General features: G+C 39.2%; 2 protein-coding genes across 2 annotated transcripts; one reads left to right on the forward strand and one right to left on the reverse strand.

Annotated features, from left to right (window-relative positions):
* Positions 1-3,243: 3,243 nt before the first annotated feature.
* On the reverse strand, positions 3,244-28,078 carry LOC139713540 (uncharacterized). Its single transcript, XM_071625263.1, has 15 exons — positions 27,842-28,078; positions 22,733-22,843; positions 21,764-21,843; positions 21,373-21,425; positions 19,131-19,405; positions 18,471-18,554; positions 17,058-17,243; positions 15,610-15,670; positions 12,124-12,291; positions 11,272-11,381; positions 9,795-9,920; positions 8,797-9,105; positions 7,041-7,171; positions 5,856-5,926; positions 3,244-4,517 (listed from the first exon to the last, which is right to left on the reverse strand). The coding sequence occupies exons 1-15, from the start codon at positions 28,076-28,078 to the stop codon at positions 4,195-4,197; spliced, it is 2,325 nt and encodes a 774-aa protein (XP_071481364.1). The 3' UTR covers positions 3,244-4,194.
* Positions 28,079-39,466: 11,388 nt separating this feature from the next.
* LOC139713537 (uncharacterized) lies at positions 39,467-46,730 on the forward strand. Its single transcript, XM_071625261.1, has 6 exons — positions 39,467-39,660; positions 40,793-40,895; positions 42,181-42,379; positions 43,083-43,149; positions 44,596-44,717; positions 45,765-46,730. The coding sequence occupies exons 1-6, from the start codon at positions 39,513-39,515 to the stop codon at positions 46,728-46,730; spliced, it is 1,605 nt and encodes a 534-aa protein (XP_071481362.1). The 5' UTR covers positions 39,467-39,512.
* The last annotated feature ends 25,359 nt before the right edge of the window (positions 46,731-72,089 follow it).

Genomic DNA, 72,089 nt, shown 5'->3' on the forward strand with positions numbered 1-72,089 from the left:
GGTTACTGTTTTATCATAATTATCTTGAACAGAATTTCATGGCTTTAACAAAATCTTAAGTTCTCATTAAAAATCTTTTCAATGAAATTTAGCCAGTGAAATGCTGTCATACATGTATTTCATAGATTGCCATATATCAACTTTGGCAACACATTTGTATTTGACTGTTTCAAAATTATACAATTCATAAAATCAGAGCTTACAAATCAAGCAAGCTTGATTGCTGATTAATATCTGCTTCTTGAGTTATTGCCTGAAGTGATAAGATTCTGGCCTGAAGCCTGAACTTCTGACTCGACATCTGATAACTACTTTTCCAGTATGTTGAGGATATAAACACTAAGTTTCATTAGCATACCCCGTCCTTCTCAGGTGTCAGCTCTTACTGGAAATAACAGTGCTGACTAAAGACGGACAGACATATGACTGTACGACAGACTGGCAACCTATCAAGAACACTATACTGTATATATATTTCAAAAAAAGAAAAGAAAAAAAGATCGAGCAAGAATCAATGTCATGTTTTATCATATTTCCAAGCCTCCAAGATGCAAACAACTTCTAAAATAACACTCGAGAAAGGATTTAATGGGGATGAATTGACAAGTGTTTACTACTATTTCAATAATTCCACTTGATTTCTTTAATGATCCTGTCTCATGCTATGCTTATATTGCTTCCATAAATAGAAGCTTTTCCAAAAAACAAAAACAAAAACAAAAACAAAAATCTGAAAACAAAATTCTCACATTGCAAATCCTCAAAAGCCATCTACTAGATGTAACCAATAACAACCATGTTCTGCTTTTCCCCCGCACCACATGACCACAAATCTCCGTGCCATACAATGACAGACTCATAGTTAATAACATGATGTTCACTCCATTAACCAATCTACCCCTCAGGAAAAAAAAAATCTTAAAGATAAAATCTACAATATTCAAATTGGCTATAAAGTAAAGCCAAACAGAATAGATTCTGACTACAGCAGATTCAAAATGCAAGTGCAATGTCATTGCATTGATTTTCAAGTTTGATGGAAAGGTATGTGCACACTGCAAATATTTTCCTCAGCAAACAGTGGGCATTTGTCATCTGTAGATTTGACTAAGTTTTCCCTCTTCTGACAAGAAGGAAAGAAAGAAAGAAAGAAAGAAAGAAAGAAAGAAAGAAAGAAAAAGAAGGAAAGAAAGAAAGAAAGAAAGAAAGAAAGAAAGAATGAATGAATGAAAGAAAAAAAGAAAGAAAGAAAGAATGAGTGAATGAATGAAAGAATGAAAGAAAGAAAGAAAGAAAGAATGAGTGAATGAATGAAAGAATGAAAGAAAGAAAGAAAGAATGAAAGAAAGAAAGAAAGAAAGAAAGAAAGAAAGAAAGAAAGAAAGAAAGAAAGAAAGAAAGAAAGAAAGAAAGAAAGAAAGAAAAAGAGATAAAAGCAGAATACAGGTAAGAGAAAACAGACATTGCGTCTAATGACATGCTGCCTCCCACATAATGCCGTTTCCAAATTTAAGGTCCTGCAGTAGATTCTATATCGACTATACATCACATTTGCCGAAAGCCGTAGCAGGAAAGGCAGTTCTTAATCGAGATAATCCTTGGATAGGAACCCCTTCTGCCTTGGACTTCCTCAGTACCATTTGTCTACAACACAGGAATTTAGTAAAATAAATTACTCCAGACATGAAAGCGGTCCTCCAAATCTGAAATGTAGCTCACACAATTTGTGCTACCACTCAGTGACAAAACTCAATCTGCATTTGTAACTACATTATTTCAGAGCACAAAATAAATCGCCTCACCAAATGAGGCAATGAAATTGCAAAGGGGTCTACCTATCGTTGCAGCTTATAATGATGATACAAAATATATACATAAACAAATCATGCAGAAATGTTTTTTTTTTTTTTGGAGGGGGGGGGGGGGCTTAAAAACAGCTGGCTGCTAAAATGAAACCATTCCTGCTACTCACTTCCACTCCATTTATTATATGGCGTTCTTCAAATCACAGACACAGATTTGACAGTATTTGTTACAATTGCCAAAACTCTTCACAGGCTTGAAATGCTTTGTGACATGTCCCTTTAAACTACCATTTATGTAGTTACCTGCACACACAGCTGTGGTTGATTGTATGAGCAAAGTCACCAGAAATGAGTCGATGCATTAATGAATACATTGATACAAGAAAAATCAAACAAACCAGTAAAGTTTTATCAAAACTGCAAAAGATAATTAGAGTAAAGGAATATCAGAATATTATGTGATCACTAAGCTAGAAAAGCAGTCAAAATCAATGCATATTAGTTGGGGAGGTCATTTGGGAGGTCAGTTGGGAAATGATGTCACTGTCATGCAAATTCCCCCACTGGACTGCACACAAATCATCATAAAATCTCCTAATCTTGAATGAACCCCCCTCCCCAACAAAACAGGAAAGCCACCCTTTTTCGCCAAATTATTCTTGAGTCGTGACACCGTAGCCATGGTGATTGTCTTCCTACAGGGTGCTAGGTACAGCTGCTCAGCATTTTATGGGAAAAAATATTTTTAGAATAATTTTGGTGGGCATTTGACAGACGATGGCACTACTGCCTCAAGCCTAGTCTTACATACACGTGTGATTGTGATTCACGTCACTGTTTTCAGAAAAATTAACAAATTTGACATTCCAAAACTTCTTTAATCTCTAGAAAGACTTGACAATTTTGGTTGTTTGAGTCTGCCTTGTTAATCAGTCCTTTGAGTGCCGGCTGGCACAGAAAACTCCATAGCATCGTACACATTGTCCAAAGTCTCTGGCCTAAAAAGGATTCAAGTAAACTTGAATACAGAGTGGATTTGTCTGTAACTTGCAAAAGTCAATCCCTAGTCTTCATTAAAAAGACACTAACAGGGTCAAGATTTTAATCCTGATGCGAATCTTGACTCTGCAGATAATGCACTTTGAAGTCAATAATAACTTCTTCGAGCAAAAAAAAAAAAATTGTTAGGACCAAATATTTCACTGCCTCTAACACTATGAGAAATCTGATCAGTACTCTTACAATGGCTTTTGCATTCATGAGTTTCACAGATCACGATTGGCCACAAATTTTACCCCTCTAACATTGCTAATATCCACTCTACCAAAGGCTACTCTTTATTCACGACATAGAAACACTATTAAAGACACATGACACTAACTTGTACACAAGAGTTTTGTACAAAGGCCTGGCGTTTGAAAGAAGGGGGATGGGGAGAAATTGCTTCCATTTATCATGCCAAGGAAAGTAATGTAATTAATGTGCCATGGTAACAGAAATCTTTTCCACAACAAAAAATGTAATTGTAATATCCTGTAGTCCTCTACCCCACCCATTAAAAACTAACAAGAACAAGCTAACCCATAATTGATATGTTGCTTTAATCATCCAGCGCTCTTGCCACAGCCATAAAATACACGCATTGGTGCAATTGACACAAAGAAACTAATATGATAACAGCCATGTTGCAGAACACCTATGCATGCATGCATGTGCTTCCCCTATTCTTTGATGGATAACCATTGTTACAATTTCATTCATGAAGTTGTTACAAAAGAAACACACACACAGACATACACAAAAACAAAAGCCCTAGACTGCATAAATACAGAGACATTACTCTCTGTACAATAGATCACTCATTTGTAGTGGAAGCAACAAGAGGACCAGATGCCTCTATATACCTGTACCTACAACGTCCTATGTTTCAGTGTACGCACAGCTGAAGACACTTTTCAAAAACTGTTCAAAGACTTCAAGGATCACTCTAATACAGTTCACTTGTTGAGGAATGACCAGCAATTAGGATAAAATGTCAAACAAAACAATCTTACTCATCAAATACTTGATTCTCTCGCAAAGCAAGTATTCTCTGCAGTTTCCAAAGCACAGCTGATAAATATGTCTTTAACATCTGCACAAAATAAACACAGCAGTATACCGCTAGCTTTGGTACCAAAATATATTCAACATGCTGATGATTTGCAAAACGCTTTACGCTATTTAGGTCCAATGATACTCTATGCAATAAATAATAGCAGCATGGAACCACTTTCTCATGTCCACCACCAATCCAGAACGAGGCGAAACAACAAACTATCATTGATCATGAAAAAAATCTTACACACTATGCTACTGATCTGTACACAGGCTGCTGTCACGACTGGTTTCAGTTCCGCGCCATCCAGAATGGAGATGACCCCATCCCGGGGTCCCTCCTCTCTGGCTTGTAGTAAGACGATGTGGGTGGGGACGTTGAATGGGAGTAGGCGGAGGAGACTTGCTGGGGGATGTTGGGAGGGGGCAGGCCCCTGGGCATCACTGACCCAGAGGCTGATTGGTATCGCTGGACTGCGTCGAACCGACTGCGCGACCTGCCCGCAATGTCGTCATCCTCGTCCGAGTCGCCTCCCATCTCGTACGACACGAGTCGCCCGCGCTTCGTTCGCGGCTCGTCCGGCGATGCCGATCTCACTCCGAGCAGATCTAATCCTGCTTTTTTTTTTTTTTGTGGGCAATTTGATAACAATTTTGATGTATACACAGCAGCAATCAACAGAAGCATTCCATTTGAACCACACCAACCGGGGTGCACCCATGACATCACACAGAAGTCAACCCAAGGCAAACATGATGAGCAAAGAAGATTCGTTTCACCAGGAAAAACCAATGGTTTCATATGAAATAGTATTGGGTATTTGAATATCACATATTGATTAATTTGTTGTTGTTGTTTTTTTTTAGATTAGTGAAACAAAGTGCAATTTAAAGGTTTTGATAACAAGGTTGCATCAAATTATTGACAGACAACAAAAGACAAGAAGAAAAAAAACAATGCATTAATTTTTTTATGGGAGAGAAATGTAGACGATTAGTTTTTTTTTTTTTGTTCAAACAAATATATTCAAACCGTGTTTCCATGACGACGGATGAGGAGGGAGGCATTTTCATTCCAGCCAACATCAGGTCAGCACATGAAAGAGAACAGAGATTGGGAAGAACAGAAAATACAGGACAAAATGTGTTAATTCTCTGTCAGAAAGAGTAGAGAAAATAAAAACGTTCTGTCATTGGACATTACAGATATTGAGAACATTAATTCTTGCATCTTGCACAAATATCAAAAAGTATACGAAAGCAACGCATCAACACCAGCAAACGCAAAATATTCATTAGTCAGGACAATTGAAGATATTCACACTTCAGTTACTAAATGCTGGAACAACTGGCATAAATGTGAAATAAAATGAAGAAATACTTCATATGAACAACAGAATGTCACACTAAATCTGTGTCGGCTATCACGTTCTGTTGGCAGAGTGAACACATGACACATTAAACATATGCATCAATCTACGACTTGTAGTCGTGCCAACTGACTTACTTACCAATTTCTGGCCCTGCAAAAAAACTGGGTAAAATGAAAGTTAGTTGTCACAGGGAAGAGAGAGAGAGACAGAGAAATAAAAAGGAAGAACATATCTCTCCACTTCAGCGTCAAGATGTGTATTCTCACATACAGTCAAACCCCACGGTTCTGTGATCATGACCACATGTTACAAAAGAACTTTGGGGACTGTTATCTCCTGTTCCTGCTAATACACTCCTCCACACGGCCAACGGAAACATCCACCACAACAACTTGTATCTCACGGATGTCTACTGCTAATCAAAGCACGAACAGAAAGGGTAATATTCGCCTTAGGATGAACTACCACACGGCACAAAGCAATCAGTCGGCACCCTCCCCGCCCCCTTTCCCCCTCCCCTCCCCCCTCCCCCTCCCCCTCCCCTCCCCTCCCCCCACACCATTATCCATGACTCACTTACCTGAGGGAGAATGTAACAGCTTTCTCCTGCCATCTTGCATAGACTGCGGATTTGGGGGTGGGGGCATCAACCTTTTTTTATGAGAGCAATAACAAGAGAGGCACATGATGGAATACGGTCAACACAGTAACATATATAAATGTGTGATGACAAAAACTTATCATGTGCATATTCCTGAAAATATTTTTCCCTCCAAACAGCGGGGCTACTTTAGTGACCTGGCATAATGCCAAGATCTACACCGAGGGTCGATGCCCTTCAAAATCCAAAATATGGTTTGCACAGATACTAAGACGAAAATAGAAAATATCTCTATCCCTATCGTTGCTTCCGTATTTTCATTTCTTATAATTCCACAACTTTCAAACCCAAAATGAGGTTTGTACATACACTGGGACTAAAATAATCATATCCCTTTTGTATCTGCATCTTCATTTGACATGATTCTGTATGTCACTTTGCATATTGTATTCCATCTAGGGTAAGAGGTCACTCAGAACAAGTTTTTTGACTTCTAGAGAATGTGTCCCCAGCCAAGTTCAAAATTATTGCAATGTTATTTGTACTTGGACATATTTTTTAATGGAAATAAATGTCCTTAAACATGAACCCGATAATGGACATGATTACGCTCAACTTTTGGATTCATTCACAACTTTTCACTACCCTTTTCTGACAAATCCTACGATTCTATTGCTGTTCCTGGAAAGAGTTGATCTGTGGACTCTAAAGCAATTGGCACTACGATTCGGTTCATAAAGCAACAATGCTTTTGTTTCTGCACCACAGTAAATATATACACAATGCATACATTCAGTAAGGTCTGATCTCATTTATTGCAGTAGATGAGTACGTTCATGTTTAGGAAAAAAAAAAACCATACAAAACAACACACATTAAAATGATAGTATATTTCTTGTTTGAGAAGGGGATTCAGATTTTAACTTTTTGTGAGAGGATTAGAATCCACTTATATGAAATATTAAAGAGCATACAATTCTAAGGGGAACCAAAAGTTTATTTGATGAAAATCAGTCTTGAAATGGCTGAGATATCCAAAAACGAAGCAAAATAAAATGGTCCTAATAAAAAGTGGGACCTACCTTTTATTAGGACTACTTTGTTTTCAACTAAGGTCAGACTGTAATACCCTGCAAGGAAAGACTAATCACCACAGCAACTCACCGTCTGTCTTCGGGTTCCGGTCGGGGTAGCCCCAGCAGTGACCCATGCCCTCCCGATGCGCTGCCAGCCACACTCACGTGTAAGTGTCCCGGGGGTGGCACACCTAGATTAGTCATGGGGAGTGGATGGTGCTAGACAAACACAGGGAAAAGAAAACTATGTTAACATGGGGGTCCGCCTAGCGTTCGCAAAGGTCCTGGGCCTACCTGCAAAAACATTGATACATTATTGCAAAATAACGACAGACAATACGAGGAAATATGGGTGGGCAATTGCTTGGAAACTGAGGACAAGAAAAACGTCAGTTAGCTCCGCTTCTTCTACAACATCTCCTTTCACATAAGTGCTGATTTGGGGGAGGAATGCTGAAGTTACCTATTTCATATGTGTCCCAACAGGATGCCCTTCTCAGATCGACTAATCTAAATTTCTCTCATGGATATTGTATAATGGAAGCAACATCAAGAGATGGTACGCTAGATAAGCATTTTTAAAATCTTTATTTTCTCTTGTAATGTATAGACTGGCCATAAACCAATTTGATAATAACTTTTATTTTTTTATGATGCCTGTACTGCTGTAACTGGTATAACTCTGACGGGTGATACTAAATGTTGCTACAAGCATCATTGATCCCTGAAACAAACAAGCAAACAAACAGAATCCTGCCTATGAATAATATGTCCAGCGACAAGCATATTTGCAACAAAATTGCTACTGTTGTTCTGATACTCACAAGGGAAGTCGGGGCAACGGCAACAACACCACAAAAACAGACAAATTTTCTAAAGTGAAAACAACCAAGATGAAGCCAGTTGTCTGCCAAATCAAGCGATTGTCGATAACAATTTCCTGGACAATAAAGCAACTCCAACAACTCCTAGAGGAACTCCAAGTCTGCAAACTGTACCGAAACTCTGGTCTTTTGAGTCTGGTCCTGCAATATCAATCGCATGTACTATGGATGTGATGTATGGGCAAAAATCCAAAATTGCTACATACAAGACCGCCTTTCGTCGGGCTGCAAGGTGGTAATGCTGAAACTTCATGGCAAATGCAACCATCCAACTAGCTACAGACAACTCTATTGCATTGTATCCAACCTGGTATGTGAAATCAAGACCCCAAGGCTGATGTGAGACCAAGTAGGTGTAATTACAAAACGTAATCAGAAGGAGAGAGAAGGAGGAACGAAGAGTAAGAAATAGAGATTGTCCTCTATCCAGAAGCCTGCTGCATAGATAGATGCACAGAGAGAAGTATCAAGACCACATCCTGAAGTCTGCACTGTTCGTATGAAAGGAAGCTGGGAGAATGACATATGAGTGACGCTTCTGCATCTCTTGGTACGTTGGTCAATCTCTCCAATCATCTCACAACAGACACAAGGGCATCGTCAAGCTCACACGAAGGCACCTCTAGAGGAAGCGTATGAAGGAAGAGGATGGGGAGAACGAGGGGTAGGAAGCGTGGGGATCATAATCCCAGTCCACCATGGCAGGGCTGTTGCACGTAGCACTGCGGTGTAATGAGTAAAACAATAATTGCTGTATGACGTGGAACACGATTCTGACGAAGGAACGAGAGCAGTGATTAGAGCCAAAGGTCCCGGAATGCTTGTAGCGTTTCCTAGGTACAGGAACAGACAACTAACGACAGAAAACACTGGAAGGAAAAGAAGCAAACTGAATGCCAAATGTGAACGCTCCTCCACTGCTAGGTTAGCTAAGGGAGGATTCACAAGAGGCACCCTCACCTCGGGTCTCTCGTCGGACAGGTCCTCGCGGAACCTCCTCTTGACGGGTTGCGGGGCAGCTGGCGGTGGTGCCTGCACTGGGGCCTGCACTGGAGCAGGCTGCTGGTGCAGGATGACCTGTTGCTGACCCACGGGGATTCCAGCCTGGTGCGACGGATGTACCTGGACTTGGGCCTGGCTGCGGGCCTGGACCAGGTGGGCCTGGGCTTGGGCTTGGGCCTGGGCTTGGGCCTGGGCAACTTGGGCTTGGGCAACTTGGACCTGGGCCTGGGCTCTGACCAGAGTTTGCTGGGCCTGTACGTGAGTTGCCTGAATATTGATACAGACAGATGCATGTGTGAGGCGTGGAACAGAGATAGAGAGAAAAGGATTGCTTTCTAAGCCAACCCTTGTACTTTCAGCAAATTGGTGGGACTCATCCTCAGAAGACATCACAATCATATTCATAAGATGACTACAGCCCCTCTAAACACTACACTAGAAAGAGTGACATTGATACAAATTTTGACACTTGAAATGCTGATTTGCACCTGAGACACATTTTCTTAGAGATATAATGAGGCTGAAAGAGACAAAGTGAAAGAGAGTGTACTGTTGTACTACTGTCTACTATTTTCTTTTTCCTATTTGAGGAACCATGAAGACGTATGGCTATTTTCCAATCCACAGATTGCTGAGAAATTCAGCTTAAGAAGATAAACGTGCAAACATGTTCAATGATATTTTAATAGTAATAAATAATTCTGCATTTCCGCTTGAAATCTGAAGTTTCAAAAGTCTTCTTCACATGAGAGAAATTTTCAGCCAAAAACATTTCTCCACTTACAAGTTCCGTAATAACAATAATTACGGCAGTTTTGTAGGAGAAAGAAGCCCTGCTGTTGCCTGCCTTTGTTTTGTTTTGTTTCCTACTATTTGTCTCTGCTCTAAACAGAAAAAAAAAAAAAATCTACTAGGATTAAGACCAGTTGTTACCGCATGCCTGGTATATGACGTACCTGGGCTGGATACAACTGTGTCTGAGAGGCGACAGGCATCGGTACCTGGGGAGGGGGCACCGGCGCTGGAACGGGGCGGGGCGCCCGGGCCTGGACCACCATTCCCGGCTGGCTGACCACAGAAAGCTGTCAAGGGTTTCAACATGAAGAATTTCAAGTACTACACTGCCCTCATGTGCCCTGTCGATATCAGACGGTATTTGGCGGTCTGTAAGAGGTCTCTCAAACAGCTAAACAACCATTAATCAAACTAAATGTAATATAAAGTTTATTCACATATCTCAAGCTCACAAGATTGCTGTCGCAACAGAAGCACATACCTGTAATGTTCACACAGGACAGATATATACGAGTACTTCTTCATATACTGGGAATGAGAATGATTTGGTGCACATACAAAATGACCAAAGTTTGTGTGCACAAAACACAGGTGATACAGATTTTTATCTTGATAATTATGTGGCAAATATCATGAGATATCTCAATAATACTATTTGGTAAGAAGAAAATGACGACACCAAGCGTTATACCTCTTACCATCACCAATAGTGAGAACAAGGCAAGTGCCATAATGTGTCTCACCCATTCGTGTACAAGACTATTGTACGTGAATGGGATATAACAGATAAAAAAAAGAGATATAACAGATAAAAAGAGATATAAAAGGGTAAAAATTTATGGCAAAAAAAAAAAAACGTGCCATAAAAACTTTACATTGGGCCCTTAAAATTTGTTGACCCCTGCATGTGACCTTTGACCTTTTGGTGACCATCCACTCCCCAAGGGACATCTACCATCCAAGTTTGGTCACAAACGGACCTATGGATCAAAAGTTATGACCCATAATAGAAACGCGCCATAAAAACTTAACATTGGGCTCTAAAAGTTCGATGTCCCATGCTTGTGACCTATGACCTTGTGGTGATCATCCACTCCCCAAGGGACATCTACCATCCAAGTTTAGTCACAAATGGAGTTATGGATCAAAAGTTATGACCCATAATAGAAACGTGCCATAAAAACTTAACATTGGGCTCTAAAAGTTTGTTGACCCCTGCCTGTGAGCTTTGACCTTAAGGTGACCCTTTGTATGACCAATTTTCCCTTGAAGTTTGATTGCAATTGAAGCCCAGAGTAAAGAGTTATTGAAGTTTTTGTAGCGTTAGGGACGGACGACGGACGGACGACGGACGGACGACGGACGGACGACGGACGGACGGACGATGGACGGACAGACGCCTCAGGCGATCCCTTAGTCTCCCCACACCTCTGGTGGGCTCGACAAAAACCAATACAATGCATTTGAGAGGTAACAACACTGTACGGAAGCTTTTTCAATTACGCTTTTAAATATCTCATAATTGTCAATATATAAGAACAGAAAAAAGTAAGGAAGTAGGTAGGGTGATAAAGTTGAGGAAAAGATTAGAGCAAATCCATGGATGGTGGTGGTATCAGGGTCCAGAGAAGAACTAACCTGTGGTTGAGCCTGGACCTGAAGATGGGGGTAGGCCACTCCCTGTGCCAGGGAAGTGACCACTGTAGTGACCACTGGCCTCCGGGCGGGTACGGCCCCAGCTAGGATTGCTTCTCACAGAAAAAAAAACAACCATCAAATATATGTATTAGATGACTAAAATCACAGTAAACGCTACTGGTGTCAACAATGTCTACGGTATGTTACACACTATACTGGATAAAGCACAGATGAAATACCATCTCTTACAACAAATAAATTTTAATATGCAGTGAAGAGTATAGAACCACAGTCAAGTTAACCAATTCCCATCCCCCACAAACCTTCTTTAATGTGTGTGTGTGTGTGTGTGTGTGTGTGTGTGTGTGTATGTGTGTGTGTGTGTTTATTCTTTTCAAAGAATACGTCATTCTGTATATTACCACAATGAAAATTTCATCAAGTTTTATTGATTGATCATTTTATCTGAAGTCAGGTAGAAGAAACATAAACAAATTGGAACCTACAATGGTGGGCATAACAATGAGGGTTGGAAGAGAGGAATGTACAAATTCTGGTTTTTTTGTGTGTTAAAAACAAAGAATAGAGTGTCAACTGAATATTCCCTTCCGTGTGGCCTTATCAAAATGCAAAATCATTTCAGAACATTCTAGTCACTTGTCTTCGCTGCTCTTTTTGGCAACAGAACTTAATCTTTAAAGGCCTTCATGGGAAGTCGCCCCATAGGGTACCACAGACCTTGGCAAACTGTCCATAGTAGTGCATTATACGACCAAAGAAACACATACACAAACACAAACACACTGACACACACACAGACACACAAACACACATACACACATACAAAACTACCTTGTGCCTGTTGCTGGGCTGCCAGCGTTTGACTCAGACTGCTGCTGACAGCTATGGAGGTGATGGTGGGCGGAGTCTGGGGCAGCATGGCTACGGGGGCCTGCTGCTGGATCTGCTGGACGGGTTGGGCTGGGCGTGGAGGCAGGGGGGCTATCATTTGTGCAGCCACTATGTGTGAGATGGAAGAGGAGTAATTAGCATAGAGATCAATAATCCAGCTTGTTCATATCACTTACAGCAGATCGCCGTTAAGCAATATTTTGTGCGTTGTTACTGTTGTGAATATTTGTCAACTTGCAAACTCTGCTAACCGTAAACCACTATGAGATACATGTACAGTAAAAGTGGATATTTTCGTGCGACAAATTTTTTGTGCTCGGCTGGTTAAGAGGAGTTTCGCGTGTTTTTAATTCTGCGGAATAGAGACATCAACTACTGGAACATATAGCAAGCAAAAATATTCATGTGCTTTTATTTTCACACTAGCTTCTGGTTGCGCGAAATGCGCGAAAACTTCAACACCGCGAAAATTTCCACTTTTACAGAATATGCTGTATACGATGGTATGTTCGTGCTATAGAATATCATTAATCAAAGAATGTCAGTGATGATGTAGACCTCGGGACAGGTCTCTGTCCTGGGGAGCGTTCGCCATCAATACCACATGCTGTGGTCAATCTTGGAGGGCAGTATCGGCTGGTCAGCTTTGGCTCACGCATAACCAACCTTCTTCACCCTCCATTCTTCACAAACTTATGCATCTGCTATATGTATGTTTCATAGACAACATCATACAAGGGACCTTTACAGACTACTGTATAAGCTGTTATTTTTTGCAGAGACTTAATTTTCGGAAGTTTTGCAAATTGCTGTTGACCTCGAAGCTAAGAACATGCAAACATATCTCAAACTGACAGGCAGTAGTGCACTTATGATAGAGTCTGTGTAAATACTGCAAAAAAAAAAAATTGTGAAAATGTCTGTGACCTCCTCATTTGCAAAAATATCTGTGTGAGAAATTACAGCTTATTAGTCAAGGCGCTATTTCCTGTAAGGGGCTTAATTAAGGAGTTCGTTCAACCCACCCCGCAGAAAAGGTATGACCACACAGGGTGGTAGATGGGACCTCCATGAACACCCCCAGATAATATGTGATTCCAAATTGTGGTATCAATAAAATTTTGCAGGCCACTTTTCATCATTATTTGTTGGAACAAATGTAAAAAAGTCTGCCTACGCCAAGACTACTACACACACCACGGGCACTTGCAGGAAGCTCTATGGGACGCACAGTGCCAGTGGCGCGTGTAGAAGTCTTTACGCAGGCTTTCTTCGACCAAAAAAAGGTTTGTGCCTGCAAACTAACGGAATTGTCACATCTTTCGGGGTAGAAAGATACGCGGGCTTTAACGAGTTGGGATTTTCCAGCAAGCAGGAGAATTTTCTGCGGGCGGACAAGGGTGCTGGCGAGTTCCGTACTTGCGTCTTACCTGCTAGACGCGTGCTACTTACCTGTTACTTGAGTGTATTCCGTGTGACCTGCGTGAAAGCTTCGAAAAAGACCCGTTTTCACTTACTAGCGACATACGGGGACTGCGAAGTACCTGCGTGGGAGTCGCCTGCAAGGTCTGCCACTAAGAGCCTCTTACTTGTGTTCTGCGAGTACCTCTGTGGGCAAACCCCCGCGACTCACCCGGAACAAGTTTTGAGCATGCTCAAGGCCTTGTCAAACCGTGCCTGAGGAAGCCTTGCGGGTTGACTTGCGGGAAAAAAAAAAATAGCTACAGGGAGCTCCCCACATTTGGAGCTATTAAACATTAGAATATCATTGGTTTAATTGCTCTCTGTATTCACATAATATTTTCAAGGGAAATTTGTATACATACATTGCTAAAAATTACATTTGCGAGTACTTTGAAGTCAAATTTGTGTTGAAAGAAGAACGGATGCAACTTTTTCATGCCTTTTACTATTCGAGAATGATATCTTCCTTTTAATGGCCGTTTACTCAAAATGTGTTTTTATATGCCTTTGTTTACAAATTTTGCGGCAACTTGAGAATGCTTCAATATTTTCTTCCCATATGCGGTACACTTATGCAGATGGACATGTTAATCAAGCTTTCTGAAATTATGGGCTTTAGTTTTTAAGTTATTGAGTGCTGAATCCTGATTCGATAATACTGGTTGCCATGGCAACAAGAGATTTTTCTTAACAATAATCAATGAAAATGTTTGCTTTTTTTTCATTGCATCTTTCAAAAAATATGAACAAAAATAGCAAAGTTTGCAGCAGTAGGCATTTTGGGGTTACCAATCACCTGTAGGCATCTGGTTACCATGGTAACCATGCACAATATTGCCTTACCATGTATCCCTTTGTATTGCTGACATCTCCAGCAACAAGTACATATATGGTTTAATGGAGTTTTGATGAATTCTTCATGAAGTAAATGCAAAAACTGTGATTTTGTTGTCATCAATAGCGAAAAGCATCACCGGCCCTAGTCTAGTTTCCAACCGTTTTTATTTCGTCTTTATTTCTCTCTTGCAGCTTGTGTATGTGCAGAAGCCCGCTGGCCCATACCCAGTGATTGCGACGCCCGAAAAACAAACAAACAAACAAACAAACAAAAACAAAACGGTTCGGGCGTCTCAATCACTGGGTATGCGCCCTTACTCAGCTTGCTGGTACTCGGAAAAATTAAGACGAAATAAAAACGTCTAGAAACTATACTACACTGACCCCAGCTTGGCATGAAGAGTTAGGTTGCAGGCAAAAAACCCTTGTTTGTCGAAGAAAAAGTCTGCGTACGCTAATACTACCACACGCACCACTGGCACTGGCACCTGCTTAGTGCTTAGAGCTAGTGGTGCGCGTAGTAGTCGTGCGCAGACTCTTTTTCAAACAATAAGGTCTTGTCGCAATGAAAGTGGCCAGTAAAATTTTGTTGATACCATAATTTGGAATCACATACTACCTAGGCGTGTTCAAGATGGTCCAACCGACCACCCCATGCAGTCAAACCTTTTCTGCGGGGTGGGTTGAACAAAGTCATTTTTTTCTGGGTCCCTGCGCCTCGACTATATAAAGAACATCTGACAGTTCAAAAAGAGCTTCATTACAGATCCAGTCCCAGATATGGAGAAATGGTATTTGCAGCAGAAAGTACTCTTCAATAGGAACTCCTCCTCACTCCCTTTCCCCCTTCACCTTCAAAACTGTCACCACTAATGCTTGCAACTTATTGATTTATTGATGCATCACAAAAGGCAGCAAAATATTCCCTAGTTATATTCAAAGACGATATTAAACTCAAAACTTAGTTTCCCCAAAAAACTGATAGAGAAGAAAGATAGTAATCATACATTGCTATGACCCCTTGACACCCCTTCCTCTTTAGGGAGAAGAATGACAAGAACATGCCTTAACCGTAGCATAGTCACATCAGAATATCCATTAGTAAAATGGCATGTGCTTGCTTACCCATGGCTGGCGCAGACCTCTGAAACAGCTGACTTTGGTGTGTGATGTACTCTGCCTGGATCTTGAGAGTGATAGGGCAAGAAAAAAAAAGGAAAATAATCAGATTTCATACCACATACTGTATAGATAAGAGCTAAACAAACTAAGCACCTTCCCCCAATACTTAATTTTTCATACGTCTAACAGGCTTATCTGTAATGACATACTTCCAGCTGATCAAGCCATTTACCAAAGTCAAAATAATATACCAAACAATACTGACAGTTGACATTGTTTTGTAACATTACTGGTGCTGCAAACATGACCACTGAAATTCTCTCAGTAGGTCCACTTGTAAACCTTGACGATCTGATTTAATTCTTTAGAGATCATCTCTGCTACATATTGTTAAAAGATATATCACAAATTAGTAAGGCAATGTAAATGAGGCAGACTTACTGGGAATCGACACTCACAATGTCACTGAATGCAGTAATCACTAAGCTTATCAAGATTTTTAACTTAGAAACAAATATGGCACGTGGGTTTGCTAAATACTGTATGTCCCCCCCCCAAAAAAAAAAATTACAACAGGACCCTCTGCAACGACAACTATATAGTGAATCAATCCAAATACAGTTTCAGGGTATGAAACTATAACTTATTACCCACATCTTACAGAAACCCCCATTCGATTTGCTTCAGTGGTCAAAGAGAAATGAGGATCTTTGCAGAGCATGTCAGGAATCCCTTCCCTCCAAGTTCTGTCCATTGTGTTCACAGTTCCAAGAGCATCCAAGTGCTGAACTTGGGAAGAAATGGACCCGTGACATGCTTTACAATGATCAACATTTCTCTGTGACCACTTCACCAAATTGAATGGGGCTTTCTGCAAAATGTAGGTACAGTTGAACCTCTCTTATCCGGCCTCCCTTTATCCGGATCTCTCTAATATACGGACGCAATCTCGCCGTGATTTTTTTTTAAATAGTTACAGGAGGAAAGGGGGATTCCCAACTCCTTGAGAACTCCTACACAAACACACATGAATTACATATACTTGATACATTTCTTAATAATTATTTAGGTAAATCATCCCAAGAATTTATAAAACAAAATGATTTCATTCTTGCAAACACGAACCTCTATTTTGGGGTCTGTTACTGAGTGTAACAATGAAAAGGTTGCAGTATACACATTACTACATGTGGTACTACTATGGGCTACATCAGTACATGTGTATGTATATGTACATGTATAAAGCATTGAGTCTCTCGTATCCGGCCAAATCCCTTACCCGGATAAGCCCCGGTCCGGATACGAGAGGTTCAACTGTACAATGTAAGAAGTTATAGTTTCATTCCCTGAAATAGCATTTAGATTGTTTGATCATTTTGAAAGTTATCAATGCAAAATCTGATTGTAATTTTTTTTTTTTGATACACTGTAAAGTGAAGTTTGTTACTTACTGTGGCCACTAGATTTTCACAGAGCTTCTTGGCAGCCTGCAGTCCTTCTGGTTTGGGGTGGGTGACGTAAATGTAGAGGTTCTCAAAGGCCTCCCGCCCCGACGTTGGCTCCATGCACCCCGAGCCCCGCCCCCGCAGATATATGTTGGCACCGGTCTCCGACCGAATGTGCTGCAAGAACGAGCTCTGCAGGAAAAAGGAGGGGAGAGAGAATGAGATATACTTGTACTGACAAACCTTCACAAAGACTTGAGAATACAATACTGTAAAACACAACATTTTCGTGGGATGAAAATTTCGTGAGTTGGGGCTGACGGCCTTTTTCGCAGCATGAAATTTTCGTGAGTTGCTTCTAGCATTCAATGCGTATAGTGTAGACAAGAACTTTCATGTGCATTTTAGTTTCGCGAATCTTAGCTCTCGTGAAATTCAAGAAATTTACATGCACACGAACATTCATCGTTTTACAGTATATTTCAAACCTGACAATAACAGTGCATGAAAAGTGCTACAATGTCCCGATTCCATATTTGGTACAGATGGTTTGGTAAGTGTGGGGAATAAACATAAACCAATACTTACAGGCATAAGGCTGTGACATGTATAAACCCTATAGATCGGAAATTACATCATCTTGGAGGCGACAGAATCACTACTAAATTTCTATAATGTCAATCTGATTTCCTGGCCACAGACACAGAATGAAGAAAGAGAGGACGAATTTAACAAAGGAAGCTTTGATGAGAACAAGTGTTCATACCTTGAGAGATGGAGAGAGGGTGTGATTACCCTTCTCTATACAATTTGTATGTCTGTTTCGCCTGCCTCATGCACGCATCACACACAAAATTTTGCCTACTTTTATCTCCCCTGATTAAAAGATGCGGACATCTGTCATCTCCCAAACTATCTCGAGAATGGAAGATATGGTGTTGCCTTTAGGCAACCATTTACACAGAAAAGCCATAAACATGATTATTGGTTGAGGAAACAAAGCATGCCAACCTCTGTATTTGAATTAAGCAAACATAGTACAAGACATGTAAAAAAAAAAAAAAATCTTCCGGCAAACATTTGAGTAAATGACACAAACACACACTTGGGAGCTATGACAACTAGCAGGGGCGGATCCAGGAATTCCGTAAAGAGAGGGCGCCTTTACAAAATCAAAGGAGGGCGCACGTCCCCCATTTTTTTTCTTTTTATTTCTCTTGTTTTAAAAAAAAAATAAAGGGAGGTGCATGCCCTGTGTGCCCCCGCCTGGATACCCCACTGACTAGGACTAGGAGGAATTATCGGAAGACATCTTAACCTAATTTACCTAACTCGCTGTAATCAAATTAACCTCATTCATTACTGGTAGGTAGGAAATCAAATTGCAAGATATAGGTTAGGTGGTAAACAAAATCTTACCCCTGGTCCTTGAACTTTTTCCCGCACGTTGAATGAGGGGTCTGCATGCTCCAGTCCCACAAATACCTTATCTTGTAAGTAGTGCTGTGTAAAGGATGCCCAAACATGGTTATGCAGAAAAATGAAATTAACACTTGAATCACAAGCAATATGCTACAATGTCATCCCTCATCGAGTATTTGCATGTTTTTTGTTAATTCAAAACAGGTCACAGCTTTCCCCCACAAGATCTGCACAAGGTCATCAAACTGTGTCTGCATACGATAGCACGAACGATGATATGAATGAAAACAATATCAAATTTGTCTACTGTGTATATTTCTATGGATAATCACTTTCAGTAAAGTGAAAAAAAAAAAATTGCAGAGGCAGACACTGCCTTAAACAAAGATTTCTAGATTACTAAGAGTGAAGTACACAATATAATGTAAAGCATTTTTTTTTTTCATTTATCTTTGCAGGAATCTTGCTTTTTAGCATCCTGCCTCAAAATCTTACACATTTTGCTACGTCAACATTTCCTTCTCCTAGAAAAGTTCATCTTTAAAAGTTCATCAAGAATAAAATTATAAAGACATCTGACATTTAGCAAAATAATAAGACAGAAAAGAACTACAAGTGTAGATGCTGCTCCAAGAGCTTTCTTTAACGAGAACTTACCCCGGAGGTCTGAGCAGCCTGGATGGCCATTTGTACAGCTGGTGGGGGGACTATGGGGTTGCCCCCCACTGCCGGTCCCCGCACGCTCCCTCCCACCGTGGGGTTCCTCAGGGCCCCGTCCATGCCCGGGGCCGTGGGGACGCCGACCCCCAAGCCCGCGGGTCTGGTGCTGAGGGCGCCCGTACCGCCCGCCGCACTGAAGCGGGACCTGGCCCTGTCTCGACCCTTCATCTGCATGCTCTCTCCAATTAGAGTTTTGATGTGCTCTACAGCTCCTGGTGGGTGAAAAAGTGATATCAACTATTAGGATCTCTACTTAATACGTTGAAGACTAGTGCCGAGTATATTTGGACAGGTGCCTATGGGAAGTGCATGTTACAGCAAATTCAGCCCGTCCTCAATGGCTTAAATATACTACTGACCTGCAACATGGGACAACTGCTACAACTTACGAAAGATATGGGGAGTAATAGAGAATATGCCTGACTTTGTATAAACGTCCTAACTCAAGTCATTACATCATTCTGCATGTGTTTGGTATCAAACCCAATTTCACTTCATTACATTACACTAAAGGCAGACAACATTGCTCCAGCTTCATAATTTGCATTCAGATTGCTTTTTCCATGAATATACTGAAAAGCAAAAGATTTGACAGGACATTTTTGTGAATCAGGGTTGGTAGCCTTTTTCACGGCATGAAATTTTCGCAAATTGCCACTAGCATTCAATGCATATAGTGTACACAAAAACTTTCGAGTGCGTTTTAATTTTGTAAATCTTGTTTCTTGTGAAATTTGTGAAATTAAAATGCACACAAAAATGTACGGCTCCACTTTACACATTTTACAACTAATTCATAAAAGAAAATACAAGACTTGAACAAACTGCAATTTTTTATACAATGCTTCATCACTCTGCTGTGTGTTGATGTTAAAAGAAACCAAAAAAAAAAAAAAAAAAAAAAAAAAAAAACGAAACTAGAAATGTCGCTATGGCGACTGGTATGCCTCCGCCATAATGCATGATTCTCCTAATAGGTCTAAATAGTACGTGTGGACAATGTTTGATTACATTTTCACAAAATTGGCAAAATGTTAAAATGACAAGTTTGTCACAAATGTGTTGAATGCTCACCTTCCTTGACCTAGATTTAATTCGATGAATAGGAGAGCATGTATTTGGGATTTACAGACTTTAACTTGACTTTGACCCATTCATACGTTTATGCATTGAGTAATTTTCAAGGTATGGAGAAAAAGTGCAATTTCTGTATTGAATAGTAAATTGTTACCATTTTCATCTGGCCTTTGACCCTAAAATTCATAAGACAATCACTGTCAGGCAGAAGATGCATAAATATGCAGTACGTTTCAAGATAACTTGAGCCACTTCCGAGATATGGAGGAAAAACTTAGTTCAGCACTTTCACTTGATCTTTGAACTTTTAACTTTTGAGGCAAAAACAAAAGAAAAAAAAACTTTCCAGAGAATCTCTATTAGGTTAAACATGCATACACTAAGTGTAGAAAAAAATTGATAATCCTGCTGGCATTACATAAACATGAGGGAAATGTTTAGTAAATTTTGAAGTGTTGACCTTGACCTTTGACCCCTGACCTTTGAACCCATGAACCCTAAATTCTCTAGATAATCACTGCCAGTCAGTACATGTATATATATATACTATGTTCCATGAAGAGACCCTGAACAATTTCCAAGGTACAGAGAAAAAAGGTGAAGTTTTGATATTTTTACTTGACCTTTTGACCTTTGACCTTTGACCTCACGACCCAAACTTTCACCAGAGAATCTTAATTGGGTAATACATGTATACACTAAGTTTCAAAAAAGATATCTTCAGGCATTGCATAGATATGATGGAAATAGTGAAATTTTATGTATTTGACCTTGACCTTTTGACCTTTGACCTTGAGCATGTGCACCCAAAAGTTGATAGGCACAACTTCCCCCCCATAATACACATACATGCCAAGTTTCATTGGGATACCTCAAAAGGTTTTGATAGTTACCTTGTCCACAAAATTCATTACGGACGGACGGACGGACGGACGGACGGACGGACAACCCGAAAACATAATGCCTTCGGCACCACTTCGTGGCGGAGGCATAAAAACACAAAAATGCTGCCAGATACAGTACAACAAATATGGAAGAGAATGGATTAAAAAAAAAAATGTAAGACATCTATGGCCTCAGTAACAGGAACACAAAAACTTACTTTCTACACTCTCTGGCGTTGGACCTTGTACACAGAGATACAGCGGCCTTTCTCTGAAAGAAACAAAGAGAAAAAAAAAACACTGAATAATTCAAACACTTTCAGTGCTATGGAACATAGCAATAGTGTGACTATCATCATTATGAAGACTACTGTGTTGGTTTCCTTTACACATTCAGCCACAAATTCCCTGTAAACATACTTAATGAAAATCATATTCTTGATATATTTCATCATATATTGCATACATACATATATATATACATACATATATTTTCATTATATTTCATCTTAAAACCATGTTTTCTTATTTTGATGAAGCAAAAAAAAAAGAGAAGAATTAAATATGGTAAAATATGGTAAACTCATACGAGTTTGCAGCTCTGCTTACCCCATATTATTGGTGGCTCTATCTGCATATGACATGTACCGTCCCCTGGTTGATACAGCTGCCCCTGTGAGTCTGCTTATCTGTTAATAAAGACATTGGAATTTACACACATAAAAGCAAAGAGATACTTCAGCTGTTTTTGTTTTTTAAAAAACAGGAATGATATTGCATGTAATGCATTTCATGTAATTGGCAAATCAGTTCTTGCGCTACATAATGATTACAACTGAAGAAACTAGGATACTTAGAAGCACACCCCAATTACAGCTTGTAGGAAACTGTTGTCTAATTTTTATTATTTGGAAATCCTGCAAATTGAAAATATATAAGACACGTGACTATTATTCAAATGCATCAATGGCTAATCAATCTCAAAGTCTCTACCTTGTAAATTATTTAATTCAAGTGCACTTCATTGTTAAAACAGATTGGTAAGTAATAAACAGCTTTGTCAAGAGATAAGACATTTGGTACCCAATACCACACAAGACAATAGGTGTCGAGGTCGTCTTACTACACTTGATGTACAGTGGACTCCCGTTATAACGAAGTCCTTGGAAGCAGCAATTTTCTTTTGTTTTATCAAAATTCCGATATAACCAAATGAATTAAACAATAAAGAACAAAGAGCAGATAATTTTGCAGCCTTAATTTCTACTTCTTTGTAACCGGAATTTTATTATATCCATGTTTATTACAAAGGGAGTGCACTGTATTCATATGACACAACAAGGAATATAAAGCTTCTGATTCTAACTGCTACAGGCAGTAGACAGCCTGTTTATAGTATGAAATAGGAACGAAAAAAAAAACCATAAACATGAAACATAAGCAAATATTTAATTGAAGAAGTATACGGTAACTGCATTTGCAGCTCTCCCAATACAACATGATACTTTGCAAACCCATCAAGACCAAGCTCCTTAACCCTTCCCCTTAACCCTCTTATCCACTGAATATCTCTCCTACCTCTTCCTGTGTTGCCCCCTTGGTGAGCATGTTGCGGCACTGGATAGGCACCTCGTTGATCTCCACCTCTGCGACCAGCGGCTCAGATTTGGCTTTGTCATCCTTGGACAGCTGGTTGAATAGAGGAAACAGATATCGATATAATTATGTATCAATACTTACAGAGAAACATCTTCTTGGAAATGATTAGCCAACTTTTTTTTTAAGAATCTCAAATGACTGACATCTACCTCAGGTGGTCATGGTTTCAATACAGAATGAAATTCAACAGTTCCTATCTTAAGCACAAAAGACATGTGTTATACACAAACACACATACTGGTGCAAAGAAACACAAGAAATATAAGTCGCTCTCAGTTGATAAAAATAAGAAAACCAATTAAAATGGATATTACAAGATACATATACCCTTGTGAGAAATTGCCATTCAATCTTAAAGGATTCCTTGCCTAGAAATTGCCATTTTGTCATATCAACTGTGCGACTGAAACAGGCAAAATGAAAATGAATTTTAGAATGGCTGTATGCTGTTTCAAATTAATATCTTTGAGTGTCCAGAGCACTTACATGTGTACGCTCATTAGAGTTCTCTAAAGTCTTAGCAGCAGTTTCTTGAAAAACTCTAATGGCAATCTTATTACAAAGTTATGTGATAGAAACATATAAGTATGTATGTTAGAGCTTGTGCCCACAATATATAAATTCTCTAATATCTATGACTGAGATATATCGAAGTCCGCTATCATTCACTTTGTGTCCTGGCGTCTTTTTTTACTGAGCCATGACTAGTATTTCACAGTGAAAAGATGTAATGTATGAAGTAAAAGATGGGGGTCAACACATTTGAATTTCTATCGTTTATCACTAATTATTATTGTTATTTTTTTTTAACTTGAACATTTGATTGTGATGAACTGCATTACTGGTAGAATGAAGAGCAAGAGTCATAATTTGAATCAGGTAATATGTGACTACAGGTGAATCACAAAACCACCAAAAACTCGTAAGCACTAAGTTTGTGTGAGGACTTATAATAGGTGAAGCGGGTCAACCTAGCCGATCTTGATTTTTAAAAATTTTTCTGAAGGGGCAATTCTTCTTCAATGTTATTCTAAAGTTTGGGATCACAAATTGAACAGGAAATTGCGCTTTAAGCAGTTTTTCTACTACACTTTTTTGTAGAATAATGTGATTAGGTGTATGTCTTAGAGTCCCATTCTCATCTCTTTAAAAAAAAGGATGATGCTACTGCTTTGAAAGTTGGTTTCAGTCATGAATAGAATGAGTTAACAGAGCATGATCAACTCTAGCTTAATCTGATAATCCCTTCATTGTTGTTGCTATGAAGTTTTACATCCTGTTTTTTTGTCCCATTCGCTGTACAGAGCACGGCTTGGTAAGATTAAGCACTTAAAAGGACCCTATACTTCAGAGCCTCTTTTCTAAGTATACACTTTTCAAAAGTGTGTGATTTCTTTCCAATATTAAGGTAGGTCAGGAAAGCCATTTGAATGGATTTATACATCATTTTATAGTCTTTTATAAGTCTACTCTTTCAGAATCTGCTCTTAACTAAAAATCCATGTCGGGTAACTGTTTGTTGGTTTTGTGATGCAGGGTCACATATGGAAGTCAACTGTTATTCACTTTGTGCCCTGGCGTTTTTTGTTTTTGTTTTTGTTAGGTGATACGCTATCAGCGTATCACCTATTGTGATTGCCAAAATTTCTCTTTTTTTTTATTCTTCTTTCTTTCTGCCACATTTTGTGTCGTCAATATCTCAACAATGACATTACGGAATAACATGACATTTTCAGTCAACATGTCTCATAACAATATCTAGCCACAATAAGGTTTTCATGACAGTAACATATCTATGACGTCATCTAGGCGCCATTTTGTGATTTTCGGACCTTGTCACATGATCGATCATAACTTCATAACTAGATATCATTTCTGTATCATTTTCGGTGGACATAAAGTTCAGGTCACGCTCTATTTCACTTTTTAACGCTAGTTACCCAGGTCATCATTATGCGCGCGTTTGCGCGCGTCAAAATTTTAAAAGGCTCAAAACGACTTCCCAATGGGAAATCTCGAAGTTTCAGACAATTTTAAGCGTTTCAAACATTTTCTCGCGTGCGCGTCCGTCCGCGCAATTTCGCGCGCAGAGGGCGCAACCAACATGAATATGCAATTTTATTGACTGATTTGGATTTCTGATACTTTGAGTAACAATATCCATTGATTTCCGATCGATTTTGACCTATAACAAAGGAATGCACTGGCGTCAAAGTTAAAATTCCGCGCGCGCGTCTTTCTGCAAATATAGTGAAAAAACATGTTTTTGTTTATGTCGCCATAGCTCTTTAAATCGTCCATTGACCCTATATTTCTATTGCATATTACAAAAGCATATGAATTGGAAATAACGTTTCAAGTACCAATATTGCCAGGAAAACTCATGACGTCATCATATCATCATCTGAAATCAAAAAAGTGGAATTAATTTTTTTGAGGTACTGTTTCTGACATTCATTTACTCGTATCTCTATTGTTTGAGCTTAATATCACCCCAAATTCAGATATGTTTTACTTTGAACATTTGCCTTTCAAGTCCATGTCATGGTTTTGAAATTTGATGACGTCATCATACTTTAAATTGTGATTAAAGGTAAAGACGCAAAATCGGACAAGTTTACGTGTTATGTCTATGGGAGGTGATTTTTTTAAAAACCATACATTGACTTGACAACGTTTAAGCACCTTTATCTCAGATGATTTTGCTTCATTTCCTCTGAAAATTAAGTATGTTGTAGCTGTGACAATAAGCTGCAGTAATCATGCATTTTATTCTTTGAAATCTCCTCATCAGGTTGACAATTTTGCAATTTAAAACTGAAAATGAGAATGGAATGCGGACGAAACGATTCCTGATTCATCTTTCACGTACATAAGTTTACGTTCCTCTAATTTTCTCGTCGAGACGTATGGCCGAGTGGTTAGAGGTGTCGTCACAGAAACGTGAGGTTGCACACGTACGGGTTCGAACCTCACAAGAGCACGAAAGAAAATAATAATTTTTTTTTTACTGTTTTTCTTCGATGGAGTACTACACCTTTGTCCATGTAGAAGTCACGTTCGCATGTAAACACACCTATATGCACACACTCACACAGTATCCCTTTGTTTATCGTTGGAGACTGCATTGCTTCGACTGCTGCAAAATATTGCAGGCTGGGCTTTTCAAGCTGATCATGGTATATTATAACTAAATGAAATTTGTTCATATCAATTCAGTAACACAATGTAGTCGTGGTTACTTTGTGCTGATTTTATACATGTAAGAAGCTATACATTGTAAAAAAAGGTATTTGAATTGTTCCTTTAAGTCAGTCTTCTGTATTGATGATTATTTGTCAATTAGTGGTTTTTGTGGAGTTTCAGATAATGATAAAAAGTATGTATGATAAGTGCAGCGATACTTTCTACAGTTAGTTCAAAGTTGTGTTACAGAGGTTTGATACATACATTTAGCATTGTGTTTGTGTGTCCACGTGTGAATACAGGTTGGCCATATGGCACATTCTAGACAATAAATCTTAATTAATTAGCAAACGCGATCAGCTATGGAACTGAATATGGTACTAATGTATGATGTTCATGATTCTCATTAAACTGTGACGAGTTTAAAGAGATAGCTTAACTGTGTGTAAAAATAAAGCAATAATAAGGAAATTTTAAGGGAATTTGATAACCATGCCTATAATAATTTCATACAGGTACTAGTAGCTGCCTCATGTTCATGTGATTGATCGTCATGTCAATAACAAACTGACAACGTACGATTAATATATTATACATTAAACAACTGTCTTTCAAATCCATATCGATGTTTTCTAGTTTGATGACGTCATCATACTTTAAATTGTGATAAAAGTAAAGACACAAAATCGGACAAGTTTACGTGTTATGTCTATGGGAGGTGATTTTTTTTAAAACCATACATTGACTTGACAACGTTTAAGCACCTCTATCTCAGCTGATTTTGCTTCATTTCCTCTGAAACTTTAGTATGTTGTAGCTGAGACAATAAGCTGCAGTAATCATGCATTTTATTCTTTGAAATCTCCTCATCAGATTGACAATTTTGCAGTTTAAAACTGAAAATGAAAATGGAATGTGGACAAAACGATTCCTCATGTATCTTTCACATACATAAGTTTACGTTCCCCATATTTTCTCGTCGACACGTATGGCCGAGTGGCTAAAGGCGACGTCTCAGAGACGTAAGGTTGCGGGTTGGAACCCCACAAGATCACGAAACAAAATACTTAGCTATTTTACTTTTTTTTCTTCAATTTTGTATTACATATTCGTCCATGTAGAAATCACGTACGTATATAAACGCACCTATACACACACACAGACACACACACACACGCCATATCCCTCTTTTTTGTGTGTTGGAGACCACATTGCTTCGACTGCAGCACAATTTTGCAGGTTGACTTTGTCAAACCGATCATAGTATGTAATGACGACGACTGAGGTGTTGTACTTTGAACAATTGTCTTTCAAGACGATGTCATTGTTTTGTAATTTGATGACGTCATTACACTGAAAATTGTGATTAAAGGCAAGGTATCAAAACCAGCCGATTATAGGTTTTATGTCTGCGGGACGTATTTTTCCCAAGTTGCCAGAAATGGCATAGCGACCTCAGTCGTTACAAGGCCGCTTTTCCGTCTAGCAATGCAATAGATGTTCACACGGCCACGTTGGTTGAGTGGGCATTGACTTTCCCCCTGTTATATCTATACATTGTTTTTTTTTTGTCTTACCATTTCCGTGGATGACCCGTGGCCGAGTGGTTACAGAAACGGTTTCGCATGTACGCTCAATATAACTTCAAGGTGCCTATATCACATTCTTTTCTTTGTCGATCACAGATGACTGTCATCTGATGACCACAAGCGTATCACCTAACTCGTCCTCAATGTGACGAGTTTTCATGTCTCGTTTTGTTTTGTTTTGTTTTGATGAACTGGATTACTGGTGGAATGAAGAGCAAGGGTCATGATTTGAATGAGCTAATATCATACTTACTGGCTGTCCCTGTTTCTGCTTGTTCTGATCAGTGCTGGTAGAAGGCGTGGGCGGCAGCTTGAGTTTGCCCTTGGAGATCAGCATGGCATTGATTCTGGCCGCCGCGGCAGAGGCTGCCTCCAGGCTGCTCACCTGGCCGTCAGCTTGGGCGACTGTGTATGGGGTGGAGGACGGCATGGCAAGCGCAGGCGTGTCCCACTTTGACTTGCGCTGCCTGGGTATTTGACTATCATCCATACAAGTGTCATGATGGGGTAAACCACAAAGAGAATCCATTAACATCGACATGACTGGCTGAAATATGCCCTGACAAACTCTCTCTCACATGCTAGTTGGGTATAATTTTTGCTTGATTAACAAATGTGTATCAAACTGCTTCTTGGTTACATTGAAGAGATGACACACACTACACAACAATGGATGTACGAGGTGTGGGGACATTGTCATCTCTGTGAGTTCAGGTGCGTGGAGCATTAACAATGGACATGAAGCTCTATGTGCGAGCATTGTGTGGTTAGCAAGAGAAAGTAGCACACTAGCAAATTTGTGGCACCTGCATGATGGTAAAAAGCCATCAATCGAGAGCTGTTAATGGGTCAATGCTTCTTCAAAGAAAAACTTAAACCTTTACCCTGATAATGACTACTATGGTAATTAAGATGATGTAAAAGGCGATGGTTTAAAACTGACCATATTTATTACAACTCACTTATCCTAACAACTAGTATTCATTGGGCATGGTCTATACATTGAAAACACAAACTTGCCCTAGCCTTTAACATGAAATGTAGAGGATGGCCAATTTCATAACGTCTTAGAGAAAGAATTTTATGACTACTTAATTTGTAAGAATCATCAAATTGGTATGAAAGGCTATAATGGCTTGTAGTGGGCATTGTTCTCAGCAAAATATGTATCATTGTACAACAAATCATGGATAACAATTCATCAAGACAGTGGACTTCTTACTCGTAATGCATATTGGACATGTTTGATGACAGCTGCTCGGATGAGTACAGCACTGATAAACAGGCGTCTTCTTGTCCGCTACTTGTGAACCTGCCGATGTGCGAAACAATTGTCACCTCCACGAATGAAGACTCGGCAACCCCATTCTGTCAAATCTGTCATTCATGAAGAGAGAGGCAGCAGTGTTGAAAAAGTGAGCCCTCTGAGTTGTGTTAATGGTTCTCCATCAAATGATTAGATCTACTATGACTTTACAGAAACATGTTTACCACAGGATATTAGAATATACAAGCACATCTACATTCTATTTTGTACCCTGATTGTACTACCAGTACTAGTCTACACTAACCAACATCCTCACTTTCTTGAGTTTTCATCACCTGAACAGCTGCATAGAACACTACATATAAGCCTAGAGATGGATTAATGACATGTCTTAGGTTGGTAGACTCTAAATTTTCCATGACCCATAAAACACCTAAACCTACATTGTACTGACATGGTGTACTCCAGTCCTACCAACTCATCACAATGCCAAGGAGGAGTCAATTAGACAATACTGTGTAATGGGGGCAGATGGCTTTGTAGATTGATCAGACAGAACACACATACAATGCTGCACACTGGCACTGGTCCGATGATCCCTGACCAGTAAAAATCACTGTCGGACCAGTAACTTTATCAGGAATGGACCATAAAAAAGGTACAAACTGGGTACCTACTGGTCCGACAGACAGGTCAGGCCAGTAGAAAAAAATGAGTTAGTGTGCAGCCCTAACACATAACACATATTTACACAGTCTGTTAAATATTTTTAGAAAGGGGTTCTACCTAGAACTAGTCGTACATTCGTTAGTGATTTGGCAAGTAGTTCCTATAAATAGTGCATTGAACTTGACATGGCTGGTATTCAAATTCCATTATGAGACATTATTTGGCAATCCCCGGGTATAGGGGCCACGCACTGTGAGTGTTATGGCCTTACAATGACACTTATCAAAATTTCAGGTGTCACACATGATTGTATTTGAGCATGTTTCAGCTTTTCAATGATGCTATTGTGAACCAAATTCATCCATACAGAAGGAAATTATTGCCATGAAAATTGCCAGATCCCTACCGAAATATAGTTGCTCATTCGCTGCCTCGCTTGAAACTCCCCAATACGATTCCGAACGCGAATACATCTAGCATTCACACATCATTTGCTGAAATTAGCTAGCCTTTCTAATGGACAGCTGACCATTACTGGCATATCATGCATCTATCACACCTGGGCCCAGTTGTGAGAAACTCCAAAAATCACACGCACATCTGCCAAATTGTACAGGATAGAATACCTACTTCGCATTTAAATGCAAGTCCATTGCTACAGGGGCATTTTGATTTCGAAACACAAATGTCAAACACAACTTTGTATTCAAATGATTCTAATCAAACAGTTTCAGGGTAGACCTAGCTACTTGAATCTGATGTGAAGTTGTGTCGAGTTTCTAGCAATGGGTAGGCTCCTTTATAGATCTAACTTAAAGCAAGCTGCCCCAAAACCAGGAACCCCTGGAATACGGCTGGATTACCCAGTGTATCTTCGCTTGAGTGCAGCTGGCAAAATTTATTGCTGTGAATTCATTTTTGCACGCTGAATTTGAACTGTACGGTAGTGTAATGATGTCATTGAAAAGCTGAAATGGATATCAAATCCTTGATTTTAAGGGGGCGAAGAGACTTCAAACTTCAGCACAGCCCCTAACCTAACCCTAAACTCTAACTCTGTTAAACCCTAAAAGCCACCTTAATTCAATCATATTAATTTACTTTGATACGTATCACCTTTTTTTTCTCCAATTTTAGTGGGGGTAAATTATGTAGAATCTATAGACAGTTGCCGATGGCTGTGCTGAAGTTAGAAGCCTTAAATAATCTAGCCCCCTACAGCCCCTAAAACCCAGGATTGCTGATGAAACATGTAAACTAAGAACGCTATTGATGCCATTTGAATGATGAAGCCTTATCGACAATTGTGCACTTTACGGCCCTATATTATCGGTACCTCATTCGCCGTATGCCAAGGTGATATCCCATGAACCACCACGCACCGAGCAGCTGGCGAGCTTCTCTTGCTGTATGGAACGCCTTTTGACAAGTGATAAGGTCACTAAAAGCCCGCCTCACTCACTGCGCTTCTATGGAGCGGATACATCGAACACTGTGCGATCACGATTTAGCATGCCTTTGTACTCCGCTTCAGGATTATCAAGATTTTTTTGTACACACGTACAATGTTGCATCGCAGAAAATTGCCGTGATCATGGCGCAAAGTTGGCAGTAGTCTGCGATACAATTATATAGATTCCATTTTGAACATCCCAGCTTGCCCCAGCTCGTCACATCAGTTACATGAATATTTTTATGCCTCCTTCATGCATTCCGATCCGACCCCATTACAAATCGCGCAAACCAACCAGGCAGGCAAGGCTGTGTGTGTGTGTGTGTCCATGTAGTGGCTGCCCGTAAATCGGTAGCTACAGTATACACACTTTGCACGGCGTCTGGTCGGGCTCGTTAAACGGTAACTGTGTAGACGAAATAAACACTAATAGACTGACAAATCGGGATAAGATTTTTTTTTTTTTTTCCACAGAATAATTTCGCCATGGCCGTGAATGGACATATGTCCTCTGCAATAGGTTAATTAGTGATCCCCTGCCAGGCCCCTGGGAGCAACTTTTTCCACAGGGGTGCTGACCCCCTGACCCACCCCGGTTGCCGGACCATATTAGCAGCGTTTTAGTATATTGGGGGGGGGGGGGGGGGGCAGGGGAGGTGAAGGGAGGGGATGGGGACATCGAAACGAGGGTGAGAAAGCCATCTAGGTGTCTACCACACAAGGAAACTTTTGCACTCTTATTGAAATTGAACACACTTTATGTGGTAAATTTTGAAATTCTTCAATCAAAGAAAAAAAAAGTGAATACTCGTGGACTATGTTCATGGATGAATTGCTGAACGCCCCACCTCTTGATTCTTGTGTGTGTCTTCACTTTGTATAAGTCCATGGAAGGGGACCTACGGGGGAGGGTGTGGGAGGGGGTATCCCCCTCCCACACTGGAGAGATTTTGAATTTTCATTCCTGAAATTCAGCGATCTGGTGCACACTTTTGGTGAAATTTCTTAAAAAGTATTTAAAAAAATATTCACAGAAATGTGAATGACCATTAAATCGGGTTACAATCAACTCTTGTTCCGTGTGCGCGTCATCACTGTGAGGGGTATCCCCTCCCACCCTGGAGAGATTCTGAATTTTCATATCTGAAATTCAGGGATCTGACGCACACTTTTGGTGAATATTTTTAAAAAGTATGAAAATAAAATATTCACAGAAATGTGAATGACCAATAAATTGGGTTACAATCAACTCTTGTTCCATGTGTGCGTCATCACTGTGAAATAACTGTATGGAAGTTGATGAGGCGGGGATGGGAGGTGGCTACCATGCGACGGAGCTTTTGCATTTGTAGAATTTAATTACAACGATATGATGCACAATCATGGTATGGACTATCCCCATATATGTATCAGAGAATCGTTTGTTGGTCTTTGCTTTGTATAAGTCTATGGAAGGGGACATAAGAAGGGGGAGGGTGTGGGAGGGGGTATCCCCCTCCCACACAAGGGAGATTTTGGATATTTAGACCTGAAATTCAGTGATTTGGTGCACACTTTTGAAATTTAAAAAAAAAGTATGAAAGATAAATATTCACAGAAATGTGAATGACCATTAAATCGGGGTATAATCAGCTCTTGTTCTAGGTATGCATCATCACTGTGTGATAAATGTAAGGAAGTTGAGAAGGCGGGGTTGGGAGGGGGTAGCCCCCTCCCAAACGACAGAGCTTTTGCATTTTTAGAATTGGAATATACATTGTACAATGTTTAATGATCTGATGCAAAATCTTGGTGGAATATCCTGGAGTTTGTATTAGACAAGTGTATTAAGACATCTATGGAGGGAGACCAAGCGGGGGAAGGATGTGGGAGGATGTATCCCCTTCCTACAAGAGAGAGCTTTTGCATCTTTTTGACTGTGATTCAAAGATGTGGAATTTCTGGCGCATATTTTTGATTTAATATGTAATGTAATGTAGCTATAATCAATGCAAGGGGTGGAGGCTAATACAGCAAGGTGGAGGATTTTAGAAGGGGTCGTCCCCCATCCCCTAACCCCTCCCATTCGAGAGAGCCTTTGTATTTTAAGGATTGAAATGAAAATATTTTGTCTCTACACAACAGTCATTTATGATGGAGTATTTGAAAAACTGTCAAACAAAGAAGCATAAGCCCACTAAATGTAGCAGGGGAATAAGGGTAAACTGAAAGAGAATATCCCCTTCCCACATTTTGGAACTTTTGGATTTGTTTAAATTGAAGTGACAGATCTGGGGGGCACTTTTTGATGAAATATTCAAAAAGTGTCGATCTCAAAAGTCTACTAAGTGGATGGAAGTTGGCCTATAAGGGGGGGGGGGGGAGGGGGTATCCCTCCCAGGGTCATTTTCCATTTTCAGAATTGAAATTAAACGATCTTGTGCACTTTTGGTGAAATATCTGGACAGTTTCTATTTTTTTTAAAAATTAAAAATTCCACATCGTGGGAATTTTTTTTTTTTTTTGGGGGGGGGGGAGGGGGGGGGGATTGGGAGGGTGGGGGCAAAGCTTTGCATAGCTCCCACCCAATATTTTTATTCCAGGATTAATGCTATTTGGTATGAGGAAACTGTGTTATTTTTAGAATCCAATTGACATTGTCTCGCAAACACATTTTTTTTGTGGAAGTAGGGAAATAATCAATCCAAGAAGTGTACTACTACTACGTCTATGGAACGTATGGAGGGGAACTAAGCGGGGAAATGGTTAGGGCCTAAATGAAAGGAGGATATTATATTCCCACACGAGAAAATTTATCTTGCATTTTTTGAACAGAAATGAGAGATCTTTTGATGAAAGAAATCATTCGGAGATATGCCAATCTTATGGGAAAGGACCAAAGGGGGAGGATGTGGAAGGGGTATAAACCCATTTTTTAGAATTGAACTGCAACAATGCCGTGCACAGTTTCGGTAAAATATTTGGACAGTTTTCCATCACAAAAAACAAGAAAATCTCCGACATCCCGAAAATCATTATTGGAGGGGGGGTAATATCATGGCAACTATACCCCGCACCCTTGCATACGAGGGAGCTTTTGCATTACTCTAGAATAGAAAGGAAAATATCGTGAGAGGGGGTATTTCCCTCCAATACAAGGGAGATTTCGCATTTCAGAATTGACAGGTGCACACGTTCTATGAAGATTGGGACAGTGTCGAATGAAAAAAAAATCCACATCTTGGAAATTACTGGGGGGGGGGGGTCAACATGATATGCTGCCCCCTCCATCGATGCTCTCCTGAAGGGGGTACCCTCCCCCTAATGAGGGAACTTCTGCATTTTTAGATTTGAAATTCAGCAATCTAGTGAGCCCTTCAGGTATAGCATATTTAAAAAAAAAATCAATAGAAAAGTAGGAAAAGCAAAATATCCAGGGACAATGGAAATGCTTTAATAGTGCTGTCTGCACTTTAAGCTTGTTCTGCGTGGGAGGGGGATACCCCTCCCACGCTATGGGGATTTCGCATTTTCAGAAGTGAAATTCAGCAATCTGATGCACACTTTGGGTGGGATATTTGGACAATTTTCTATAACAAAAAAGAAGCAAATTTCCCTGTAAAAAGATATAAGTTGGGGGTGCAGAAGCACCCCCAACTTTTATTTTTCACAGGGGTGCTATGCCCCCCTGCTCAAAAAGTCAGGGGTGCTGCAGCACCCCCAGCACCCCCGGCTCCCAGGGGCCTGTCCCCTGCTTAAGATATAACGCAGAATTCATTCATTTAATATTATGATTGAAGCACAGAAGTTTACCACTCGTTGTGTTCCATTGTGTGCCAATGCACAGCACCCGGTTTGTCTAGGGTCCGCTCACACTTGATCACGCCGCGCCGCGCAGGGAAGGGCATACAACATGTAAGAGCAACCATGTGGTTAACTATACACAGCCCAGTCGCTGTACATGGTACGTCGATAGCGTAACAGCGTCTGGTCGGGCTACCATGTGGTGTACCGTAAATGCTTTCATCACGTTATATATGTTGACCCATTCACACACAATGTAGCGTCACTGCATCCCAATGGCAATGCGAAATCTCACACACATGCGGTATGCACACACACAGTGCGGTGCCAGAAGACACGCTGTCGAACCTGCAGTGCCTGAGGATAGTGATCGGTGGAAACTCTACTCGAATTCGCACACACTGCTCGATTAGGGTAAAATCTTGCACCGTGCCACCGATAATAAATTATAGGGCCGTAAAGTGCACAATTGCCAAATCATCGTTTCGGGGTCATAACTGCCTTCCACTACTACTACTAGCTCTTTTCTTAGGGCAGGCCTACCCCCCTTTTTTTCTAACCCCCAAAACACCATGAACACTGTCCCCAGCCTCCTTTGATTGAACTTGATTCTGCTTTTGCTAGAGTTTAAATTTACACTGTAACGTTAATATTAAATTTACTTCAAAGACAATTAATGACAATGAGTGACCTAACGGCTAGAATTAGAAATCCAATCCAACGCTTGAATCACGAAATTTCTATAAATTTAAACCTGTGTAAATTACACATTACAACCATGACATTGACAACATGAGCATTTCCATTTCATTTTCACAACGTTGGGAAACGTTGTTGTGCAATTGTGATGATAGATGATGTGATGTCTGATGAGATATCAAGGAAAACGTGTCGTTGTCGTTGCATGTTGTTGTTTCCTACCTAACCTGGTTTCTGACTGTCCGACTCAACACCCTCCTGCTCTGCTGCGCTGCGTAAACTGCCCTCAGCTCTGCCTCGTGTGGTCAGTATACCGGATTACTGTAGGTCCCGTCTACTAGTATTACTGTATACTGTTTTACAGTGTTTGTAGGTAAAAAGCAGGCCCAAAATAGAAATCTTATCTGCAGAATCAGTGTCATGTCACACGGCGTATCATCACGGCATCATGCACTGTGACGCGGTACCCCGGTCTATCGAGTCTGTGTACGTGTATAGTATGTATAGGGTTCTACATATGTACACTGCTGTAGTAGTGGCCATTCATGCCATGGCCTGCAGTTTGTTGTAGTGGAGTTAAATTGCCGCCCTCTTGTGTTTAATACTGCATCATTTGGCGCGCGCAAATTCGAGATCGCGGCGCAACCGGGAAGCAAAGAGCTAATTAGACAGGTAGGCTGATAGTTTACCTATATTTAGTATTAACCTAGTTATGATTGCATAGTGCTTTCGTGTTCATATAGATACATTTTATACATGTATTTGTGTTAAGTTGAAAGTTGACTAATTCTGTTTTGGAAAGCAACAGACGATAGATTTTGGCTCAAGTAATGGGCTAAGGGATAATTTGTGTAGTCCCACCTCATTATATTTTTGTTATGTTTTACTTTTACTACGTCTCTCTGGACTCAGTTTATAAAGTCCTGATTCCTGTTGAAATTATTTGACCACTTACAATTCTGTATAGATTTGCATTATCCTAGAATTCACAGAAATGTGGCAGGATTTCTTTAAGACGCATTTTTGATTTTTGGTGAAGTTTTGATGTGGGCTACAGGCTAGCGTAGCTCTCACTTTTGAGTTGAGTTTGAGTCTCAGTGAAAGTGTAAATTAAATTGCAGCTCCAGCTCCAGCATGGCATGCATAGATGGCGCTCCTGTCAATCCCACTTCTCTCTTGCCCAGTGGCAGATCCAGTGGTTGTGCAACCGGCGCACGCCCCCCCCCTTTATTTTTCCTTAAAAACAAAAGAAATAAAAAGAAATAAAATGAAATGAAACCCGGAAGTGGCACCAGAAATTTAGTTGCGGCCCCCTTTACAGAATTCCTGGATCCGCCCCTGCAGTTGCCCGACTATGCAGCAGATTGTAAAACTAAAATTTAGGACCTCATACGGCCATGGGGTATTGTCACCCCTGAATTCCAGTTCAAGTACTAAAAATTGCTTCAATTTGAATACATAGTGATGTAGGCCCTAGTCCAATTGTGGTAATGTTGACAACACACGTAGAAGTGTTGAGTAAAAAACCTCAGTTTTCGGACAGCCTCCAGAATCCGGACACCAATCACTTATCACAAGCCAGCAAATTCTATTATAGAATGGATAGCGAGAATCCTGCGATCTCATTGGTCAAGAGCTATGCGTTGATTTTGTACTGGTCGCACGCTGAGTCACAGTGGTAAACATGTTATCGCGCACTTGTAGCAAGAGTACGCGCATTTGTAACAAAGGTTCGCGCATTTCTAACAAAGGTTTGCGCACCAAGCAAGCGGTCGCGCACTCAGTACGAGACGCCTATTGGCTAAAAAAAATCATGCATCAGTTTTTACTGGATGCATGGTTCTGAAGAAAAACCATGTAGTGTGCATGCGGTAAGTATGGTTAGTTGCCTTATGCACACAATTCCGATTGACGCACTCAGAACTGTGCGTCATTTGTATACTGTCACAACACACGCATATCACATCATTTCACATTCACATACTGGTAATGTTGTTTACAACAGGAAAGTACCTTAGCAATGCTTAGTCACATCCAAAAACAGTATGCAACATCATCATGCAGTTCGTGCATCACACACAAACAGTTAGATGAAATCTACCACACAAGTTAATAAAAGAAAATAACATGGACTCTAGTTTTCTTACATTGTGGAAAACTTCATTTTCTTAGAGTGGTTTCCATTTGTGACCGTGCACCTCAAAACGAACATAAAGTCGCACACACTGATTTTGCGTGAGGACTGAAAATAAGTGAAATGGGTCAACCTAGCCGAACTTGACTTTTTCATATTTTCTGAAAGAGCGGGTCTTCTTTTATATTATGCTAAAATTTGGTTTCATAAAACGGGCAGGAAAGTGTGTTTTTTTCGCAGTTTATCTCGAACATTTTTGGTAGAATAGTGTGATTAGGTGTGTCTTTAGAATCCCTTTTTCATTTCTGAAAAACCTTGTCCACACTCTTCACTTTCAACTCTAATAACTTTTGAAAGGATAGTGCTACTGCTTTGAAAGTTGGCATTAATTATGGACAGAATGTGTTAATGAGGCATGCTTAATTTCAGTTAAATCTGATAATTCCTTCATTGTTGTTACTCCAGTGGTTTACATCCTGTTTTTTGTCCCATTCATCGCACAGCCAGCACGGTTTGGTAAAGATTAAGCGCTTGAATAGACACTGTACTTCAGAGCCTCTTTTCTCAGTTCACACTTTTCCTGAGTTTGTGCTTTCTTTCCAATATTTAGATAGGTTAGGAGAGTCCATTTGATTTGAGTTATACATCATTTTAAAGCTTAAAGTCTGCTCTTTCAGAATATGGTCTTAACTAAAAATTCATGTCTGGCGACTTTTTGTTTGTTTTGAGGTGCAGGGTCACATTTCATACTCATTGTTCTTTCTCCTTGCTTTTTCGGTTTTGTCACAGATACTTTTTTTTAATTTTTTTTTTCAACTGCATGTTTTCCCACATTTCCAGAAACATGATAAAGTAAGGCCCTTTTAATAGTTTGTACTTTGTTAAATTCTAATTTCACAATCGACGGGTAGTGCTGCCATGCGTGTGCTAGTAGGCTGTTCTTCCATGCGGTACAAGAGAGCACCAAAAATGTACAGAGAACATGCCATGCATGTCATATGCACTACCAATAGCTATCTGCGTGGTACAGTCTGATTATCATTATCACATGTATCCAATATTAACATTACAACTCTGCAATTGATTGGAGTCAATCGCAAGTCCCATGGTAAATCAATCATAACGCTGCTATTGATTTCAAATCTGGTTTATAAAAAAAGACTGTGAGAATGGAGTGGAAAACCAGTGTAAGAAAAAAAAGTTGTCAAGAAGGTATGAAAAATGAGGTTATTTTCTTTGCTTTGAGAGTTAGTGCGATGTACATGTGTATATTCATATGTTGATGTGGCTGTTTCCATCCTCTCCAGTGATGACTCAGAATAGTCTAGTCACATGTGTGGCTGTATCCAGCCACCTGGGGCTGGACTATGGACACAAACACGTGTACGCATGTACGATTTAGCCGGATGGTAAAGTCATCGTGTGCATGTGGCTTTATACTGTAAAATCAGAAATAATTGCGACATGAAATTTTCGTGAATTGTCACTGGCATTCAACTTATCTAAAGTGTAAACAAGAATTGCTGCATGTACAAGGTATTTTAATTTCACGAATCTTTGCTCTCTCGAAATTTACAAAATTAAAATGCACACAAAAAGTTCTGGTTCTACAGTTTATTTGTGTACTTCTTAATAGATGTAACTAGGGAAGACCTAGCTAGTGTCTGCCTATCACTCTCACTAAGGGGGTGTTGCAAGAAAGTCAAGTTGCAATTAATTGCAACTTTCTTGCAACACCCCCTAAGTCAGATTCATTTTCCTGGGAGGGGTCTTCTGGAATTAGTTTGCCATAAACAAAATGACAACAATGGTTGGTATGACCCTTTTCATCTTTCTCTATACACAGCGGAACAAAGAGCAAATTCAAGTAAAATACACTGCAACTCTTCTCTGAACGCCTTGTGTATTCTCGTGACATCATGGAGACGTCCATTGACCTTGACCTTGATGACCTAATGGAACCACTAGATGACCTTGAGGAGGACCTGCCAACAATCACAGCCTTGCCTGCACTTGACGATGATGATGAGAATGATCCCTTGAATTCCAGTGCACAACAGAACAATGGTTGGTAAAGTAGGCCTACAGTGATCTAATCTACTACACTTTTGCTCCAAACCAGGAGATTCATTCTTGTAGACTACTTATATCTCATGGAATTTGGTGCTGTGCTAATGGTTCATTGCTCTGATGCAGTATTGTGTTCGTTTACACTCAGTAAACCTTTTTTTTGTAAAGGGAGAACTCACATGTAAATCAGATGTGGAGAATTATTGGAAGGAATATGATAACCATCTGCTCCTTCAGATGAAAGCTTGCGCAATGATACAATTTAATCTGCCTGAATTACTTAACCTACCGTATACCTTTGAATTACTGTATTTTGCTATCGAGATATGAATCTACAGAGCTCTGTTCAAAGAAGCTCATGCATATATTATATATATATATATATATATATATATATATATATATATATATATACATTTCACACCAATGAGTCATGGGTGTGAATTTAACAATTTCACTAGTCAAAGTGACTGATTATGAGACAGAATTATTCTATAAGAATGGTGTATGGGTAAGGCTTCTCCCAGCTCGGGAGTAGTAATCACAGTCACACATTTCAAAAGGTCCTTGTCCCAAAAGCTGACACACTCGGCTTTGGCTGTCTTTGCTCAGAAACTGTCAGTGTGAACAACAGTGTGAGGGCGTCTGAAAGGGGCAAGGATGCAAAGATTCTGCTAGGATCGAAAGCTCAGACCCCTTTTGACTCTTTCACTCTGTATGTGCCACGTTCGCACACCCGACTCGGTCAACAGCATGCCAAATTCCCGTGTTTTGCCGAAACAATGCAAGCTCATAGCAGAGTGTCAGATTTATTGGCCAACTTTGCTCATTGCATGTCCGGCATACCGAAAATTTATAAATTGTTACATGGATTTGAAAAAGAGAATGTTTTCCCCGAAGCATGGTTGCCTGCATTGCAAATAGGGGGTTTACAATGTGGTGCATATAAAGAGTTTAATTATAACATTTCGTCACAAAGGGGAGTGATAGCAGGTTTTGCACACTTTATTTCCTCTCTGTCTAATATGCTATTTCCTTCTGTTAATTCAGGTATTTGACATTAAATGATTCTGCTTTTTTCTGTTCATTTGTTTGTTTTTTTGTGTGTATGCATGTGGCATACTTACAGGTCTTTTGGACACCCTGCTGGACCCTGGTGGACAGGCTGATGGGGAGGCTCCGGCCAGGAAGACTGTGAATCGGAAACCAATCCCCAAGCTGGACGCAGCTAGGTAAAGTCACATCTAGACCTGAAGGCCTTTGTAATCTTGTTTGATTGATTGATGAATATTTTCATAAGTTTAGTCATACTTTATACATTCTGGTACATACGTGTATGTGGGGGCACTCTGGCATAGTGGATAAGAGTCCCGACTCCCAATCGGAGGACCCGAGTTTGATTCCCGCCCAGTGCTTACATCCTTGGACAAGATGTTTTTACCCACCAAGTGGCAACACTGAAGAGGCTGCCCTGGATAAATATATTATTATTATTATCATATTATCTCTTCATGGAATCATCTAAGTAATGTCGCTTAACCCTATTCCCACCCAGGGGGGCATTTTGGCCCCCCCCCTTGACGTTTTGCGTGATTATTCCGCAACACATGATGCTCTCGCCGCGACATTTTATGACTTTTTTCTTTCAAGTATCGCGCAACTTTTGAGACCCAATTTGTTGCTCCTGGGTGTACCATTTTGAAGCCAGGCCCCTCTGAAAAAAATTCATCGACCCAAAAATTGCTCAAAAACATGATTATGTGTACAAATCCAATGTAAATTGTGTTTTTGCAATTAATTCATATAAAAATAAATATTTTTAATTTCATTGGCTGATAATGATTTATTTTAGCCTGACTATGCTTTAAAAAGTTTCTGCGACAAATTCTGACAAAAAAAAGAAGAAGTAAAAAACAAAAATACATAAGAAATTCAATAAACAATAAGATACATAAATAATTATGAAGCTGAATTTTTGCTTCAATATTATTGTTGAGGATATTGAAAAGAATATGTTCACCAAAAATTAGAAGACATGGAGCTTTATTTTTTTGTAATTTATAGGCAAAAATATATATATTTTTGCATAAATTAGTATAGATTAATTAATATAAAATACATAAATTAAAATTTGAAAAATCTAACTATACAGTCTCTACCATTGGCATTTACCTTAGTGCAAATTTTCATGAGGATAGATCTGAAGGGGGGGGGGGGCAAAAAGCCCCCCCCCCCCCCCCCCCAACGGTGGTTTCAAGTCCCTCAAAAAACCCGGTGGGATTAGGGTTAAAACACATAGACTGGACTGTCTTCTGCAACAGTGAAGCATAAATTAATGATGTATCTAGTTGTTCTCTACTGTAACTTTCTCTCATTTTGATGAATTAGAGGAAAGGGAGCATAGATTCAGATATGAAAATTCTATGCAGTATTTTCGTGCAGCAAACTTGTGTAACTAAGCATGTGCCATATTGTAGCACCTACATTTTGTGTGTGTGTTTGTTTAATGACATGTAGGTTGACCTCGGACAGGGGGCTACCTGTCCTGCTGAAGCACTTTGAGAAGGTCAAATTCAAGGGCAAAGGTCATGAGGTCGAGGACCTAGACAAGCTGATGCGTGTCATGGAGCACTGGGCGCATCGCTTGTTTCCCAAGATGCCGTTTGATGATGTCATTGAACGTGTGGAGAAACTTGGCAGTAAGAAACCGGTTCAGGTATGTTCATTTGTGTATTTCTCTCAAAATGCAAAATTTCTTACAACCAGATAGGATGATTCTTCATACAAGGTTCATTCTTGAATTTTATTAAGCACCTTTTATGTACATATGATTAGGTCCTTCCCTCCTTTATTAAAAATCAAAATGTGGCACTTTAAATTGATTTCCATTCGATACCATGTGAGAACTGTGAAACGCAATTTTCGTCATGATGGGTCAATGCTTTTTAATCCAGAATACTTTTTAATCCATAACTCGGGTTTATAGTCGTCAAAAGATTTTTTTTTTAAACAACATTCCCGCAAAAGTCTTGAATTGGTGTTTCTCTCTCAATCATTGGTGTAAAAATTGGCATGAAATTCCTGATACCCCATGTGTATGAATAAAAGATTGCACTGTACATTATTCAGCTAAGCAGCTGCTACAGTGTTGCCTTGTGTTCCTGATTTTGTGGGATTATTCCCTGAAAAATAAAATATCTTACAGTTTTTACAAGAAAGTGTAGAATCTGCCTTGATTTGGGAAAATTTTGACTGGGGGGGGGGGGGTTGCATGTATCGGTAATATGGATGTGTCGATCTCCCTGCATGGAACTCCCAAATTTTGAAGTGTGAATGATGTTGGCATCCCTGCCCTACTGGTCAAGGGTTTCAAGGCCGTTATGTGGAATACTGAAAAGTGTGCATCTCTTCACCCCCAGACATGCCTGAAGAAGATTCGACTGGACATGCCACTGATGGATGAAGATTTCATCACAAGAGGAGACGGTAAGTGTCCAATAAAAGTAATTCCATGTTAACCCGTTGAGGACGGGAGGATTTTGCTACAACAGGCATTTCCCATAGACACCTGCCCGAGTTTACTCGGGACTCGTCCTCAACGGGTTATTGGTTCTACTCCATTCTTGGTCATGCTTACTTGTACTTTTGCACTTGCAATGCTGGCAACTAGCGATTTTCCATGAAATATGCTTTTGAAGTAAAACATTTTTTTGTTTGTTTTCTGCTTTTGAAGTAAAACATTATTTTTGTCTTCTGCAATATAATTTAGCATAATCAGTATGTGCAATTTTCTAATTTTTTGCACAACGCTGTGTGGCTGTGTCCTTCCTTACTGGCGCAAAATATATTTGCCTTCAAATTTCATTTTATTCATATATTTTTTTTCCGTGTATCAGTCTGTTCTTGATATGTGGAGGTTTGGCATGCAGTCTTTTGAGTATTTGGACTGAGCCAGTTCTAACCTTGCATTAAGAATCACGAATTCAGGAAAACAGTATTAATGGAAAGAAAAAGCAGTTTTATGAATGCCATGTCTATTATCTTTGTAAGATATTCAGAACTGTATCTTGTACATGAGTCACATACAGGCTTAAAAACTAAAACTTTTCAAAGGGAATGACATGAAAACTATATTTGGGAGAGATATTGCACAAAAATTGTTTCCTCACCATGGAATAATCGTATCATACACTTGTTAATAAAAAAAAAAAATTACTAACATGTATTCATTTTGTATTTCATGTATGCACAAGATTAATTGTACATACATGTGATTTCAACTGTCATGAAGTCTTAAAGGGTGTGTACAGTTCTGGTCGAGGCGAAGATTTAGCTTATAATGTTTTGTGAGATATTCAGAAACCACTCTATGAGATGTCAAAGAGCATGCGGTTCTAAGGGGTATCAAAAGTTTATTCGATGAAAATCGGTTTTGAAATGGCTGAGATATCCAAAAACAAGGTGAAACAAAGAGATACTAATAAAGTTTGGGCATGTCGCCTTTTATTATTAGCACTTTTTGGGATATCTCAGCCATTTGAAAACCAATTTTCATCAAATAAACGTTGAATCCTTCTTAAGATTACATGCTCTTTCATATTTCATAAGAGGCTTTTCATTATCTCACTTAGGAATGTTGAAAACATTAATCCCTACCTCAACCAGTACTGTACAGTCCCTTTAAGATCATGGTCTTATTAACTGCATCAAGATACTTTCTAAATTACTTTTTTCTTTGATTTTTTTTTTTCAGTTAAGTGTGGCATCTCTCAAACTCTGATATGAGTGAGCATAAATATACTCTTTAGTTTCCATGATTCTCCTTTAATCATCTCTGTATCACATCAAGATCAGCACAATAGTCCTTTGTATTAATGTGAACACTCTTCTTGACCAACAACTGTGATGCATGTCTCTTATTTGATGGTAAAGAGGCAAATGATGGCACTGAGGGTGGACGAGAAGACATGGCAGCAGATGAAGCTGATGACATCTTCCCAGCCTCAAATTTGGGTGCCGCCCAACAACCTCCAGATGATGTCAGTATCCCGAGAGTAAGTCTAGACTTCTAATCTCTACTTCTACAGTACATTCTCGTTATAACAAGCACAGTTTTAATGAAATTCCAGTAACAATGAAGTGAAAATTTAGGCCGCAACATCATCCGCTTCATGTTTTTTATTGTTTATTAATTTTGTTAAGTTATAACAAAATTTTGATACAATGATAGAAAACTGCTGGTCTCCAGGACTTCATTATAACAGGAGTCCACTGTACACCCGAGCATCCAACATCTGTGTGTCAACTGATTTACGTTAGCAATATGCAGCACATGCTTGTCAGGCTTCCCCATTCTGCCCCCAGTGTAAACTTTTCACATTGACCCTTGTTCCAAAAACCTTCAGATTCTGCCCCTAGTTGAATTTTTGACTTGCTGCAACACTTCACCCTTGGACTGAGTCTAAGGAGATGATGAATTTCTTATTGGAATGGTAAAACATAAAAGATTTAGCTCCTTTCTTGAACCCTTCAACCGAATTGCAAGAGATATCATAGCAAAGGGAACCCTGTTTGGCTGTCTGTTTGCAAAAGAACTGACATAGATTAATTCCTGTGAGAAGAGTTTCTACCGAAATTCTATTATAGTATGTAGTGCACTCTCATTATTACAGACACTGTTATAACAAATTTTCAGTTACAACAAAAATGAAAATTTAGGCCCCAACATAATCAGCTCTATATTTTTCATTGATTATTTGTTCGGTTACAATGAAATTTCAATATAACGAAAGAACATTGGCAGTCCCAAGCAGTTCGTTTTGAGGGGAGCTGACAGTAGCTTTTTATCAGCATATCATTTCCCCAACAAACAACATGAAAATAAGCTTTGGTCAACTTCTTTAATATCCGACTTCGGGTTACATCTGACCTCACATTCAGACACTCTTGTAAAAAGATGCTAGGCAAGCCTCACAGGTGCTCAGAAATGGGGACTTATTGGCATAGCCTTTTGAGAATGAGATGAGAATTTGTAGCTCTACCTGATAATGATGAGTAGAAACTTGCAGATCAATTTTTCTGCTTCAAACCAACTCCTGTAGGTTGACTTGACTGAAGATCAGAAGGAGCGCATCAAGCGGAACAAGCAGCTGGCCCAAGAGCGCCGGCAGGCCAAGCAGCAGGGAGATGCACCCAGCAGCCAGGGCAAGTCCTCTCAGAGCAATGGGGTGAGCAGTGCAGAGCTTGAAGACGTCATCACTATGGACACGGGAGGATCAAAGAAAGCTTCTTGGGAGGAGGATGATATCGACCCCGACGAGGCCGAGATGGAGGCCGAAATCTGGACCCAGATGGTGTCAGAGAGTCAGGTGACTGGCTCCAATGATTTGCAGAGGAGTAAGAGTACTTGTACATCACAGACGAGTCAGAGGCAGACAGTAACTCACGACGTGGAACCGGACTCGGATGATGCGGAGATGGAGAATGAGATCTGGAGTCAGATGGGCGTGACGGGTCAGAACGCTGGACCGGAGAAAGTGGACAAGGGGGTAAATGGTACTTTGTTGTTGCAAGCGGAGAAAAAGCAGGAGGAGATCATCAACCTTGATCCCGATGTTGATGATGAGGAGAGTCAGGGGGGTAAGGGTGCCAAAGCATCAAATAAACCACATGAGGAAAAAGATGATGCTGATGTTGTGAGCGATGATGATGAGGATGATGTCGACGCAGATATCATTGATGCCGAGACTGAACCGTGGGATAAAATGATAGAGCCAGTCGATGAACAGCCATCAAAAGACTCACAAGGTGATGGATCTTGCACGACGGGCCAAGCTACAAAGAAAAAGAGACGAGGTGTCATCGAGGATGATGATGATGATGATGAGGAGGAGGCAGACACTGAAGTTGATGATGCCCAGATTGGAACCGAGATCTGGAATCAGATGACGGAACCGGTTCCCTCTCAATCGATACCCATCTCCCAGCATGAGGAATCACCAATCAAGATGTCTTCCGTTAGAAAGAGGAGCAAGAAAATCCTTGATGATGAGGATGAGGATGATTGAATTAGGAAAACAAAAGCTCCTCTTTGTTTTGGCCAGACATGTGGACTGCATACTGTATAGTGGAACTTTCTGTAAAGAGATTTTAAAAAGTTTTGCCCACCTTTCACACTACAATGCGTTGTCTTAACTTGAATCTTAAGTATAGTGAAGAATCAGTGTCGAAGGATGCTGAAATGTGCAGTTTTCATTTTACTAATAAACCACAAAAATTACAGTGAGGTAAGATAAGTATATTCTGTAATACCTCAGCAAAGGTACACCTCAATGGAAATTTATAGGTTTTCATTTGCATTGATCCATTACACATTGCTGCCTGTTGTCTTTAGTCTGTTCATGGTAATACAGCAGACTCTTGTTACAAATAACGGTCATATACCAGAATCTCCTTTTGACAAACTTTGCAGTTTACTGGAAAATTTGCCATTTCCTTGTATTTTGATTGTTTTTGCAACCCTGATAATAACAACTTTGCAATGTAGCAAATTTCCCTGTACAATGTACCAAAGAGTTTGTTATGACAAAAAAATCTCTTGTACCCCTCCTGTAGCATCCCCTCACGACTTGCAGAAAACCATGTGCCAAAAAACTCCCAGCATTTTAGATGATAGTAATTATTAACAGATTTCATATTGCAGTATCATGAGATTTCCCACCAAAAATTTCATTTGTAGAGGGAGACAAATTGAAGAAGATTCACACCTCAACCTTCACCCCTCTGATCAGTATTCTCTTGCTTTCAATAATTATTATGTTTCAAATTTGAGCTTAAACTCCTGAAGTGCTTCCTGTTGCCTAGTGAAAATTAGCACACCTGAAATTCCTTTGTTGTCTTGGAAAGTTCTTGCATTTACAGACCTCCCAACCATTCTGCGTCTGAAGAGTCTGAAAGAGTCTGAATTTTGACCATCGTTCCCAGCTCATGTGTCAATAGATTTGTTTAAATATAATTTTACTACAGCTCATGTACACTCCTACAAAGTATGTGAGCTGCTCTTTCTTTCCTACTTTTAAGCCAGATCATCCCTATTTTTCTGTTGACCTAGCTCCCCCCCCCCTCAAAAAAGAAAAGAAAAAGATATCCATGTACAATGACATTGTACTACCAAAGCAATAACCATTTACTGAATTGTTCTCTCTAACAATACTGTCTATGGGAAAAATTGAGTATGGTGAATCCAGTTACAGATACATGAAGTTATTCTTTTTGAAGCTTGTAACGTTTCTTTTCAACCGCATTCTTTTTTCTTATTTTTAGATGCAATATTATAGACCCTGGTAGCTTGCAGGTCAAAGGAAATTGGAAGCACGGTTAAACAGTAATTTTAAACCCACCTATGATTTGTTGGCCAATTGGGCATGTCCTCTGGCATGTATCTATGATTGGCAAACTTGCCGAATCACTACTGTATAAGCTGTTATTTTTGTGAGGGTTTAATTTTTGCAAAGTTCGTGAATCACAGTCGGATCACAAATTTAACAACACACGAAAATGTATCCATGCGCTAGGGCAATAATGCATTTATGTTTGCGTTGGTGTCTATTCGCAAAAACAACATCTCACGAAAATGTCTATGACGTCCTCGTTCGCGAAAATATCTGAATGCGAAAATAACAGCGTATACGGTATATGAGGTACGTCACTTACTGCATCACAATGGGCTTCATGAGGGACTGTAGCACTCTTTCACCTGAAAAATTTTGCAATGACTACTAATTCCGGGGATTTTTATGTTTTCTGTCGAGAGTAAATGAGCCCCCGTCTATGTACAGTGTACATTGTATTCACATAAACTTTACTATCAATATACTAGCACTCAGAAGACAGATTGTGTCAAGATACATGTGTACTGAGTATGTTTGTTTACTAAGCTAAAAATGGTACCCGGTAATGAAACCACATGCCAAATTATGGATAGTGGCATGGAGAAATGAGGGAGATCCGGAGAGATGCGGGATAGTTTTGACCTCGATGGAGTATCGACGTTGATATGACTGTTCACATGGTATCAACACGGCAGCTACACGGATAAGGCCAGAAGAGCGAGGCGTCTACACGGACAAACACTCAGCTACACGGCAGCCACATGGACCATCTCAGATTGCTCTGCCAACAAGGCTATCCAGGATGTCTATGGTGAATTATGTGGTTGGGGTGGTTGCTCCGGTGTTATATGCTTTGATGGGATGGGTATTGCTGGCATTCAAGTTGAAGTTGTACGTATGAGTGTGTGTGTGTGTGTGGGGGGGGGGGGGGGGGGGGGGGGGGGGGGGGCTGCATGGTATGTGCTGTGTATGATTTGGAGGTGCGTATTATGTAACTTGCGTATGCGTTTGCGCATAGCTGTGTGTGTGTGTGTGTGTGTGTGTGTGTGTGTGTTTGGAGTATAATACAGTAATACAATATGTGCCTGCTGCTGCCCAAAAAGTTCGTTCGCACAAACATCAACACACAAACACAAACAGACACAGGTACGCATACAGGCACACTTATACACACAGACAAACAAACCACTACCACTATACATCCACCACACATGCACAGTTTCCTCACACGACATGTAGTGTTAATTACTATACTCCAAACACACACACATACCCACACAGCTATGTGCAAACGCATACACAAGTCACATAATACGCACCTACAAATCATACGCAGCACATATCATGCAGCCCCCCCCCCCCCCCCCCCCCCCGCCACACACACGCACATAATACGCATAACTTACCAGTGATACCCATCCCACCAAAGCATAGGGTCCCGTTGCATACAACTTTTTTAGCAACCTTAAAAAATTCAGGTTGGGATTTGCCCAACCTGAATTTTTTAAGGTTGCTAACCTAAGAATGTAAAATCCGTTGTTTAATAAGTCCATATTTGCCAAATGGAGATATTTGCGATTAAAGGTCAAGAAAAATAAAGAGAATAATAGGAACATTTTTGCTTCTTTTGACCATAACTGCAAAAATGTACCTTTATATGTGACCAATATATCATTTAAAAGGTATTATTTTGTACTTTATGACAGAGACCGAACTTCAAAATCTTCAAAAATTGACTTATCGGTTTTTGCGAACAAACTCTTCATATATACATATATATATACATATATATATATATATATATATATATATACATACATACAGTCAACCTCGCGTAAGTCGACATAATCGGGACTGAGCAAAACACGTCGACTTACGCGAATGTCGACTTACGCGTAAGTCGACATTTTGTCGACTTATAAATGAAAATTAATTTCCCCTGTAGAGAGTAAGATTTGGATCACGATGCGGATCGCTACCCATATCTAACTCCTTTTGCCGCCAAAACATGCCTACTGATATGAGCAACAATAATGTTTTAGTTCATGCATAAATCTTGCGCGGGTTAGTAACGACAACGCACAATTCCCAAATCTCTAGAGGGATTTTGAGAGAGCGGGATCGGAAACCTAGGCCCGTTTCTAGACACTTCATCGTTTTAAACTTGATTTGAAATATCAAAGGCAAATTCCCCAAAATTGCATTAAACTTTGCGACTTGAATTCAAGTGCGTTGCTGGGAAGATATGCGTGTGATTTCGCATGATTCTGTCGAGATTATTTTTCAGTGCCGACTGAGTTGAAATATGTGTGATTTTCCTTCCCTAAGTTGCCATATTTGTTCTGCTTAAATTTGTATTGCCATACTCTGAAAATGAATTGTTCTCGCGCTCCGATTCGCAACATTACCGCTCTGTACGGCGCGGGCCTGTCTGAAATAAAAGGAAGAAGAAAAGTTTGTTCATCCGAAAACGACATCTTTCGGACCACATGTACTATAACCTTCGTAAAAACAAACCTCTTACCATTGTCGGACTAATTTAACTTTGGACTGAGATTTAAAACTTCGGCATAGCGAACTTTAACAATAATTCGTTATCATTTTTTTCATTGACATTTTGTGAAGCAGCATGCGTTTCGGTAGTTTGAAACGTGTAAATGTTGCGATGTCTTTCCCCTGCAAGTGCAGACTAAGTTCGGTCACGGCGAAAGTTCCGTTACGAAATAAAAAATAATGCGAGCCTTTTCTACAATAATGCACTTTCGTACATTTTTATGCGTTTAAACGCAGTTTCTAGTTTCGGACAAGAACCGCAAGTCTTTTCTGCAACGCTCTTGCGTTTTAGAAATAGCGTTGCTTGTGATTTGACGGACTTGCATTTGATTTTTAGAGTTGCGTTTAAACGCAATTGAGTTTAAATTTCATACAATTTTCTAGTTTTGTGTTATTATCAAACGCAAGTCTTTTCAGCGCTCCGTGTGATTTGATGGACTTGTATTTGATTTTCAAAATTGCGTTTAATTTGTAATTTTGCTTACGATAAGTCTTTTAAACAATAACACTCTTCCGTAGATGTTTAGAGATGCGTTTAAACGCAATTTCTTATAGTTTCGTACAAAAACCGCAAGTCTTCTCTGCAACGCTCTTACGTTTGAATACAGCGTTAAGTGATTTGATGGACTTGCATTTGATTTTTAGAGTTGCGTTTAAACGCAATTGAGTTTAAAAAAAAAGTTCCCTATACAATTTTCTAGTATCGTGTGATTATCAAACGCAAGTCTTTCAGCGTTCCGTGTGATTTGATGGATTTCCATTTGATTTTTAGAGTTGCATTTAATTTGTAATTTTGTTTACGAAATAAAAAAATAATGCAAGTCTTTTAAACAATAACACACTTCCGTAGATGTTTAGAGATGCGTTTAAACAGTTTCTTATAATAGTTTCGTACAAAAACCGCAAGTCTTCTCTGCAACGCACTTGCGTTTAAATACAGCGTTACGTGTGATATGATGGACTTGCATTCGATTTTTAGAGTTGCGTTTAAACGCAGTTGAGTTAATAAAAAAGTTCCCTACAATTCTAGTTTCGTATGATTATCAAACGCAAGTCTTTCAGCGTTCCGTGCGATTTGATGGACTTGCATTTGATTTTAGTGTTACGTTTAAACGCAATTGAGTTTAAGTTTCCTACAATTTTCTAGTTTCGTGTGATTATCAAACGCAAGTCTTTTCAGCGTGCCATGTGATTTGATGGACTTGCATTTGATTTTCAGAGTTGCGTTTAATTTTTAATTTTGCTAACGAAATGAAAAAAGTACATTGTAATGCAAGTCTTTTCAACAATAACGCACTTCCACAGATGTATAGATTTATTTAAACGCAATTTCTAGTTTCGTACAAAAACCGCAAGTCTTCTCTGCAACACTCTTGCGTTTAAATACATCGTTGCGTGTGATTTGATGGACTTGCATGCATTTGATTTTTAGAGTTGCGTTTAAACGCAATTGAGTTTCAGGTTCGTAACAATTATTTTCTAGTTTCATACCGCTTCGGAATAATCAACGTTATATGGAATATTCGGATTTACAAAAACACCCATTTCATGTTCGGATAATGAATACCTACTGGGACATATAAGTGTACAAAATTTGTGCCTTTTGAGAAAAACCAGAGGGAGAAAAGGGGTAAAGTGAACTGTCTTGGGTACTACATGTAATGTTCCAGTGTAAATGAGTGTACAGTCCTTTCTATATTCTGGCATACAAGACAATGGACGCATGGCGCGAACGCTACCGCGCCGTACACTAGCGAATTACCGAGTAGAAACGCAGCGAATCGGAGCGGGAAAACATTTCCTTTTCAGAGAATGGCGATAAGATTTTTGAGCGAAAAATTATGTCGACTTAGACGAGGGAATTAACATGTATTTCAGCTCAGTTGGCACTGAAAAATCAGGTCGACTTACGCGAGTTGTCGACTTATAAATGTCGACTAAGACGAGGAAATTTTCAAGGAATAACAAAGGCAAAAATCGGGACTTTTTTATTGTGTCGACTTTTAAGCGAGTTGTCGACTTATACGATGTCGACTTAGGCGAGGTCTACTGTACATACATTTAAAAAAAATAGGGGGAGGAGGATGGCAGGAATGCATTTTTTATGAAATCATGAATGGATGGCTTTTCTTTTTTCCATCACAGTGAAGCTGTGATCCTGAGCTGCTTCCTGCGAAATTACTAAATAATGATACTCTTCGCATGATTAGACGTATACATGTACTGCTGTTTGCCATTGTCAATAGTGATGAGCGTTTTAGGCTGATTGGCAACTTATTGTCGATGGATTGCAAAATGCTCATCAGCAAACTGTGATAAATTGTCTCGGTCTCACATTTTTTTTTCTTATTTGCCTGCCGAATCGCGGAAAATCGGCATGATCACAGAGTTTCTCTGTTTTGTGGAACACAACGGCATAAAAGAAATTCGTTATCGAAAAAAAGAAAATCTCAATCTGTGACTTCAAAAGGACGCTTGTCAGAGTGAACACGAAAATACACAACCACTGTCCTTTTCCGATATTGCCCGAGATTCAACAAGTTTGTGAAGAACTCGCAAACTGCAGCGCAGTGTCATGGTAAGTTGTCTTATGTCCACAGTTTGAAATAGTAGTTTCGGAGCATTTGTTAGAGGTTTGTAGTTTGTTTCCTTTCTGTGTTTTTCTATGTGGTTGTTTTTAGCTATGCTAAAAGTTATTGCCAAAATGAATTTGAGTTGTGAAAGAGAATGATAGCATGTGATGGTCTATTAGTATACTGCTCATCTTATTTTATATAAAGTTTTAACAAGGACGGTGGTGGTGTTTAGTGTATAATGTTAATGAAGAAAAAAAAAACACGAAAAACGTTGGGTTTGTTTCAATGCGCAACAAATTTATCAGAACAACTGGAATCAGTATCACGCTCACAATTTGACTGGAGTTTGCATCAGATTCTTTTACTACTACTGTATGGTGTAATGTACCAGTTACTACCGGTACGTGATGCAGAATTTTACAAGTAAAGTCTGTGATCATAGCATAAGAATAAGACGCATGAGTCCAAATACATCCCTTCTGCTCGTTATTGTTATCAATAACATTCCAATCATCCATCGGACAAATGGCATGGACGAATGTACACTTTTTTTTTTTCATTTGTACGGGGTTATATATAGAATAAGAACTTTATTTGCAGTGTTTGGAAGCGGGGGGGGGGGGGGGGCAGGGGTGGCACTCCCCCCCCCCCCCAATAAAAAAAAAAAAAAAAGTGCCCCCTGTAACAAATAATCAATTATTTAAAGACCAAAATGAACAATAAAGGCACTTTTATTTCTTGTCTAAAAGTTGGCAATTTCATACTGAAAATGCAAAATTTTAACATACATTATGATATCTATACACTAAAATTTACTTATGAGTAAACGGAGTGTATAGATGGTAGCCTCGCGTCCTCGAGTGTACCCCCTGAAACATATCTTTAGTAAATCTCACATTTTCCCGTTCTTCTATGCTTTTTAGCAATATAAGAAAAATTTCTTTTGCTCGAACAATGCGATCACGTTTGAATGAATACATTTCAGACGAATGGCAAAGTGAAAGTGGCTCGCTCGCTCTGCCCGTACATTTATAGTAAAATGAACAGTTTTCATAAGTTATGATGATAGTCCTTCGCAGTGATGTTTATTTTACTATTAATTGTTGTTTTTATTTTTTGTTTTGTTTTCTTTCATTGGAAAGCAGTTAAGTCTATTATTTTCATGTATATGACCTGTGTAATAGGTAGCACACACACTTAAATGTATTCCGATGAATTTTGACAAGGTTACTCTTTCAAGGTAACTCTATCATTTCATTTATTTATGGATGGCTTTTCTTCTTTTTTTCCATCACAGTGATGCTGTGATCCTGAGCTGTTTCCTGCGAAATAGATATTATTCATAATGATACTTTTCGCTGATAAATATTTAGGGAGAATTGATATTGATTAAATTGTGTGAGTGCTTGTTATTGTTTTGCTTAAGTTGCATGCGCAAGGGTCAATAACCAATTCCCTATTTTTTATTATTTACGAGACAACGAGGTTAAAGCAAACACATGTGAGACGGTTCAGTTTACTTTTGCAATGGCCTTCTTAATTGAACGGACTTTATTTACAATCGATCAGGATCATACCTGTATCGACACTCTGTCATTTATAGCGTTGTAGTGACAGACAAAAATCTTATATTATTCTGGCGTTCAGAATAATGCTTACAACTAGGTATAAATTAAACAGATGTACATTACCCCTCTTGACTGGTTCAACATCAAACACAAAAATGTGGATCCACAGATATTATCCGAATCAGGAAATTCCAAATATCTATATAAACATTCACCACCAATACTCTAACACGGTGTACCAGGGCGAGAAATCTCCAGTTTATGTTAAGTCCGGAATGTTCCGCGAAAGTCCACTGAATGGCATGCGTCAGTTCGCGAGGACGGCGTCGTCGAAGATGACCGCGAAGGACGAGATCGGGGCGAAAAACTCGAACACGACGGGTCCAGAGCGAGATGAAACGGGAACGGGGTGACGGTCGACCGGATGCTCGGCATGAGAGAGGCAAGGAGCAAAGAGTCAGGTTTGCCTGAAATGATGTAGATGCAGCATTGTGACAGTCATCGGAAAAGATTGAGCGGACATTATCCTCTCATACACGTGTATGAAAAATAGTAGAGTCAACAGCTTCTAATTGCCGGTTTAGTTGTAATGCACTGATTTTTGGGCTGCGGTGCTGTTCTCCCCCAGGAATGATGCTTATTTCCAGGCTGTCGAGGCATGGGGCAGAAAAGCAAGGACTGCCAGGCGAAACAAAGTCCTCTCACAGTTTTCAGCCAAGTATTGTGGAGAAGTAAGGACTGCCTGACGAAACAAAGTCCTCTCACAGTTTTCAGCCAAAAAGTCATGAAGTTGGGGAGAAAAATCAGCTAGACGAGCTGATCTCGGGCAGCAATATCAGCAGTCATTGGCAATTTCAAAGTCCCGATACAAGCTGCAAGAGGGTTTTGCACATTTTTCACTTTCAGGACAGAACAGTGCACTGTGGTCACCATGTTTCACTTTCAGGACAGAACAGTGCACTGTGGTCACCATGGTAACGCAGTACAGCTCTGCTACAGATATATCCCCGTGTTTGCCATTGTCAAAGGGTGATGAGCGTTTTAAGCTAATAAGCAATCTATTGTCGATGGATTGTGAAATCCTCAATAGCAAACTATGATAAATCGTCAGACTCAAATGCTCAGCCTGTGACTTCAACCACATAACATGTTTCAAAGTGAACACGAAAATACTCAGCCACTGCCCTTACGAGATTCAAGAAGTTTGTGAGAGATTCACAAATATTGCAGTGCCGCATCATGGTAACGTGTTACATTACGTAGACGATTGATCGATTGTATGACAAAGTAGCTTCATAGCAGCTTTTGTTTTAATAGTGTATAGCTTTCTTTATGCGTTTCACTCTGTGGTTTTTCTGGCATTGCAAGAAAAAAAAAAATGTTGCCTCGATGAATTTCTGGAATGAAAGAGACTGATAACATGTGATCGTTTATTCTTCGCATCTACATCGAAAATGCGATTGTATGACATCACACATAGAAGTTTCGTATTTTTTTTCAATAGGGTTAGTTTTCTCTTTCACTGTGTGGCTTTTCTAGCTATTTTAAAAGTTATTGTCTCAATGAATTTGATGTATGAAAGAGTCTGATAACATGTGATGTTTTATTGGCGTAGTACTGCTCATCGTATTGTATCTAGAGTTTTAACAAGGATGGCGGTTGTTTTTAGTGTACGTATATTGATAATGTAGAAAATACATTGGTCTTGTTCCACATGCAGCACATTTCAGATCAACTTGCATCACATTCACGAATAAGCCAGTTCGGAGTTAGCTCATGGGCACATTGGTCCGAATGACCTTTCTTTTTTCTCAGTCGGTTAAGGGGCTCTTCACTCGTTTTCAGAGCGACATAATGCATAAGCTTTACACAACGATTTATGGTATTCATCAATCCTGCTTAAACAAAGAATGAACTCGCATAGACCAGATGGCCAGAATGATCCGTCAATTAACACTTGGGAAAGCATCCATTTCATTATCTTACATTGAATGTAAGAACAACCTCTTTCTATCGATATTGCCAAATACCACTTTTGCTGTCAGGTGGATGTGCTGGCAAGCAGCATTTATAGTCCATGGGCCAGGCCAGATATTGGTACCATCTGAGGTGGCAAAACCTTTTTGGTGTCATTTTGTTTGTCGGGCATAGATATGCTTATCAAGCTATGATAGCATTTCCAAATGAGTTGCTTAGTCATAGTAAATGAATTTTTAACCAATTTGGTCTCGTTGTTATATCCCTATACTTCTGAATCGAAACTAACCGCCATACAAAGAAGAGCACTGTCTTCTGTATGTTCCATAGAGCTGTAAAATGCAGCTCTATGGTATGTTCACAGGTGTTCTGTTGTAAAAGCGGTGCGCTTAGTCTTTATTCAAGGCAGCGAAGGGAATATCCAAAGGTTATGATGTCCACAGCGCTTAGTCTTTATTCTAAGACGGCGAAGGGAATATCCAAAGCGTATGATACAGTGTATATCCTTTTATCTAAAAACAACAACAACAACAAAAGCAATTCCTAGTGAATTTTACCGTATTTTTCAATCATTTATAATTTTCCGGTGAAAACGCTACGGTGAAAACGCTGATACCACGCCAATGTCACTTTATTTCCCTCCAACAATAAAAGATAATGCAAAAACGATGTACCGGTACACTACGATACATTATAATGAATGATATTGTAAATGAACAGAGTGATTTTTGTTTAAAACTGATGTATTTGTTGATAGGGTTGTATAAAAACAGTATGGATAATCCCTTTTATGAGGAACTTTAGATATGATAACGGTACATTGGTCTAGATAAAGAACTAAGCGCACCGCGTGACAGCTGTGGACATCATAACCCTTTGGATATTCCCTTCGCTGCCTTGAATAAAGACTAACCGCACCGCGTTTACAACAGAACACCTGTGGACATACAGAAGGCAGTGCTCTTCTTTGTATAGCGGGTTTAGTTTCGATTCAGAAGTATAGGGATATAAATACGAGACCAAATTGGTTAAAAATTCATTTATTATGACTAAGCTACTCATTTGGAAATGCTATCATAGCTTGATAAGCATATCTATGCCCGACAAACAAAATGACACCAAAAAGGTTGTGCCACCTCAGATGGTACCAACAACCCATTTTTCGGGTCTTGGCCCATGGACTATTATAAGGATTACATGAATAATCATTATACATAATAATACATCACAGACGCTTATCCCAGTGACTTTAAAAACCAACGGGCCTGTTGGTCCGAATGACCTTTTTTCTGCTCATGCGCAGAGTGGAACTCCGAACTGGCTTATTGGTTGAGTTTGTTTAAGATTCTAGTATGGCGGAATATGTACCAGTGACTACCGGTAGCTCAGAATTCCACAGGTCTGTGTTGGGACAGACACTCCCCATATCACACGCCATTGTTATCAGTTAAAATGTATTCCAATATCATGGGATGTATGGCAGTGCTTAATTCTCAAATTTTCGAAATAAAGTGGCAAACAAGGCAAATCAGAGAATACACTTCAAATTTTGGCACCGCCCAGCAGTTTTTTGAGTTGTCGAGCAGGCTATAAAACCACACGACGCAAGTCGATTTTAGGTTAAAAATTTGCGAAATATTTGGGGTCTTCTCCGCGAAGAGTCTGAGCAGTCACCGAGCGATGCCTCATTGGCAACTGGACGATCTCCCACCGGCCACCGGCCGATTTTTACGAAATCGCTTAGAGACCGACGGGTGATCGATAGGTCATCTAACGGTGTCCCGTAGGCGTACCGACGGCGGCCCGCCGGTCTCTGCCGGAAATTTCTCACGAGCTACCTGGGTTTATTCATGTACCTATGTGATTTGTGATGTGATAATTAATTAATTGATTAATTGATTAATTGATTAATTAAGATCAAACTCGCGGCAAAAGATCTAAGAGTTAAATAACCAACTACCAAACCTCATCTATGTGGGACCACAGAAAATTAGAAATTGGGAAATCAAACAAAAGGGAGGAAAACTCAAGATGGAACCAAGATTAGAATAGATTAGAATTTTCCAAAATATCTTGTTTGCTTCTATATTTTACAGTATTTCCTATTCCTATCTAATTTCATATTTTCATTTTCCCCATGTCTTGTCATTCATTACTTCTTCATTCAATAGACCTTTAATAAAATGATAAGATAACCAAACCATGTATTACTAAGTCTACATATATCGACACTAACTTTCAGCTTTCATCTCTTTTGCCCCAAACTGGTTGTCCCTGTCTTCCATGTCCCTCATGTTGCATGGTTGCCGAGATGTTGAGATGCTGAGATGTTGTCTGGGTTTCCTTGCCTCTATCCCTCCTCTTGCTTCTTCCACATTGCTCTGGATTCTCTTCTCCATCTAGTCCCTATAGTTTCCTTCAGTACTCCTGTCATTTTTATCTTTATCATTTTTACATTTTTAGTCCCTAAATCACTCGACGGCGACCGCTTGATCTATTCCCTTGGTTTTCTTCTGTGCTGTTGTCATTATTGTCTCTATTATTTTCGTTCCCTAAATCGCTCGGCAGCGACCGCTCGATTAGGTCAGTGCCTGGGCGGTTGCCGCTCGGACACCGAGAGTATTTTGGGTAGCGAGTGGAAACTGGTCGTTCGCCGCTGAAATTTGAACTCCGCGTTAAAACTTCAGCTGCGACCGACCGATGCCCTAAAAATCAATGGTGCCTGGGCCCTGTTTCATAAAGCTGTTCGTAAAGTTACGAACAGCTTACGAGCGACTGGTGATCAGTTCTGATGTGCTATACACTATTGTACTTACCAGAATTTCCATAATTCAGCACAAGAACTGATCACCAGTCGCTCGTAAGTTGTTCGTAACTTTACGAGCAGCTTTATGAAACACCCCCCAGGTCGGTCACTGGTCGATCACTGGTCGTTGTCCGACCGAAATTGGCTAAAAACTCGCCGACCGGTCGTCGTGCAGGCTGATTATTTTATTATTTTTTTTTATTTTTTTTTATTATTATTATTATTATTTTTTTTTTTTTGGGGGGGGGGGGGGGGGGGGGGTGTGATCGTAGCCCACGACACCCAGTGCTTCGTTCGTTCATTACTGTCTGCTATCATGACCATAGTATCATGGAAAATTGGGCATGTATCATGTGTATGTTACGGGTTTTTTAAATGAAATTTGGTCTGGTATCCAGATGATTGCTTATAACATCTTAGAAATTAGACCGTCATTTTTTAAATGAAATTCACATAATTATGCAAAGAATTTGTGAAATGTAGGAATACAATGACAACATTATTGCATAGACTGTGTTTTGTAAATGTTCTAATCCGTCTGGCATAATGCATTTTACACATTGGGGTTAATTATGAAGGTTCAGTGAGGGGGTTTGATTAATGAGCGTTATTATCTGTTTCAATATGTTTGATTCATGCTTAGCATCATGCTTCATCCCATTGCTCGAATTGCTAGAGGCATGTAATACCTGAGTTTTTGACCTGATTTCCAAAGTATTAAAAGCAACCTATCACGCCTAACAGCATTGTCAATAATTGTCGGGATTGTTACAGGCTTGCACTGCCTACGTGTTTGAATTGATTTTTTTTTTTTCAAAGTAGTCAGTGCTGTAGTCATTATTTTGTTTGTTATAGAATTATGCCAGGTTTGACACATCTGATGTATGTTCAATTTAGTTAAGTACATATTTGTTTGAGTTTTTTTATTTATATGTTTTACTGATTATTGATTTATCAATGGCATACACTGCAAAGATCATTTCTAATTATGGTATACAAATAACACAAGCAATTCTTTTTCTTTCTTTTTTTCTGTTTGAGATTTTCGATGATTGTTTTTTGTTTTTTTTTTGTTTCAGATATGATATGTTTTAAGTGATATTGTGAAGATAATTATTATGAACACAACTGCATAATAAATTATATTAGTTTTATATTAGTTTCAGGGATAGGATATGATAGTCTGCGTGGACATGAAAAATTTTCTTAAGCGCGATACATTTACATATGAGGGGTTATGTACGAAGCTTTTATGGGGAAGGGGGGGGGGCTTATTCAGCAAGAGTTGCTATTGAACAATGACATTGTAGCTATTCTTGACATTTCTTGACACAGCCTGAATTGGGCACGCATTATTAATATGTGCCAAGGTGTTTGAAATGGCGCTTTGCGGGCTCAGTGCCTTGTTCACCGCTCCTCTTGCCCGGTGGGGCACACTCTGCTGATGTATCTATGTTTGTCTCGCTGCCCCCACTTGGTCGGCTCCGGGGGCGCTCCGGACTGGTGGACGGAGAGCGGAGAGGGTGAGGATGTATCGGTGGTGGCGGGAACTGCGCTCTTTGCTGGTTGCCGAACTGGTCGGGCGCCTCGGGCTGGTGCCTGTATGGTCCGATGGTCGCTGATCCGTGTGTCGTGTTTAGAAGGAACATTGTGTGGTTATCATGTTTCATAATATCAAGGGTTTGGTATGATGAATATGTGATTTATAACATAGATTTCTATAGCTATTAGTTAATGTACTGTGAATTGTTAGACAAGAAATAAATATCTTTAATGGTTGGGCGCTTCTCATATAAATAGTGTTCTCCCTAACCCCCACCCCACCAGTCCGTACTTTCGGTCTTTCCTTCTTTCATCACTCGATCCTTTCTCACTTTCACATATTCTCTCTTTCATCTACTTCTCCTCTTATCCTCGAAGGGGAGATGGGGGGGGGGGGGGCGAGGGCTAGGTTTTTAAAGAACATTAGAGTGAGTGTGAGCGTGTGTGTCTAGATGTTTTGTATGAATAAAAGATATTTTGCTATTAGTATGGGAACTAATTTACGCAATTTTCTTTTTTGCCAGTGGAAAAGCAAATTTCTGTATTTATATTAATACACAAGAAAATACCTTGAACATGATACGGACACAGACATACAGACAGACAGACAGACACAGACACACACAGACACACACACACAAATAATCCAATATGTTTGTGTATGTGCGTGTGAGCGCTCTCCTGTTTCTGTTTGTGTGTGCTCTATTTCTGGCGATTGACTAGATGTTGAACATTTCGCTATTTGCAGAATCCTCTTGGACGTGACAAGGTACTCTTCCTAATGTCTGGCGCCATATTTTTAATCATTTCTTTTGGTGAGTATAGATGCCGTTACGAGCTTGTGTGATTTCCTGCAACGCCTATAATGGAGCTCTTCTATATGATATACAGTAGATAGAATGCAATTGAATGGAAATGCCTGAGTATTTCAGTATCCTGGATTTTATCTAACCGTGGTCGAAGAATGAGTGCGATTGCTGAATAGATAAAATTTAATAACAGAGAAATGTCAATATAAACATGTATTATAATTTATATACAACATGACTGTATCGTTTCACGTCATCTCCTTGTGAAAATATTGTTACATATAACATACGTGTCTCTGCATCACAAAACCACCAAAAAGTAGCCATTCATGAATTTCTATAGTTAAGGGCTTATACGAATATGAGCAAGCTTTAAATAACATTGTCATAGTATATGGACTGTTTATACCCATCAAAATAATGGAAAAGGGTAAACACTCTGGAAAAATGTAAACTGAGAAAAAAAGGCTTTGAATCATATAGGGTCTAGTCACGCATACGTATTTTCTCCCAGTCACATGCCAGTTTGCAGCTCTCAGTAATGCATGCAACAAATACCAGGACACAAAAGTCCATGGTAACCACTATTAAGGGATAACTAAACTGATCAAAAGTTTACGCATTAATATCGAAGTACATTCTATTCATCACTGATACTAACTTCCAAAGCCGTTGTATCATCCTTTCGAAAGTTATACAGTTAAAAATGAAAACAATAAAAATAAAGGATAGCTAGTGCCCGAATCAGCAAATCAACCTGAAAAAGCCTTCGTCAGACCGAAACAAAATGTTATAGGAAAAAAAAAACAACCTGCAACATAGACAGTTTGCCATTCGTTTTATGACCAAAACTGAAGAAGTATATCAAAGGGAAATTACACTTTCAGGGGAAAAAAAACACTATGGTTACAATTTCTATAGGTTTTCCCTTTTCGCCAGTGTTCAGTCCTCATGGAAAAACGGGTTGTACGACTTTTTGTTGGTTTTGTGATGCACAATTACATATTTAAAGTATCGAGTTCGAATCACATTCGTGTTAGGGCGCTTTTACACCGAGCACGATACGGGCAACGGTATACGGGTTTTTGCTTTGGTGCGCCAAATGGAGCCATGTCTGGTTCTGTTAAAAAAGAATCAGTAATTCGGTACAAAATCACCTAAAATGTTATTCTTATGTCAAAATCGAGAGCAACAAAATCAACAGTAGATGATTAATTTTGTAACAAAATCGTTCGTGGGGAAATGATATTGTAACAGAAGGAGACATACTGTAGTTCCTTTTGGCGCACCATTGCAAAAACCTGGCCCGTTGCCCGTATCACCGTACTCTGTGTAAACGGGCATTTAGTCAAATAGTAGTCAGTGTTTAGAAAAACATAATGACATTATATTGGACTAATGTGATCCCACGGGCGGGATATTCTTGTAAATACTGTTGCGGGAAAATGGGTGTTGTTGCACTGACTACTGGGGGTGGCAGGATGTTTACCGAGCGGGAATGGTACCCCCAATAGAAAGGCACATTTTCCGCAATGGAAGAGAGTTAATTAGTAAGATATAAGGTGCATCAGGTACATTCACACAATTCATTCACCATCACGATGAGAGGGCTGCAACATAGTTCAATCGGAAGAGCGTATGTTCCGGGCATAAACTGTTATTTTATTGGCAGATATACTTCTCGTTGACAACGTAGGGCTTACATGATCAAAATGAGTTATGACAGGACTTGTGTAATTACTCTAACAGCATGACATGACGACTTTCGTTAAAGTCCTTAGATTCAAGAAGTCGCTCCTCGTAAGAAGTAAAGTTCTCTCTATTCACGAAGTCCCACAAAGTTAAGTCCCTTGCTTAGACAGATCAATCGATATTTATACCTCTATGCTCAATGTATTTCTTTAAACTTACAAAGGTATTCGGGCAATTCAAAATATGTGGAAACTATGAGAAACATTGAATATTTGGGGCGTATACCTTCATATTAGGTAAAACATAGAATTCTTTAGTGGACTACACACAACATAAAATTCCAAACGATGTAATGCGAGGAATGGACAGAATTTACGGAATGTGCAAGGAATGTGTATTTTATCGGAGATTCAGTCTAGAACGGAAACCCACTTGTTTTGGAATGTGCCCTACTTGGTACTTAATGAGGTAGAGTTATGCCAAATATCCTAGGAGGAGAAACCCTAGAAAGTGTCAACATGGAGGGGTGTGCTTGGCACGTGCGGAATGTAAACATTGACCCCACGAGAATTCGCTGCGGAGGGTGAGTGGTTTTCATCTACAACAAGGCACTTATTGTTCTACATGGTCAGTGCAGGGAGGTGGGTCCCTGGTCAGTGGTTTTCTGCTTATCCATATTCGTAACAATACTCTCTCATGGACAAACATTTTCTCACGAACAAATGGCAAGAAAGGGAACTGAACCGAGTAATGAAATGATAGGGAACGGAATTTGGATACCACTGAGACTAGCACACATTTGAGTTTGAATAGCGCATGCAATGGATTCCGCATCATTACACTGCAAAGCTGCGTGTTCTGGTTGGACACAGCTATTCATTTGCGGATTTGTGCTGTGAGTGAATAGCTACCACTAAAATTAAAGTTGAAGGTGTGCCTTATTTTCAAAGTGCTTTGATCAACCGATGTAAAGCGATCGTACAATGTATAATAAATGGTCTATCTCGTATGAAATTATATTCCGGGGAGGCGTTGAATGCTTCGACTTCACCTCGGGGCTGCTTCACTTCGAGCAAAATCTTTTCAAGTAATTAAAGCCCATCGAAATAGATTATTCCGTAATACCCAATGTGTTTTACACCTGCGATTGTGGAGAATTTATCAAGCCAGGTACTTCTAACATGAGTTTGAAGATATTTCTATTGTGAAGGAAAAAGAAGTAATTCAAAACAAAAATTATTTCTTACAGTCACGCTACCTGTGATGGTAGCTTCGTCGAACTGTGGCCGTTCGCCACACTCCGCCCTGAATTACTCCACCCGGGGACTCCCCGCGTGTGGCAATAAGACACTGAGGAATGGATCCGTGGTAACGACCATCCCGAAACTTCTCAAAGTTTCATCCCTTGTACCGACCTGTCATGGGAAGGGATACCCAATTTGTCGCATACCAGGTAAAATACACATAAATAATGTATTTGAAAATGTGATATCCCATAATACGTGTGTCATATACGAAGATAGAGATATTTTGATTGGTGTGGGGTCTTAAGGTGACATTATAATCCTTGTTCAAGTTGACTTCATTAGAGAAAAAAACCCCAAAGGATAAAACCTTGAAACTAATATCAAAATCTAACGTAAAGTAGGAAAGTTATGGAGTGTCGGTTTGATATAATATACAGCTGTAGTATCACAGATCACTTCCGCAAATGTGACTTCTTTCAGAGAAGTGAACTGTTACTCGGTATATTCTCTCTGTTTTCAGCTCAAGGTATATTCAATAACATAGGACCCCTATTTGATGTTTGCGGTTTTTTTTAGTATAGATCATGTTCAAACAGTCGTTGCCACGGCAACTACATCCGATCAAATGCCTCTGACATTTTTTTTTGCCATTTCAATGACATTTTTACGCCTAAGTTATACCCATGAAATATTAATTTCTCCCAGTTTTAGTTGGTTTTTATCCCGCGTCCTACTACACGTAATAATGTTGTGGCCTTGAGGTATACAGGTGAATGGCATGTTTCCATTTCGGTTGGACCAAGCGTCGCCATGGTTACCCCATGTGCAAAAGTTGCGAAACGTCAACTTCCTTTCGAATATCCGTCCACATAGTACTCTTTTGAAGTGGAGCATGTGCATTAGTCACCTCATTATAATTTTCCCTCATAATTGATGATGCAGAGGAAACAACATTATGCTAATCATTCTTATTGCGCCAAGTTTCATGTTGTCTCTCACTATATAACAGCATGAAAAATCGATGCCGCAACACCAGTCTGCTGCTATCTGATAGCTACGTGCAGATTATAAATGGAATGAAAAATGCTTCAATTTTTCATGGTGCGCAGTCGACTGAAACCCCAGATTGGCAGATTTATTTGGCAGACACCTGATAGAAATGATGCGTCGTGTGAATGTGTGCGTGTGTTGTGTGTGTGTGTGTGTGTGTGTGTGTGTGTGTGTGTGTGTGTGTGTGTGTGTGTGTGTGTGTGTGGAGGGCCGCTTTCAATCATCTCCTTGCGTTATGGAAAGTTGGTTAGTTGTTTTGGTTTGGAGGTTTATTTCTGTAATGTTTGAAGTTGTGTACTGGGTAGGTATATGTTGTACATGGGTATTAGGCTTCTGTCACCGAATTAGAGATTGGGATAATTTAGGCTGTAATAGGAGGGAGGGATGGGGGTATGTTAGGGTATATGCCAGGGATTGTAAGGTTAAGGGATGTCTGATACGTTGTATGGGGTGTTGTTGTGGTTGTTTCTGCTCGCATTCAGAAGCATGTATTAAATCGGCAGTTTGTTTGCATAAAAACAAGCCCCGTATTGATTGTAAATGGAGGTGCCCGGTATCAAAGTTAATGATGTTACAAGATTTTCAAAGGAGATTGTATGGTGTTTGGGCAATAAGGTCACAACATTTGGGAATAATTATTTGTTTAAAATGGCGGGTTTAACTTTAATTTCTGTAAATGTTAGAGGTTTACGGAACAGGAAAAAAAGAAACAGAATTTTTGAATGGGCTAAAAGTAAAGGAGGGGATGTCGTATTGTTACAAGAAACGTATAGTTCACCCGATATCGAAGATTTGTGGAAACGAGATTGGGGAGGTGAAATGTTTTTTAGTCACGGCTCAAGTCACAGCAGAGGTGTTCTAATTTTAATAGCTTCTGGTGGTAATATCAAAGTTGATCAAATAAAAGTTGATGATATGGGTCGTTATATTTTTTTAAAAGGAAACATTTTTGACTCTCAGTTGTTATTAGGTAATGTTTACTTTCCAACAAGAGATAAAACATGGGAACAAACGGAATTTCTGGGAAAAATAGATGCACTTATCTGTCCTTGTGAATGTTCTCTTATTCTAGGAGGAGATTTTAATGCAATTTTGAATGAAACTTTGGATTATATAGGGCCTAAAACACCTTCAAAGAGTAAATTTATAGAGAATTTGAATTTTTTTCTTAAGAAATATAGTTTATTAGATATATGGAGGAAAAGAAACCCGGACAGTAAGCAATTTACTTTCAAACAGTTAAACCCTTTAGTACAAACTCGTTTAGATTATTGGTTCATATCAGACCACATGGTGCGATTAGTAAGAAATTGTGAAATTATGACATCTGTTACTCCTGATCATTCCGGTATTAGATTAGAATTACAATTTGTTCCGGAAAGTTATAACTGTAGGGGTAAATCGTATTGGAAATTTAATAACAGTTTGTGTAATGATAAAGAATTTGTAGAAGGAATGATAACGGAAATAGAAAGTATTATGAAAACGTGGGAAGATGCATTTAATGATAAATTAGTTTTTTGGGATTATTTAAAAATGAAGATGAGTGAATATGCAAGAAAATATTCGAAAGGAAAAGCAAAGGAAAGGCGAATGAATATTGAAAAGTTAGAAAAGGAATTAAAATTTTAGAGCAAGATTTATTAACTGCTGCTGCTTTTTTAGAAATAAATACACAATATGTTGAAAAGAAAAAAATGTTGAGTGAATTATATGATAGATCATTGGAAGGACTTAAAGTTAGATCACGAGCAGCCTGGTATGAGAACGGGGAAAGAAATAAAGAATATTTTGAACAATTATTAAAATCAAATAAAAAGAAAACTATAATATATGAATTATATAGTGAAGATAATTCTGTTATAAAAGATAGAAATGAAATTTTGAAGTTAATTCGAAATTTTTATGAAACATTATATTCAAAGAAGAGGGGTGCAGTAAAAGATGTTTTAAATGAAAGGTTTTTTTTTTTAAGTATTCCAAAGTTAAGTGAGGAAAGTCAACAATTTTGTGAAGGAAAGATTACTATAGATGAATGTTATGAAGTTTTAAAAGAAATGAAAAATAATAAAGCTCCAGGTAATGATGGGCTTTCGGTGGAATTCTATATCATTTTTTGGCCATATTTAGGCGGTTCGGTGTAAAAATGGCAGAGGTAAAAATGGCAGAGGTAAAAATGGCAGAGGTAAAAATGGCAGGGGTAAAAATGGCAGAGGTAAAAATGGCAGAGGTAAAAATGGCAGGGGTAAAAATGGCAGGGGTAAAAATGGCAGGGGTAAAAATGGCAGAGGTAAAAATGGCAGAGGTAAAAATGGCAGAGGTAAAAATGGCAGAGGTAAAAATGGCAGGGGTACAAATGGCAGGGGTAAAACTGGCAGAGGTAAAAATGGCAGAGGTGAAAATGGCAGAGGTAAAAACGGCAGAGGTAAAAATGGTAGAGGTAAAAATGGCAGAGGTAAAAATGGCAGCGGTAAAAATGGCAGAGGTAAATAATTATGTGGTAAAAATGTCAGAGGTAAAGTTGTCAGTGGTCGAAATGTCAGTGGTCAAAATGCTAGAGATAAAAATGCCATTGATAAGAATTTAGTTGTTGAAATGCAGAGGACGAGGTAAAAGTGACAGAGATTTTTTTTTTCTTCATGTTTCTGACACCTTTCTCGCAATACGCGCTTTTCGTGCCTTCTCCTGAAATAAGGCACGGGGGAGACCAGGGAGAAATGGGACACGGGGAGAAATATGGGACACTCATGTAACTTGAAAAATGCTCGGCCAGTCAACAACCCAATCATATCAGTAAAAAGATGAGCCTCGGTACACCTGAAAATGGACATATTAACCACTATACAGCTCTACAGGTATCTTATCAGTAAAATATCAAACTTACTTTAGATCTGGTAGGTCCTATACTATGTTAATAAGTATTTTAAAAAGTGTGCAAACATCTGAAAATAAAATTGCTTGATAACAGACATGCAGGTATGAAAAATTGGCAGGGATCTTTTACTGTTTCTGTCACCACTGGGAGAAATTTAATAGGGCAGTGTTACATTTCTCCCCGCGGCACATGTAAAGAGAGTCTTGCAGAGCTTCAGCAATCCCTGTGTAAATTGAATCGCGATCATATGGTAGTCATAGGCGGTGATTTCAATCTACCTGGATGGGATTGGATTGGATTTTCTTACTGTTGTTGTATAACGAGGAAACAACGTTATTTTCGGTGGCTGAATCTACCAATCTTTAGCAACACACCATGCTGATAACATAATGGAATCTGACTTTGGAGCAACAGCTAAGTTTGAAAGGCATCATACATTTACATTTTTTCGCCTGCGGATTCGTTCAACAATGATGGATAGAAATCCAAACTATCAGTTTTTACTCTCACTAGAACAGTTTATTGCTAAAGTTCGTCTCCAGTTTTAATAGGCATAAGTTTGTAAAGTGACCACAAAGTGTTCATTAAACTTCGAGATATTTGTTTTTGCGCCATGTGATACTTGAACAATGTAATAAAATATTTTGCAAGAGCTTATTTGTTTTTGCGCCATGTGATACTTGAACAATGTAATACAATATTTTGCAAGAGCTTACTTATGTCTGCCGATACATCTGCTGTAGTTTGTTTTTTGCGTTTTGTATTTTTACTTCTACATTATGTCGTGATCAGGCCTTGTGAGATAAATAGGCTCCTACGAAACCTGAATGTGAGAAAATAATATTGAACATGTGAAAAATTTGCGGTTTGCTTCGACTATGTCTCCTTCACTTCTTTACACTAAACAGTTCAAAAAATGAAAAATAATGACAATATACTAGCCTGGACGTGAGTGGAATTCGTTTGTGTAAGAGTGTGTATGTGAGAGTATGTATATCTGCGTATATGTTTATACCAAAAGTGGGTTCGTGTGTGTGTGTGTGTGTGTGTGTGTGTGTGTGTGTGTGTGTGTGATAACTTCATTGGGCGAAACAACGTAGGATTATACTGTTTAAGGGCTTTGCAGCATTGTTGGAACCCCCTTATAATGATAGATAATAATGATAATATTAATAATAATAATAATAATAATAATAATAATAATAATAATAATAATAATAATAATAATAATAAATAATAAAAATAATTTCCAATAGGCCTACTAGGCTCTTAGCTGGTTTATTATTTCTCTGCACACAGACAGATTACGCCACTGCACTTGAATCAAACTCAGAATAATGAGAGTGCTCTAATCTTTTTAAAACATAATTCAATCAATATTCTTCAAATCTGCAGTTTGGATTTGATGATTCGATAAATACAGTTTGCTCTGGCTAGGTTATCATTCAAAACCTCTTCATACGTTTATATCTGACGAAATCGCTCTCATTACTTCTGACATTTTACTTCTGCCATTTTTACCTCTGCCATTTCTACCTCTGCCATTACCTCTGCCATTATTACAAAAATGTACCTCCGCCATTTTTACCTCTGCCATTTTTACCTCTGCCGTTTTTACCTCTGCCATTTCTACCCCTGCCATTTTTACCCCTGTCATTTTTACCTCTGCCATTTTTATCCCTGCCATTTTTACCCCTGCCATTTTTACCCCTGCCATTTTTACCTCTGCCATTTTTACCTCTGCCATTTTTACCCCTGCCATTTTTACCTCTGCCATTTTTACCCCTGCCATTTTTACCTCTGCCATTTTTACCTCTGCCATTTTTACCCCTGCCATTTTTACCTCTGCCATTTTTACCTCTGCCATTTTTACCCCTGCCATTTTTACCCCTGCCATTTTTACCTCTGCCATTTTTACCTCTGCCATTTTTACCTCTGCCATTTTTACCTGGCACCATTTAGGCAGGCATTTAGTTGAAGTATTGAATGAAGCGTATGATAGGGGTAATTTATCAGTATCACAGAAGCAAGGGACCATTACATTAATAGAAAAAGATGGTAAAGATCCTCTTTATATTAAGAATTATAGACCGATTACACTTTTGAATGTGGATTATAAAATTCTTTCAAAGGTTTTGGCGAAGAGAATGAAACAAGTTTTGAGTGAGATAATACACATGGATCAAGTGGGATACATGGAAAACAGAAATATTGGGGAAGCAATTCGATTAATAGATGATATGATTTTTCACTGTCTGTCATATAATATAGGTTGTTATTTAATAGCTGTTGATTTTGAGAAGGCCTTTGACTCGGTATCTCATTCGTTTTTATTAACCGTTTTGAAAAATTTTGGATTTGGCCCTTCTTTTTGTTCTTGGATAAAGACATGTTATACTGATATTAGCAGCTGTGTAATGAATGAGGGGTTTTCAACCGGTTATTTTAGAATAGAACGGGGTGTGCGTCAGGGTGACCCATTATCACCTTATTTATTTTTAGTAGTTATTGAAATTTTGGCACATGCTTTGAGAAATGAGACTACTTTGAGAGGGATTGATCTTGGTGATTTTGAAGTAAAGCAGATACTGTATGCCGATGATATGACAATTTTTATAAGAGATAAAGAGTCAGTTAGGTTACTACAAAACTTATTTCAGATTTTTTCGGAAGTCAGTGGTTTAAGGGTTAATATGGATAAAACGAAGGTTTTGATTATTGGTAAGGATGAAGAGAATGTAGCACAATTTCAGTTTGGAAGTATAGTTACAGAAATTAAGATTTTAGGGATTACATTTGCTTTAGAAAGGAAGAGAATGGAGGAAGTTAATTATAAAGAAATATTAAGTAAAATTAAAAGACTTTTAGGTTGGTGGAAGCAAAGAGATCTCACCATCATGGGGAAAATTCACTTACTTAAAACTTATGCTTTATCTAAATTGATTTATGTGGCGTCATCCTCTGTTGTTCCAAAATGGTTATTTGATGAAATTCAAAAAAGTTGCTTTGATTTTGTGTGGAAGGGCAAGGATCGCGTCAAACGAGCCATTATGTATCAGGATTACAAGGATGGTGGATTGAGAATGATGAATTTTGAATTGTTTGTGAAAACTCAGAGAGTGATGTGGGTAAAAAGACTTTTGTATGGAGAACGAAATATGAGTTGGAAAGTATACTTTGATCACAGTTTTAAAGCTGTAGGAGGTAGAATTTTATTTCTTTGCAATTATGAGACTAAAAAACTTTCACTTAAGGCACCATCGTTTTATTTAGAAATGTTAGCTGCCTGGGAAGATTTATATAACTGCAGAAGTTTTGAAGAAGGGAAAATTAATCCAATT

Source organism: Diadema antillarum, unplaced genomic scaffold (genome assembly GCF_040938485.1).
Source record: "Diadema antillarum isolate AM-2024a unplaced genomic scaffold, OU_Dant_1.0 seq00001998_RagTag, whole genome shotgun sequence".
Lineage (NCBI taxonomy): Eukaryota > Metazoa > Echinodermata > Echinoidea > Diadematoida > Diadematidae > Diadema > Diadema antillarum.

Excerpts from the sequence above, each read along its gene's own strand:
- LOC139713540 (XM_071625263.1), bottom strand. The coding sequence starts at position 28,078 with ATGGATGATAGTCAAATACCCAGGCAGCGCAAGTCAAAGTGGGACACG. Across the intron at positions 11,382-12,123 it reads AGCCCAGCAACAGGCACAAG|CAATCCTAGCTGGGGCCGTA; the intron begins GTAGTTTTGTAT and ends TTCTGTGAGAAG. Across the intron at positions 5,927-7,040 it reads CCGGAACCCGAAGACAGACG|GTTGATGCCCCCACCCCCAA; the intron begins GTGAGTTGCTGT and ends TCATAAAAAAAG.
- LOC139713537 (XM_071625261.1), top strand. The coding sequence starts at position 39,513 with ATGGAGACGTCCATTGACCTTGACCTTGATGACCTAATGGAACCACTA. Across the intron at positions 39,661-40,792 it reads CAGTGCACAACAGAACAATG|GTCTTTTGGACACCCTGCTG; the intron begins GTTGGTAAAGTA and ends GCATACTTACAG. Across the intron at positions 42,380-43,082 it reads GCAGTAAGAAACCGGTTCAG|ACATGCCTGAAGAAGATTCG; the intron begins GTATGTTCATTT and ends CTTCACCCCCAG.